Raw genomic sequence first — 61262 nt, 5'->3', positions numbered from 1 at the left:
GGTTTTGCTGTCATCCAGTAAAACTCTGGCTGTCATTTAGTAATACTCTGCTGTCATCAAGTAATACTCTAGCTGTCATCCAGTAAAACTCTGGCTGTCATCTAGTAATACTCTGGCTGTCATCATAATACTTAGCTGTCATCCAGCAAAACTCTGGCTGTCATCTAGTAATACTCTGGCTGTCATCATAATACTCTAGCTGTCATCCAGTAAAACTCTGGCTGTCATGAGGTAATACTCTGGCTGTCATCCAGTAATACTTTAGCTGTCATCCAGTAAAACTCTGGCTGTCATCTAGTAATACTTGGCTGTCATCATGTAATACTCTAGCTGTCATCCAGTAAAACTCTGGCTGTCATGAGGTAATACTCTGGCAGTCATCTAGTAATACTCTGGTTGTCATCCAGTAATGCTCTGGCTGTCATCATAATACTCTGGCTGTCATCCAGTAAATCTCATTGTCATCTACTAATACTCTGGTTGGTAATCAAGTATTACTCTGGCTGTCATCAGTAATACTCTAGCTGTCATCAAGTACTCTTAGCTGTCATCCAGTAATACTCTGGCTGTCATCAAGAATACTCTGGACTGCCATCTAGTAATACTCTGACTGTCATCTAGTAATATTCTGGTTGTCATCTAGTAATACTGGCTGTCATCAAGTAATACTCTGGCTGACATCAAGTAATGCTCTGGTTGTCATCTAGTAATACTCTGACTGTCATCTAGTAATGCTCTGGCTGTCATCAAGTAATACTCTGACTGTCATCTAGTAATGCTCTGGCTGTCATCTAGTAATACTCTGGTTGTTCATCAAGTAATACTCTGGTTGTCATCTAGTAATACTCTGGCTGTCATCCAGTAATACTCTGGCTGTCATCAAGTAATACTCTGACTGTCATCTAGTAATGCTCTGGCTGTCATCTAGTAATACTGGTTGTCATCATAATACTCTGGCTGTCATCAAGTAATACTTGACTGTCATCTAGTAATGCTCTGACTGTCATCTAGTAATACTCTGGCTGTCATCTAGTAATATTCTGGCTGTCATCCAGTAATACTCTGGCTGTCATCTAGTAATACTCTGGCTGTCATCAAGTAATACTCTGCTGTCATCTAGAAATACTTGGCGTCATCAAGTAATACTCTGCTGTCATCCAGTAGTGCTCTGTTGTCATCAAGTAATACTCTGGCTGTCATCCAGTAATACTCTGGCTGTCATCAAGTAATACTCTGGCTGTCATCTAGTAATATCTGGCTGTCATCTAGTAATACTCTGGCTGTCATCTAGTAATACTCTGACTGTCATCAAGGAATACTCTGGTGTCATCAAGTAATACTCTGGCTGTCATCAAGTAATACTCTGGCTGTCATCCAGTAATACTCTGGCTGTCATCATAATACTTGGCTGTCATCTAGTAATACTCTGGCTGTCATCATAATACTCTGGCTGTCATCAAGTATTTGGCTGTCATCCAGTAATACTCTGGCTGTCATCATAATACTCGGCTGTCATCTAGTAATACTCTGGCTGTCATCTAACCTGAGTCTCATGAATACTTGGCTGTCATCAAGTAATACTCTGGCTGCATCAAGTAATACTCTGTGTCATCATAATACTTGGCTGACATCAAGTACCTGGCTGTCATCTAGTAATACTCTGGCTGTCATCCAGTAATGCCTGGCTGTCTAGTAATATTCTTGTCATCAAGTAATACTCTGGCTGTCATCAGGTAATACTTGGCTGTCATCATAATACTCTGGCTGTCATCCAGTAATACTCTGCTGTCATCTAGTAATACCTGGCTGTCATCATAATACTCTGCTGTCATCTAGTATTACTCTGGCTGTCATCCAGTAATACTCTGGCTGTCATCTAGTAATACTCTGGCTGTCATCATAATACCTGGCTGTCATCTAGTAATACCTCGTCAAGTAATACCTGGCTGTCATCGTAATACTCTGGCTGTCATCTAGTAATACTCTGGCTGTCAAGTAATACTCTGGCTGTCATCTATAATACTCTGGCTGTCATCTAGTAATACTCTGGCTGTCATCTAGTAATACTCTGGCTGTCATCTAGTAATACTCTGGCTGTCATCCAGTAATACTCTGGCTGTCATCCAGTAATACTCTGATGTTGTCTTCTTATGTTTTATATGTTACAGTTTCTCAAATAAATTTTGTAAATAAGAATTTCTCATTTATCCATTATGACACTAATGACCTTATGACACTGTTGACCTTATGACACTATTGACCTTAGTGACACTGTTGACCTTATGACACTGTTGACCTTGTGACACTGTTGACCTATGACACTGTTGACCTTGTGACACGGTTGACCTTATGACACTATTGACCTTATGACACTGTTGACCTTATGACACTATTGACCTTGTGACACTGTTGACCTTATGACACTGTTGACCTTGACACGGTTGACCTTATGACACTATTGACCTTATGACACTGTTGACCTTATGACACTATTGACCTTGTGACACTGTTGACCTTATGACACTGTTGACCTTGTGACACTGTTGACCTTATGACACTTTTGACCTTATGACACTGTTGACCTTATGACACTGTTGACCTTATGACACTGTTGACCTTATGACACTGTTGACCTTATGACACTGTTGGACCTTATGACACTGTTGACCCTATGACACTGTTGACCTTATGACACTGTTGACCTTATGACACTGTTGACCTTGCGACACTGTTGACCTATGACACTGTTGACCTTATGACACTGTTGACCTTATGACACTATTGACCTTGTGACACTGTTGGACCCTATGACACTATTGACCCTAGACACTGTTGACCTTATGACACTGTTGACCTTGTGACACTGTTGACCTTATGACACTGTTGACCTTGGACACTATTGACCTATGACACTGTGGACCTTATGACACTGTTGACCTTATGACACTGTTGACCTTATGACACTGTTGACTTATGACACTGTTGACCTTTATGACACTGTTGGATCTTGTGACACTATTGACCTTATGACACTGTTGACCTTATGACACTGTTGACCTTATGACACTGTTGACCTGCAGACACTGTTGACCTTATGACACTGTTGACCATGACACTATTGACCTATGACACTGTAGACCTTATGACACTGTTGACCTTATGACACTTGACCTCATGACTGCTGACCTTATGACACTTAACCTCATGACTTGACCTCATGACACTTGACCTCATGTCACTGCTGACCTTATGGCACCGTTGACCTTTTGACATTTGACCTTATGACACTTGACCATGACACTGCTGACCTTGTGACACTGTTGACCTTATGAGACTGTTAACCTTAGTTGCAGGCGCCCAATCTCTCAGGTAGCTGAGGTGCCGCAGTGCTGGCACCAGTCTGGCCCTCCTTGACATTTTAACCAACTGACAGTCCCTAGCAGATCTCGGGGACCAGATGGGGTGACAGTACTCAGATGGGGAAGACTTCACTCTTGAAGATCGTTCCGAGGGACGGACCGTAGAAATCTGAACGACCTTCTTATAAGACCCAAATATTTATTTGCCTTGATTTACTTCTTCTCGCAATGGCCTGCGGAAATTCAGCTCATTGTCAACATACACACCTAGGTCCTTCTCACATTCAATCTCAATATGCAGTTTCTTCTGTCCTGTGGGATCATGTGATACGCCTCTACACTTCGTGACGTTGAATCTTAGCAGCTCATCACAGTCTGTTTGGTTCTATTTCTGAATAACTTGGCATCGCCTGCAAATATTTGTATGGAGGAGTTCTAGGCTTCTGGTGTATCATTAATGGAGCAAACAAACACCAACGTGTGAATACACTGCCCTGTGGTACCCCGCTTGTCACGGGTACACATGACGATTTTGTGCCATTAATTATCATCACACACTGTTTGCGGTCATGCAGAAAGTCTCCGATCCACGCTAGTACATTTCCGAACTCACCTTCCAGTTTAATTCTTAGCCTTCATGGGGTACACTGTCGAAAGCCTTGGCAAAATCTTGGTCTATATTGTCGATACTTCCGCTTTGTTCTAGAATTTGAGTCTTAGCATCCAAGACCTCAAGTAAATGCGTTAAGCAGGAGCGTCCCGGCATAAAACCGTGTTGGCAGTCCTTACAAGGTTGTTTCGTAGTAGAGGTTCCGTCATGGCATCTCTTATATTGCTCTCAAACACTTTGCACTAACTATGCTGGTCAGGCTCACTGGCCTTTAGTTATTCGTGGAGGACGATCGCCCTTATTGAAAATAGGAATCACATAAGCTATTTTCCAGTCATCCGGGATCTTTGCTCATCCAAGCATTTACTGAACAGGATCTTCAGGGTTCGGCAAGCTCGTTACACGATTCTCTTAGCACCTGGGATGCACCATATACAGGGCTGACTCTATGAACCTTTAGCCTGACAGTTTATTTTTATACCTTCCTGTGAACACAATGTAGGTCAGCACTGTGTCAAACCGTCTGTCCTCAAACACAGGAAGGTTGTTCGCATCCTCTGTGAACACCGGCGAAAAAAATCTGTTCAATGCCTCAGCTTTGTCCTGGTTAGAATCTGGGTAATCACCATCTTCAAGTCTCAGGTCTGAAACGCCTACCACGTTTTTAATTTGACTTTGTGTAGCGGTAAACGTCTTTGGGTTTGACTTGACCCTACAAGCAACCTGCCTCTGGAACCCCTTTTCAGCCCTTCTACACTCTGACTGCTTGGTTCCGGATCGGCAAACATCCTCCTGTCCTGCTCATCATTTGTCCTAACCCATAACTCGAACTTCTGGTTTTTCAACTTTGTCGACCGCCGCGTGGTCTTGGTTAACGGTCTTCTTGTATTATTGAGGCACTGGGTTACTTTTTTCTCTTCACTACTGATCGGCTCGTTAGCTGCTTGGGCGACCGGTTACGTCTCTGTTACGCACTGTTGGCACGTACTGGGGTGTACCGGCTCCTGAATGTATCTGAACCTGCACTCTCTGGTAGGTTGTTCCAAGAGTTTACAACTCCACCAAAAAGTTTGCCTCACAGTTTTCTGGACTTGGGGCTTTTTAACATTGAGCTGTGACCCTCAGGGGCGAGCGTCCGCCAGCTCCAGGTGGCACTCGACTGATAGTGCCCCTTGAGATGATGTACACCTCAATCTCCCCCTGCCCGTCTGTAGTATACAGGCAAGTTCAGGAGCCCAATCCCAGGGTAGCTGAGGTGTCGGAGTGCAGGCACCAGTCTGGTGGCCCCCTCTGACATTTTCAATCAACTGACAGTCCCAGCATATCTCGGGACCAGACGGGGTGACATACTCCAGACGGGAAAGCACTTCTTTGAAGATCGTTACGAGGGACCGTGTAGGTATCTGAACGACCTTCTATAAGACTTAATAATTTAGTCGCCTGATTCACCTTCTTCCCACAATGGCCCGAGAACTTCAGCTCATTGTTAACATACACACCCAAGTCATTTTCACATTCCGTCTCATTTAATGCAAGTTCTTCGTCCCGTTGGGGCAAATGATACGCCCTGCCGTTGGTGCGCCCCAGGTGTATCCTCTTATACTTCGTGACATTAATTTAGCAGCCACTTTTTCGACCATTCTTGAAGCTCACAGAGATCTTTCTGCATCTCTCGGGTATATATTTATTGATCAAATGGTTAAATTTACAGGCTATGATATTCAGCGCAGTGTCTGCATTCTTATATCTTAGTGAGTCAGGCCAGTGGATACCCTTATCCCGTCGTAATATTCATTGTAATATTTGCACCTTGGCCTGTTGGTCATGAACCAAGTAACAGTTAAATCTGAAGGACAACATTACATGGTAGCTGCCATACCCATATACTCTCGTTAGTTATGATGAATTCCAGCGGTTTGGACGTTTGCTCCTCCCCTGGTGAGTCGGATCTTACAAAAAAAGAGTAGCGAATATGTAGTCGTTTGGCGTGGATTCATTTCTCCTGTCGATGTCACTATAGTTAAAGTCACCAATGAGAAGGAGGTGGTAGGGTTTAGTGCCGTTACGTTGTCAGTTGGCTTATTGAGTGACGATATGACTAAATATTGGCTAAATGTTATCCTTATTTTGATAGTTTTTCTTACGAGATTAGCCCACCAGAGCAAAGGTCAATGACCCACATCAGGGCCTGGGGCTAAAATATAATAATAATAATAATAATAATAATAATAATAATAATAATAATAATAATAATAATAATAATAATAATAATAATAATAATAATAATAATAATAATAATAATAATAATAATAATAATAATAATAATAAATGAATGCAAAATTAAAAAAAAAAGATCAATAGTGAGAAACAATATATGTATGTTGTGTTGTCAAAGTAAGAGAAACAATTATTAAGACCCTGCAATTGTGTGTAAATGAGGCAGAAAGTCAGATCGGCTGTGTTAGGAAATTTGGCAATGGAACGTTGAAGTTGGTAATGAACCTCAACGGATTTCTCATTAGTGCAGTCATGGAACAAGTACAGTCTCGTTGAAGATTCTTCGACACTGCTGGAGACAGCTGGCAACTCAAGACCGTTTGTTTACTATAGTACGTAGTAAAAATTATGAATGAATGTAAAAGTGATCGGTGATTGGTTACCTAGTTCCCCGTTGCTTAATTATTGGTTGGGCTTCAACGTTCATTCACAATTTTTACTCCGTACTATAGTAAGCAAACTACCTTGAGATGCCAGCTGTCTCCAGCAGTGTTCGAAGAATCTTGACCGATACTGTACTGATACATTCAGGAGCCACTACATGCCCAGTATCCGCCAACAGTGCGTATCAGAGACGTGACCGATCGCCCAAGCGGCTAACGAGCCGATCAGTGGTGAAGAGGATAGAAAGTAAAAGTAAAGTACGAGACTTGGCAACCTCGTGCCAGTCAGCGTTGCCGAATTGTAGTCTTCTAGTGACCTTTGGCAAGTAACGTGGCTTTTAGTTGCCAGTTAGTCACCATAAGGCCAAGTTCTAGACACATTCTACGCCCATTCTTCATAAATTCTACAGATCAAAATAAACTTTATTCTACATTGAAATGTTAATAAATATTATTGTAATATATAAATATGGCTGTTTTATTTAATACCTTATATTATGTTACATATTCATAATTCATACATATGCCACATCATCGAAGAATAAAATTATTGCTGCCTGTATCATCATTGGGTATGACTTTGCTTGGGAGATTGGTATCCCCGCCTCCCCTGAACAACGCTCTTGTGCGTTATGCAGAAGACCCGACAGCCGCACCCTTATCTACTACCTCCTAAGATGTCCCCACACACAACGCCTGCTGGACCACCACTCCACGACCCCCTGACGGAGACACGATGATCCTCCCCATACTGGCCAGATATTATGTAAATAATATTGATTATGTGTTAAAGGAATATCCTTCCTTCCTTAGGCTTTAGTAAGCCCCTTTATAATATTTATACTGTATATACTTGTCACACTTGCCAGATGCTTCTGGTGTCATTGTACAGGGGTACCTAGTGACAGCACTAGGATCCCGCTTCCTCTATCAAGGAATAAACAATTGAAATTGAAAATTGAATTGAATAAAATTGTATATACGGTATTAAATTAAATGTATATTTGCTATAGCATTCACTTAAGTGCATCAGAATCAGTAAAATGTCTACCACGACATTGCAAAGACCTCATCAGAAATATTTATACACACTTCTCCCATAGTGCCAAAAGGAAATGTGAATTTAAACTTGTCAAAACTTTTCTGGACCTTAAGCCACACAAAATCTTACATGCGTGTGCCACTCGATGGCTGTCGTTGCAGGCAGCAGTTGAGCCCGTGCTTGAACAGTGGGAGGCTTTAAAATTATAAAGTAGTCCCACTTCTCCTACGGGTTGTTATTAAAAAGAAAGAAAAAAACGTCCCCCACTCCCTGTGTTCCCAACTACCTGTGTGTCATTCTCCGGGTTTGTTCCCTAATGCTCATTCCACAGTCAGTGTGGCTTTGGCGGCATCGCTGACCAGGGGGCGGGGCGGTAGGTACAAACATGGCCCCAACCTCTGGCCACCGGTGTGTTGTTTGTGGGGAAAACAAAAGAACCAATCAAGAGGTAAGATTTAATTTCTTCCCTAAAGACAGGAAAAGGTAAGTACATAGTTATGGGGTTGATTCATGAGCAGTGAAGGTTAAATTACGGGTTAATTTATCATTACAACACTTAGTTTACTGGCGGCAGGTCTCTTGATGGTTACTTCACTGTCCAGTAACACCCACCGAGTAACTCCTGTTTATAGTTGTTTCCTGAGTTCCTTTTATCTGCATCGTTTCTAATGTACAATTGGACCCATGGCTGTCAGCGGTTCGTTTATTATGGGAGGGGCGGTGTTTTTAAACAGTTTTGTATGCTGATTACTTGAAGTGTTATTAATGTTCTTGGGTTAATATATAGGACTAACCTGCGGACGAGTTATTTGTATTACTGTTTTCGGTGAAATTTCAGTCATGCACCGGTCTTTCTCGCGCTGTTATTAATATGTTTTTCGTAATGATTAGACAATTTTAAGGCCTTTTTCTTCTCTGATATTTCCGCCGGAAATTAAGGATAACGGGGATATTAATTTTTCAATATTATTAGATTTGGTCAGTCACAAGTGTCGCCATTTGTTGTTTAAGTCTCGTGCAGAGTTGATTTCCCCATCACCCAGTGCTCCTACCTCGTGTTGGCCTCTTAAGCGTCTACATTGCATGTGGGGAGGGGAGTTCTTGGCTATGGCGATAGGAGACTTATAATTTGGGCAAGAGTTTTTTGTTTTAGCCAATGAACAATGCGTGGGTGCGTCGAGAATTGGAGATTTCATTTTTCAGTACCAGAATAACCAGGTATGGCTGAACAGGTGGAAGAGCTGTGCCGACACTGTGTTTGAGATTATTTTACGTCAATTGCAGAGTTTCATCAGAAAAAGTGTTAGGTTAGGTTAGGTTTGGTTTTGTTGGTTTGTTGTTATTTTATTTATGTGATAAACTCAAAAAAAAAAATTTCAAGCTGAAATTAATATAAAATTCGTTCGAAACTTATCAAATAACATCGGAAAAACATATTTTCAATCTCCAAACAAAGACCGGTGCATAAATGAAATTTGACCATGTTTTTTTGTTTTTTCATCAGTGAGTTCTGATATGGTAATAATTTCGGTGAATTTATAGTATCACACCGGTCTATATTTACACATTAAAAATATGTATCACGTAATGTTTACACAATTCTAAGACATTTTTCTTCTATGATATTTCCATCGGAAATTAAGGATAACCGAGATATTAATTTTTCAGGTTATTACTTTTGCTCAGTCACGTGTCGCCATGATTTGTTTACTTATGACGGGGGTGGTCTGACCCCCTGCTAACTCATTGCTCCAGGCCTCCTTCTTCCCTCTTTAAGCGTCTGGGGCATGAACAACGGGTTGGGTTTGGTTAAGTTAAGTTTTCTTGGTTGGTTGGTAATATAATTTATGTTATTTATTCTAAAAAAGAAATCCAACTTTTCTGTTATGACTGTTGGGTAGGGCAAGGGATATCTAAAAAAAACACATGATTTCCAGCTGAAATGAATATCAAATTCGTTTGAAACTCATCAAAATACATAGAAAAAACCTATTTTTAATATCAAAATAAGCGGTGTGATACTATAAATTGACCATAATTTCTTGTGCAAATGTTTCGTTCTGTAGAGAATTAGGTGCCTAGGCGCGCACTAATTTGTCTTCCTGGCGGTAATGAGGACGCATTCTGCCGTGGTGCTTTTTCACCGCGGCGCCCGGGGCAGTTTCATTTTCAGCATGACGTGCGAAGGTTGTCTCCTGTCTTATATGGACGTAATTTGCGAATTTAGGGACCCTTCAGTTGTTCAAAGACCACGGCATTGTTCCTTTGCTTTCAGACCGGAAAGAAATTTGTTTCAATGTAATATGAAAATTATGCTGTGGCTCGACGTTTCCCGCCATCATAATAAATCACTCAGCCACCCGGGCTGCATAAGCACCGATGCGCCCACATCATCTCACGTCCAGAAAAAGCATCAAGTTACACCATATCATAGAAAGTTCTTTATGTTTAATATATCGGAGTCCGGAAGACAGAGCCCCCCCTCCAGGAAAGGAAGTTAGGTAAGGTAAGGTAGGTTTGTTTAGCTAGGTTGGTTAGGTCTGTTTTTCATACCCACAAAGGTAAAGTTACGTTTATTTTAGAAATATCCATTTTTGAACACATTTGTACAAACTACAACAGTGTCCACTATGAAAAACAGTGAAAATCCGGCATTTTAAAAATCGTTTTCTATCAATTTCGGCCGCGGGTTAGTCATGACTAATTACCATTTTCTTTCGTAAATGCTTAGTTTTGTAGATATAGGTGAGTGAAGATATAGGTTTGGTTAGGTGAGTGTGTAGTGGCTCCTCTCCCCTAACCCAACTGAGCTCCGGCCACGCCCCTACCAGCCAATCAGCGTACAGCACATGAACATGAAATGCTAGTGACAGGGGGGGAGGAGGTTCGAAATAAAGGGAGGATTGAAGTGAATTTTAGGAGGAGAGAATAGGTGCAGTGGTAAACACCACTTGCGTGAGGAGTATAAGTTGGAGCAGCAGCAACTCGCCCGGACGCGGCCAGGAGGCGACAGGGCAGAGTCAGGCTAGCGTCAGGTCAGGCGTCAGGTGCGTGTTGGGTTGGGTCATGGATTCTCAGTGCTTGGTCGGCTTGATTGTGTGTGTTGTTTTCTTGGTTGGAGGAAATGTCTTGGTCTTCTGTCTTGGTATTCTTCTTAGCTTGATGTAGATTTTCTTCTAACTCTCCTCCTCTTCTTGCTCTCTTGAAGTGTCCATTCATTCATGATTGGGTCTTGTTGTTCGTCTTCCTCGTGTAAACACTGGTTTGGAAACAGAGTAGTGGATGAATGGAAAAAAGTTACCAAATATCATCATTAACTCGAATACGCTGAATAGCTTCAAACACAGGTTGGGTGCTTTAAGGAGCAATAGAACATAAGAACATAAGAAAATCAGAGGTCTGCAATAGGCCGGTTGGTCTGTGCATGGCAGCTCCTGTCGAGAGTTACTATCACTCTCTATCATCCATGAATCTATCTAGCCTCCTTTTGAAACTTTCCAGAGTTCCCGCACTTACTACAAAGTTGCTAAGCTTGTTCCACTCGTCCACCACCTATTTTGTGAACCAGTTTCTTCCTATCTTTCTTCCTATCTCCCTGACCCAGCTCAGTTGCTACCTGACCCAGCTTGGAGAAGGTCGTGCCCGCAAGTGCTCCCGTTAGGTATCAAGGAAAATGGCCGCCTTGGATCAAGTTGGGTGTGTCTTGTGGAAAGAGAGGGGAGTGTGGGGAAAGACGACCCTCCTTGCCACTCTGTTAAGGCAGCTGGGAAGCTGTAGAGTGAGGTTGACACTAAAGGGGAAAAAATGAAGCCCTCAGGACGGAACTACCAGGTAGGTGTCCTGTCTAGCAGTGGTCACCCAAGTGAAGGAGGAGCAGGTGTGGAGAGGGTTGTCCCCCAGGGGACTAGGGTCAGGCTCTGGAAAGCCGGACCAGGGTGTGGAGGTAGTAACCCTACCAGGTGCCGCAGGAAGCTGGCGAGGAAGAGAAGAGGCAGGACGGTATGGATCAAGGAGAGAAAGGGCAGTTGTACAAACCCTGCCCACAGGTAAGGTCGTAGAAGCAGACAGCCAGGTGAGGTTTATGGATAGGGCTTTTTGTGTGTGAGAGATAGGAACGTAGGACTAGGGTGTGTTTTCCTGGGGCTGATAGGGTACATGTAGCCAGAGAGGTTAGACAGGGTTTTGTCAGGGAGGGTGCAAATTAACCAGTAGTGTGTCTTAGTGTGGGAGTGAAACGACATAGGTAAGGTTAGGAGTGAGGAACTTTTCAAGAGGTATAGGAGGCGCTGGGGAAGATTAGAGATAGGGAGGGATCCCGGATAGGCATGTGGTGTCTTGCCTAGAAGAGGGGTTGGTCGTGAATGGCTGTCCAGGGCAATTGCTATAAATTGCCGACTGGAAAACATTGTGCAAAACAATGCTGGGCATTCATTGATAACTGGCAACGATTCTATGGCAAACGACTACCTGGTAAGGAAATGCGACTTTATGCACTTGTCTCGTGAGGGGTAAAGACGTTGTCTGCATCCCTGAGCGTGAATTTGTCAATTGAAGAAGGGTTTCGCCAGTAGAGAGAGTGGGTCGGGGAAAAGTGGGAGTCAAAAACAAGCAGGTCCTGGGAAGTTAAATTAGTTGCTCAGACAAGGGGTAAAACAGGACCAGGGAAGGGTAGGTTTAAATGTGTACTATACAAACAGTAGGGAATGCTATGAAAACGCTTAGAGCGGTTGTGGCAAATGAGAATGTAGATCATAGCAATCACCGAAAACTTGATGAATCTATGAGCAAAATTTTTTATCAGAGTACCACATAGAAGGGTACCACCCATTTTCACAAAGACAGGGAAGGTAGGAAGGAGGCCGACTCTTCATCAAGGATACATTAAAATGTTGTATTAATAATTCAATAAAGGTGAAATAGGAACCGAGTCTGTGTGGGTAGAAATCACAGAAGGAAGAGAAAAATTTATTATGGGAGTGGGATTTACAGGCCTCCAAGTCTTGGCAAAGAAGCAGCTCAGCCCATATGGCAGGAAATGAGTAGGGCAGCAAAGTATAAATAAATCCCCATGCATTATGGGGATTTCAACTTCAGAAATATTGACTGGGACACATTGTGCTAATTATGAATCTGGAAGACTTCCAGACGAGTATTGGTGACAATTTTTTGAAACAACTAATTACAGAACCTACTAGAGGCAGACAAATATATTAGACCAAGTATTAACAAATAAAGAAAATATTATCAGAGATATCGCAGTAGGGGAAGAACTAGGTAACAGTGATCACAGAGAAATCAGGTTCACACACTAAATTGGGAAACGAAAAACAATGACAATATGGTCAGAGTCCCAAACTTTCGGTTGGCGGATTATCAGGGTTAAGAAGGTACCTAGGTGAGGTCACCTGGGAACAGTCAATGCCATTCCCCAGTAGGAAGGTGAGGTCATAGGATGACGAATACTGATCATGACTATAATATATCTACTAGTATACCAAGCATAAGCACAAGAACAAAATATACCATACACAAAAATTAGGTCAAATAAGAATGAGCCAAGGTGGATGACCAGAAAACTTAAACATGACATAGGAATAAAGAAAGGAATATATAAGAAATTAAAGGGAGGGGAGGAGCAGCTCAGAAACAGGTATAATGAACTATCTAGGAATGTTAAGAAAAATGTAAGGAAAGCAAAGAGACTATGAACCAAAAGTAAGAGAATCCAAGGCGAATCCCAAGGGATTTTTCCAGGTATATAGGACAAAGGTCAGGACAAAGTTGGGCCTTTAAAGTCAGGAGGGAGAAGGAGCAAAATGGCAGTGAAGAAATAAGAAAGCATTGAACAGCTACTTCTTATCAGTTTTCACAGAAGAAATTTATGATGAAATTCCAGAGGTGGAACTGATATTTAAGGGAAAGGAAGAAGAGAAATTAAAGAATATCACTATCAGAAAAGAGGATGTCTTAAGAAGATAAATAAACTGAAGAAAACAAAATCCCCAGGGCTTGGATGAAATTTTCCTCGAAGTCTTGAAAGAGTGTAGAAATCAGATTAGCCGGACCCCCTCGTGAAACTTATTTACAAAATCATTAGACACTGAGTTGTGTCAGACTTGTGGAAACAGGGAAATGTAGCAAATCTATATTCAAAAAAGGAGACAGAGCATCAGCGTCAAATTACCGGCCTATCAGTTTGACGTCAGTGGGGAAATTTCTTGAATCAATTATAGCAGATACAGCATCCGGATCAAGATCTAGAGAAAAGCAAATTAATCTACGACTCAACATGGGTTTACAAAGGGAAAAATCTTGTCTAACAAATCTGCTATCGTTTTAGAAAGTCTTCGAGGTAGTAGATACGAAAATTACGATGTTATTTACTTAGACTTTTAGCAAAGACTTGACAGAGTACCGCATCAGAGGCTTCTTGAGAAAATTAAGGCTCATGGTATCGAGGGGAAAGTTTTAAATTGATAAAATCATGGCTCACCGATAGAACTAGAGAGGGTCAGCGTAGATGGTGTTAAATCTGAGTGGGGCCGTGTAACAGTGGGTTCCCCAGGGGTCAGTACTCAGGCCCAATTCTTGTTCATAATCTACATAAACGATCTAGATACTGGGATCAGCAGTGACATAAGCAAGTTTGTGGATGACACCAAAATAGCGGCAAATTAATTCAGGCAGGATGCAAATGCATTGCAGGAGGATCTAAATAAAACTGCAGGTGGTCAGAAAAATGGCAAATGAAATTCAACACCAGCAAGTGCAGAAAGCGTACTTAATATTGGAAGAACAAATACTTATAATGTATACAGCCCAACAACATCAACCTAGAGAAGTCGCCTTGTGAAAGAGACCTAGGGATACTTAGGCCCCTGACCTACGGCCTAGAAAACAGTGCGTTAATGTTCGAAATAAGGCAAACAGAGTATTGGGTTTTATCTAGAAGTGTAAGTAACAAGAGTGCAGAGGTCTTATTGCAACTATATCTTAGGGGTAGTCAGGCTGCACCTCGATTATGCGGTTCAGTTCTGGTGCCCCTTATTATATTGGTATAAATTCACTTGAATGGTGCAGCGAAGAATGACAAATGATTCCTGGACTTAGAAACCTTCCATATCAGGATAGGTTAAAAAACTTAACTTGCATTCCCTAGAAAGACGAAGAGTGCGGGGAGATATGATAGAAGTATTTAAGTGGGTGAAAGGAATCAATAAAGGAGATATGGATAAAGTTCTTATAATATCCGAGCAGGATAGGACTCGGTTACGAGTTTGATAACGTGGCGCGGATACGTCCGGATACACTGACCTGCCCCAAGAAATTAAACTCCTAGTTCTCAAGAAGTTCTTTGAAACTAATGAGATCGTGGGGGTCACCAAGGTGGAGCGACTGAAGCTTCATGGTGACATCAAGATCACCTTTGCCGAGAAGGGTATGCCCGTACAGCTCGCGGAGATCCCAGACATCAGCGGCATTCCATTTAATGATTGCCTACAAGTGGGACAACCTGAAGCAAGGAGTAATCTCACGCCAAAATTGCCCGTGGTTCAAGCAGAGCTGAGTGAGCTCCTCAGGGGCAACTCAAGTTGTGAAGAAGCTGTCCGACACCACTGCCCTCATCGGACACCATACAACCTTTCCCAAGGAGGCTCAACTGGTGTTGGGTAACTGTGCCAGTCAAGCCCTACTGCAGACCGAAACGCTTGTACAAATGCCAGCACTACGGACACACTGTCAACAAGTGTGAGGCCGGAGGACACCTGCTCCATATGCGGCAGCCCCGGACACCCTCCACACTGTGAGGGCGCATGTTCCCACCCTCATCTTACTTACTTCTCTTAGTCTTACTCTTACTCAGTTCCGTCACCTATTCTTTTGGTAGCATGGTCATTCTTTTGGTAGCATGGTCGAGGGTCTAGGCACATGGGTATGGTAATTCTGGTATCAAGTCACTTGGATGGAAATAAAGGTAAAATACTGTGGGAGAAATGAATAACACCTAAAGTACTCTAAGAACAAGTTTATTAATATGAAATCAAAGGGGAAAAGATATAGTATTAATCATAACTACCAGGCTCAACTCCTGGGCTTATTGCAGACTCAGTTCCTTCTTCACTTACTTTCTTATTTACGTATTCAACAGTAACTACTCAGATCTTACATTCTTACTGCACACAACATTATTGGTGTTACATTACCTGGCATAATAGGACCAGTTCCTTGACCCTACACACAATACATAGTACATGGCACTCATTGTAGATTACTTTACTCAACATACTCGTTAATAATGACAGCATATACAGGGGTCCACTTCAACATGGGATAATTATTTCCAACTAATTATCCCTAACAAACATGTTACAACCCTCTCTGTGGACCTATACTTCCAAGGAGTAACCCAAGGTAGAACGCTAGGGCTCACGACCGTTGATATTGAGGGTAGCCAGACACATGGCGAGTCTGGAGTCTGGCCCAACGAAGCCGTGGGGCACATTAATCAGGCCGCATCGGTGCCATCGTTTCATATATGATCCCTGCTGGTCATCTACTACATCCGAGGCCGCTGTTGAACGAGGCAAGAATCACAATGGGATCTGGAGAAACATGGAAGCAGCGTCAGGGAAGGACTGGGAAGCATGACAACACACACAACTCTCTTGTCTAGACGACAGACGTATTTACGTTATATTACTTCTACACTGGGTGAATGACAATTCAACTGTTAAATCATGAACACTGGTGAACACTGATATTCACTACAATTGACTGAATTAACTGAATGGCTACACAAAAACATACCTGGAGAAACATGGAAGCAGCGTCAGGTATGCTTTCCCTGCCCAACTTGTGTATATATACCCCTGAGTTGCCAGTGATCGCTACTCACGCAATGACAGTAATTACAAATAAACTAACTGTTACTCATTCAAAGATGACCCTCAGTTGACAAAGGTCTGGCGAATTACTTGAGTTGATTTACACAGACTAATTCAAGATTGAACTTCCCAGGAGAAAATGGAATAACAACGCATTGATAACTGTCTTCACAAAGGCGGGATTCTGGGAGGGAACACAAGTGTAGCGTCTATGGGGAAAAACACGTCTTCTCAGGGGTCGCTAACTCACTCATGTTTCTTGGCGTGGAGTTTAATAAGAATCATTAGTTAAATAGATCAGCAGTCAACGTGACCATGACAGGAGGATGGGCCAAGGAAGACCCTTGCTCTAATACTCCCTCGAGTCTACCACGGACGTTGCTGCCGAGCGAGCCTCGGCTAGGCTGTGTGTGATCAACAACTCCAGTCACTGGTGGACGCAGACTTATCCGTCCATTAATCTTGGCTATATGCATTGAGCAGGATTGGTATCTTTGATTGGGGATAAACTAGCAGAAATATAGTTATCCCAAGTTAAGTATTGAACCCATGAATGTTGGTGTTACCAGTGGTACTGTTATTATTGGAGTTGAGGCCACCCACCACTGACTGCTGATTAAAAGGGCCATGTTGTTCCTTCCGAACTAACAGGATGTATTTGGTATTATTTTAATTTTGGATTTTGTCGAGTGGGTTATGTATTCATCTATGTTGACAATGAAGTAATACCCTAAGTGCGTAATGTAATCAAGAATGATTTATTTTGCTACTAATGTAAAGTCAGGCCTAAGGGGCCCAGTCTAATCTGAGTGAACCTAATTAATATCTTATTCACTCCATATGTTAATAAATATTAAATTAGTAAACTACAAGTATCACACATTGGTTCTCAGAAAATTACTATTGTAACTCACGTGCCTAGAAGCTCGCTAGCAGGCTACCTAACAGTTCCATGAGCTATGTTATAAGAGTCTGGGTGGTGGCAGGCTAACATGGTAAATAGAAAAAGTGTTTTAATAAGAATGACATGGTTCCCCAGACTGATCCATGGTTTAGAATATCACTACATACTATATATGAAACAAGAAATGAAGCAAAGAAATATAAGAGATACTTAAACAAGAGTATAAGCAAGAATATAAAGAATATAAAAGTATTGAAGAATAATAACAGAAAGGATAGTAAAAAATCGCAACCTTACAGGGTCAAGTCAAACCCAAAGATTTTTTACCGCTATGCAAAGTCGAAATTAAAAACGTGAGTAGGAGTATCAGACCCGAGGCTTGACGATGGTAGTTATGCAGATTCTGACGAGGATAAAGCTGAAGCATTGAACAGCTTCTTTTCCTCAGTGTTCACGAGAGGATGCAATTAGCCTTCCTGCGTTTGAGGACAGACGGTTCGACGTAGCATTGATCCTCATTGTGTTCACAGAAGAGGGTATTAGAAATAAACTGTCCAGGCTAAAGGTCCATAAGAGGCCCGGCCCTGACATGGTGCATCCCAGAGTGCCAAGAGAGTTGTGCAACGAGCTTGCAGAGCCCCTGAAGATCCTGTTCTGTAAATGCCTGGATGAACAAAAGGTCCCCAGTGATTGGAAAATGGCTTATATGAGTCCTATCTTCAAGATGGGCGATCGTGCTGGTTTGCCTGGTTGAGGCGCTGAAAGTCCACCATCCTGCACAACAGACCACCCTGTTTGTGCACGACCACCATGCGAGAGCACATTTCTGTTGGCTCTCCAACGGGCACAGGCTCAATGATGCTCCTCCTCACGTCTTCCTCGAGCTGCTGGCGAACCTTTTTGTAGATATGGTGGGGTATTGTTGCGGGCGGGTGCACCGCACACGGCTTAGTGAATGTGGTAGGAAGTCCTTGCATTTCGGCAGGGTGCCTATCACCGCGAATGCCGTACATCTGAAGTGCTCAACGAACCATTTCTCCAGCCTCTCCACATTTTCTTCTTTCAACTTGTATGGGGGCATCGTGGGTCGGGCAGGGGTGCTTGGCTCCTCTTCGATGACCCCCATGGCGCCCACTGCATACAGATAAAGACAAGTACAGAGACCGGATGCCTTCCACGAAATACAGGCCCGTCCTGGTTGTGGCATGTCCCACGGTGACTTGGCACTCCTTGCACCCGAGTATGTTCACTCCTCCTCCAGCGATGTGGTTCACTGTGATGTGGGCTCCGTCCATGTGGTGTAGGTCTCGCCTGAGAGCACGGAAGTGCTGCAGCCAGGCCAGACACACCTGTGCACCAGTGTCTGCTGGAGGTACAGTTGCCGTGCCTCCGCGCCCTGCTGCAGTTGATCGACACCGTTAAACTGGCTGTGTCCTTCGTAAGGCCCGGGTGAGGGCTGGGTTGTACTGGTGACTTGCAGACGTGCACGAGGTGTCCCTCCAGGCTGCACTTGTAACAGGTTAAGTGCAATGTGGGACACTTCTGGTTGCCAGCACACTTGCCGCGCACGCACATTAGACAACATCGCTGAGGTCGGATTCGAGGGGTACCGGCGTTGCTTTGCGATGGTGGCTCTGGTTTAAAATGGCGGGTTCCAGCACCTGCCACCACTCCTGCACAAGACATGGAAGTGGTTCTCTCTGCTGACTCACACACCTCACATGCACAAATAACGTCGCCCACAGCTGTCAAAAGTGGGAGCCGGCGCAACACTTCACCTTTCATACTGGGGTTAGCGAGCCCCATCAATAGTTTCTTCGCTGGCATGTAGTCATCCAAGCTTTAGACTCACATTAGGGGCACTGAAACTTGCATTCCTCAGCCTTTGACCTGCACCTCCGTATACCTGGACATGTTGTTGCCGGGTTCTTGTGTATGCAAAAAAGTCTGCCCACTCACCCACAACGCACTGCTGCACTGCTGCACCTCTGTGTCGCACAGAAGGCAGACGTAGCCTGCTGCTAGAGTCTGTGGCTTGTTGCATCCGTAGCTGTAGGTGGCGACGATGAATGCCTAGGCCATGAATTTGGTGAGAGACATGCCTATGGAAGCTTTGCCTGGTGCCATTCGGGGCAGGTGGGTGCCATGCTGCCTGGGTCTGCTGTGGGGCATAGGATACAGCAGGCCTGTGTTATATATGTGTATGTTTTTATGCTGCCTTTATTAATTATATATAGATTATATATTATGTGCCTTCTTACCAAAGTTATAATGTGTTAGGCACATTGTGCGACAACAACAACAATACACCACCAGAGTAAGAGTCAGCAAGTGGCTTCTCCTTCTCTCATTAAATCAGTCCTCCGTTATCCCATTTTCTCTAACTTACTGAAACCAACCTCTCTATAAAAGGAATTTGAATGTCAACTTAGATATGTTTGATTACAGTTAAAGCATACAAGATCCTTTGTGAGTGATGTTGAATACTTTACCTGTTCTTATTGTTAGTAATAGGGTAGGAAAGTGAGTGTTGAGTTTGTTAATCAAAACGATACCCGCGGTATCGCCCCTGAGAATGACCATGAGTTTCCAATTGCTACTGAAGTCAGATTATTTTGTTGCCCAAACATCAGAGAATCTGATGGTTGTAGTTTAGAGTTTGTCAGTTGTCTATTTAAGAAAGTCATTAATCTCCTGAATTATTCTGTCAACTGGTATAATCTCCAAGAACTAACGTCTCCCCGTGAATAGCTCCTTGTTCGCCTCAGGCCTGAGCTCGCCGAATTAATGTTATCAACGTGTATATTCCACCTTTTCCTGGCCAGCTCAACCTCTGATTAGATTATATGAATAGACATAGGAAATTACCCTGATCAAGAACACCGGAGTTCATAATTAAGTATACGGTGATCCAAAATGGTAGAGAAGGTCTGGTGTTGGTAAGATCGACCTTTCTGGTACGAATACGGGGCCCAATCCCAGCGGGGCACGTATATACTTACACGAGGGAGAATCACGCATTCGTGACTCTTCCTCAACGTATCTCCAGGCCAGTGTGTTGAGCTGATGACGTACCGTGGGTCGGTAGCCGAGTTGACGATACACTGACAGGATCAAACTGTGAAGTCCTGCAAATCAGGCCCCAGCCCTTGGAGTTGTGATCTACAACCACCCTAACAGCGATCTTCATTTGTTATACCCAGGATATAACCCTGGGGCACTCCTCACAGTTACATGGGCCTAAGTATTATTGTATCTTGATTGAGGGATTACCTAACAGAAATATGGACATCCCAGGTTAAGTAGCGAACCCATAAATGTTGATATTACCAGGAAATATGTTATGTGAGTTGAGTACATGAACTGAAGGAAAAGTATCATGTTCATGCCGATAGAACGTGATGTTGTGGGGTTTCGTGATATTTGGTTCACACTCAGGATGGGATGGAGAAAGGAAACTCACAATGTGCTCTCTGTATACAGATTGTATTGGATGTACAGTGCAGCTTGGTGCTGGGAAGTGGCAGCGTGGTTACAAGCGTGATGTAGAGAGAGCTGGTTGGTGAGGGTGCTCAGAGGAGGATCAGCTTGTGGGTCGCCATGGTCGCCGGCGGGAGAGGGCCGCCAGGCAGGAGTGGAGGAGGAGGTGTTGCTTGAAGACTGGCTGTAGGTAGAAAGAGCGGTCACCACGAGGTGTGGGTCGCCATGGTCGCCGGCTGGCGGGCGCCAGGCAGTGGAGGAGGAGGTGTGCTTGAAGACAGGCTGTAGGTAGAAGAGCGTCACCACAGGAGGTGAGATCTTATATAGCAGAGGTAGGCGTGGCTTAATAGTTGACCTCGTCATGGCAGGCACTGGTTGCTGACCTAAACCACGAGGCATACACTGGGAATTCGCGGGTCGGCTACTCAGCGACAAAAGCGTTTGTAGGGAGGAATCCATTACAATATTCCCCTCCGGGCGGTGTAGGAGACTTGTTGTCTGCAGTTGCATGGCACATGTGAGGCAGAACGGGCGGTGCATGCCACATGTGAGACATAACGGCGAGGGCGTGGATGAGCCGGCCGCTAGGGGAGACAACTGTCTAGACACACGAGATCTGTGGGAGAAGAGAGGGAGAAAAAGGGTGTGTGGGGGCGATGAATGTTGTGCTTCCCTCGTGGCAGGTACAGAGTCCTCAGATGCGCCTGCTGGGGTCGGTAGGACGTGGTGCTTGGGGCAGGAAGAGGAGCTGGTGTCTGCTTAAAGAAGCAGTGCTGCTCTAGGGTGTCTAACCTGCAGTGTAGAGACAGTAGCTGTAGAGCCGATGAGAGCTGCCTCTGTGTGGATAAGCCAGTCTTCCATGTTGCTTGAAGACTGGGAGAGTGATCGGTTTCTCCTCCATCCTGTGTGAGTGCGAATCTCCGGGGGTCACCATTTGTGGGGTACGTGATGTTTCTCCTCCATCCTGTGTGAGTGCGAATCTCCTGGGGTCACCATTTATGGGGTAATGGATATTTTTCTTCCATCCTGTGTGAGTGCGAATCTCCGGGGTCACCATTTGTGGGGTTTCGTGATATTTGGTTCACACTCAGGATGGGATGGAGAAAGGAAACTCACAATGTGCTCTCTGTATACATATTGTATTGGATGTACAGTGTACAGTACAGCTTGGTGCTGGGAAGTTGCAGCGTGGTTACAAGCGTGATGGAGAGAGAGCTGGTTGTTGAGGGTGCTCAGAGGAGGACCAGCTTGTGGTGCCATGGTCGCCGGCGGGAGCGAGGGCCACCAGGTAGGAGTGGAGGAGGAGGTGTTGCTTGAAGACTGGCTGTAGGTAGAAAGAGGTAGGTCACCACGAGGTGTGGGTCGCCATGGTCGCCGGCTGGAGCGAGGGCCACCAGGTAGGAGTGGAGGAGGAGGTGTTGCTTGAAGACTGGCTGTAGGTAGAAAGAGGTAGGTCACCACGAGGTGAGATCTTATACAGCGGAGGTAGGCGTGGCTTAATAGTTGACCTCAGTCGTGTAAGGCTGCGCTGGTTGCTGACCTAGACCACGAGGCATGCACTGGGGAATTCGCGGGGTCAGCTACTCAGCGACAAAAGCGTTTGTAGGGGTGGAATCCACTACAATGTTATAAGTTGATTTGGGATAGTGTCAAGTGTGTCATATTATCCACTTGCAGTAACAATGGAATAATATATTGAAGAATTGAAGAAGTAGTTTGTTACTTATAAAAGTAAGACCTGAGGTCCAGTGTTATCTGACAGTGTGTGATAATTTCTAAATCTTACTTGTCAAAGAAATAATACAACAGTTGTCTAATGAAGTAATGAGTAGTAGTTGTTGAATGGTATAATAAGTACTTGGAGTTGTTTCATGATATAATAAGTACTTGTGGATCTATTTTAGCGATAATACAGTAAGACTTGAGTGTCCAGTTTTGTCTGGGTGAATTGAGGTAACATCTTATTCACTCACTGTGTTAATAAATATTGAATTAGTAATCTACGAGTATCACCTCTCTACTCCTTCTAAACATTGGTTCCCAGAAAATACGACTAACTCACGTGCCTAGAAGCTCGCTACCTAACAGTTAACTAAGATATGTTATATTCTAATAAAATCCTGGGTGGTGGCAGGCTACCGTTGTAAATATAATAAGTGTGGTAATAAGAAAGACATGGTTTCCCAGATTAATCCATGGTTTAGAATATAACGAACAAAATATATGGAAGAGATTATAATATATATGAAAGAAAATGAAAAGGAAGAACATTGACTTGGAAAATATAAGCAGAGAAACATAAGAGTTACTTATATAAGAATATACAAGAATATAAGGTATATATCTAAATAAAGAATTGAAGAAGGATAACTCTATAAAACAGGATACTCATTGAAAAGAAGGCTACAAAGAACATATAAATATAGGAATAAATAAGAATACTCAACAAGATATCAAAAGATGCCAAGAACTCCAGTGGCAGCTTAGATGGAATATTAAAGTGAAAGAATTTGCGCCACTACAAATGATGGCAGATTAGGTGGGATATAAAATGAGAAGAACTCGGCCCGTTCACAATACTGGCAATGAGGATGGGATTCACAAAGTGTTGGTGAAGTCCTTGAAGAAAGGATAGTGACCACTGAAGGGAAGGCTACTCTGAACCTGGAGAATTTGCGTGAATAGAGGAACCATGACTGGCGTCAGTGGATACATCGGACGAGTGGGGGAGTTTGATGCAGACAAGGAGAACTTCACATCATATTGTGAGAGAATGGCTTCTTCCTGGCAAATTAATTAATGGACGACGGTGGTGATGGTCAGAAGAAGAAGGCCCTTGAAGAGGAAAGGAAAGCAATTTTTTTGACAGAGGTAGGAGCTAATGTTTATTCTACTCTGGTCAATCTGCTTTCTCCAGACAAACCCAAAGACTCCTCACCAAGATTACCAAGATTCTGAAGCAACATTTTGATCCTGCTTCACATGAGATTGCTGAAAGTTACAAATTTGGCACAAGAGATAGAGGGAAACATGAATCAGTAAGTGATTATATAGTAGCTTTGAAGAAGTTATCCATTCACTGCATTACCTTTACAAGCTGTTGATAGATAAGAAAGTTGTAGATACATTTCCAAATGTTGAAATAATGCTACGGATGTACTTGGTGCTCATGGTCACAAATTGTTCTGGGGAACGTTCTTTCAGTAAAATGAAGTTTATTAAAAACAGACTTCGTACTACAATGTGTCATGATAGGCTCAGCCACCTGGCTTTGATGAGTATCGAATATGACATCCTCAGAGAGATTGACTTCGAAAAGTTGATCAAAAACTTTGCAGCGGCCAGGTCCGTAAAGTGCCTGGTCTGTAAATAAAGGTAATGTTTATTTTCTATTTTGCAACTGATCAATGTTTGTGTTCAATATACCCATTATCCATGGTCGAGGTTATTTTTATTAAAATTCTTGTTTTTCCAACATGTTCATACCTTTGTTATAATTTTATCAAATTCATTAAATTGTTTATTTGTTTTACTATTGGATGCAAAACTTCAATTTTATTTATAGTTGAGTTAATACTTATTCTGAATCTATTTGACCTGGACTAAAGAAGCCTATACATGCATTCTTGGACAGAACCATTATTTGAGTAGAGGTTATCTGATTAATAATGCAAAGAATCATCTCTCTGTAACAACTAATAATATATTCTTTCTGTGAAGTCTCTTGAAATTTTTGACATGTGCGGTAGTAGCTATATCAGGGCTGGTCGACTTGAAACGCATGAATGACTCAGTCTTGTCTCACTTTTGCTTTTATTTCCATCTCGCGATCGACTTCTTTTCCTTTTACACTGATCGCTTGTTAGCGCGCCGGTCACGTCTCTGTACGCACTGTTGGCAAATACGGCATGCACCGGCTCCTGAATGTCTGAACCCGCTCCAGTGTTGGTCAAGTCTTCTGAAAGAGCTCACACTCGGTGCCGTCAAACACTCTCTGGTAGATTGTTCCAAGAGTTTACAACCCTCACCCGAAAAAGTTTGCCCTCACGGTTTTCTGGACTTGCGGCTTCTTCAATCTTGAGCTGTGACCCCTTGTGGGGCGAGCGTCCGCCAGCTCAAGTAAGGACACTCAACTGAGTAGTGCCCCTGAGATGCTTATTACACCTCAACTAGGTCCCCCTTGCCCGTCTGTAGCATAAGCTAGGCAAGTTCAGGCGCTCCAATCTCAGGAGTGAAGTGCCTCCCCATCTGGAGTACTGTCACCCCATCTGGTCCCCGAGATATGCTAGGGACTGTCAGTTGGTTGAAAATGTTCAAAGGAGGGCCACCAGACTGGTGCCTGCACTCCGGCACCTCAGCTACCCTGAGAGATTGGAGCGCCTGAACTTGCCTAGCTTATGCTACAGACGGGCAAGGGGGACCTAGTTGAGGTTTATAAGCATCTCAGGGGCACTACTCAGTTGAGTGTCCTTACTTGAGCTGGCGGACGCTCGCCCACAAGGGGTCACAGCTCAAGATTGAAGAAGCCGCAAGTCCAGAAACCGTGAGGGCAAACTTTTCGAAGTGAGGGTTGTAAACTCTGGAACAATCTACCAGAGAGTGTTGTGACGGCACCGAGTGCGAGCTCTTTCAAGACAAGACTTGACCAACACTGGAGCGGGTCCAGGTACATTCAGGAGCCGGTGCATGCCCAGTACTTGCCAACAGTGTTACAGAGACGTGACCGACGCCAGGCGGCTAGCGAGCCGACCTTTGGTGAAGAATATAAATGAAAAGAGACGTGACCGATCGCCCAAGCGGCTAACAAGCCGATCAGTGGCGAAGAGGATAAAAGTAAAAGTAAAAGTAGAAGTGCAGGCACCAGTTTGCGCCCTCCTTTGAACATTTTCAACCAACTGACAGTCCCTAGCATGTGTGTGTGTGTTGGGAATTTGTACACTATCAATAAATATACAGTTAATTAAAAAAAATTCAATGTTCTAATTTCCTCAATATAACTGCATATGGCTTCAAAATTCTCTAAAGAAGTGTTCAAATTCAAAATTTCCCGGGGGGCTTACAGCGCCCCCGACTCCCATATGTTTAGGCTCGCTTCACTCGCCACCCCACCCTCGAGGGTAGTTATAATGAGGGGGGCCTCCACAAAGAGGCTGCCCATGGACCTCCACAGGTCTAAATCCGGCACTGGACCGCACGCTATAGTAGCACCAATAATAATGTTTTAAAACCGGGCTACTTTTCGTGGACAAATCACGCAAGTTGGTGTCTCTCACTGATGTGGTAACACTGCCCTGTGACTTCAGAAAGGTAAGCAGTGTGGTACAGCTCTCCACCAACAACCTATTATCATTGAAAGGTAAATAAAACTCACAATAATAAATAAAGAGAAATACAAAGAAACTACAAATATAATAAAGACTAAAGAAGAAAATAAGGCACAAGAACCATCACATACGTCACAACAACAACGAGTGTTGACTTTGTTCTTAGTGAGAGTGAGCTCTTGGACCAACCTGTCAAGAGTGTGACCTGTTTCATGGCCACACTTGACAACCACTGGAGCCGCTGACCTCCTTTAACAACACAGGTAATTAACCGTAATACTTTAGACCTTAACTAGATACTGTATTATACAACATTTCACCACAACATAACACTTTCTTACCTCCTGAAATAATGAATAAAGGTCAGTTTAGAGTAGAGGACATTTGATATTGGGTTTTTGTTTGTTTTAAAGGTGTAGTTAAGGGCTAACACCAGAAGGAGTTTGTAGAAATAGTTAACAAATTTTCTACACTAATAGTATGCTAACAAAGAGAAATGGAAACGACGATAGAACCTGACCTAACATACCCATAGGTTAGGTATGTTAGGTCAGGTTTTAATAGGTTCTACTTATTAGTGGAAGTGTTCACCATTAAACGTCTCTTGAACAGTGAGGTGAACAACAAAAGTGGCGCCGGGAGGAGAATTGTGAAGTGGGATAGAGTAAATAAATAAGTAAAAAAAATATACTTAAAATTATACTAGAAAATTGTCGTTTCTTTTGATATATTTAATATCACCAAAACAATATGTAGAGAAAAAATAAAGAAAATCAACAATCTCCTTCTGGTGTTAGCCTGAAACTACACCTTTACTGTTTTAATAATACGTTCAGACAAAAACGAGACGATTTTCATCCATGACACTTTTGGTGAACTTTTTCCATAGTTGAGACATCAGGAGTAATTTACAGAAGACCCGACATCAATACTGTATAAGAAACTTTCTGGATTGATTATTGGGTAATTTGGATAATAAACATCTGCTTATAATTGAAATTGGGTTTAAAAATAACCAGTTTTCACTGATTGTATTAAGGGATGCTGTATTATGTTGGGAAAAAATAAATAAAAATGGCTGAAATCATGTGCTAACCTAACCAGTAAGTTATCACTTGTTGCCACTATACGAAATCGAAGTTGAAACTATGTTTTTCTGATGGTTTATGATGTGTTATGGACGAATTTGACCTTCATTTCTGGCTCAAATCAATAGTTTCTGAGATAAGCCTCCCCCTCCCATCTCAGAATCTAAAGATTTTCTATAAAAATCAAGGTAAAAAGTGTTCTAAACACATTGAAACCAACGGAAAAACAAAACCCTAACATAACCTAACCTAATTGGGGAGCTCCATAGCCGTTCGATGTTCTGGGTGTACCGCCACATACGAACATACATAAAAAAATGTAAAATATCTCACTTAAACGTAATTTCTGCATGCCATTGAAGAAAAGTGTCATAAGAATTGTCAAAACTACTGATTGCAACTACAGGATAAAATTCGCAAGATGTTGTAGTGGCAATAAGTCAAATAATACCATCTAACCTATATTTTAACTTACCTGTATCTAGAAAATTAAGCATTTGCAGGATAAAATGAAGAGAACAAAGTAATCAGCATATAAAACTTTAAAAACAGCCACCATATTTCTGAATTGCAGATGGTCACCAGTTGTATATTAGCCAATTGTTGGAGCTTACCTCTATCATAAGTTCAGAGAGGAGACTTTGCTACAATACAGAGGCTAAATACTAAAAAGAACACCAAACAAACCTTTGAAAACCTGACCTAACTTATAAAAATTTTGAGAACTACACAGTCGGCCCTTAACATACGCGAAGTTTAGCATACACGATTTGCAAATACGCGGATTGCCCTGCCGGAGGAATATTCTGTGCATTGAAGTAATTGAAGTACATTCAACTTCGCTACATAACAATCCAACACGGACACCGCCCTCCAGAACCTCTCACACACACACACATAGCTCTCCCTCACTCAGTCAGTCTCGCTGTAACCACGCTTGTGTTGACATCAGCATTGTAGGTAAAATTATTACATTTCCGTGAATGTATTATATCAAGCACAGTATGAATAGAATTTCACTAATATAACAGTGTTTTAACCGAAAGCTATTAAAAAACGAGTAACATATCTTGAACATCGGAAGGTTAGGTAAAGTCTTTTGTTTTCATGTAGTTTATCCTAATTTACATTGAAATACATTACGCTTTCAGCAGAGCTACTATTTATTTCTGTGAATATGAAAATGTAATCTTTCTGCTGAAATGACTGATGTATTACAGTGGAAAGTGACTTAAAGCAATGACTTTCTTTCGTTCAAAAGATGTTACTGTAATTGCTTTTCGAATGGTTTTCAGTTAAAAACTGTCCTATTACAATAATATTCTATCCTAATTCACTTGTGATGCAACAGTTTTTAACTGAAACCATTCAAAAAGCAATTACAGTAACATCTTTTGAACCTAAAGAGCGAAAGTCATTGCTTTCGTCACGATTTTATCCCACTTTCCACTGTAATACGTGACGTCATTTCAGCAAAATATTACATTTCCGTGAATGTAGTATATCAAGCACAGTATGAATAGAATACAGGTTGTACCTCTCTAGTCCGGCAACCTCGACCTGACCGTGCAGACCATGGACTTTTCCGACCATGGAAATTCTCCTTCTCCTGGATAGATAATGACTTCATGGTCTCTTTGAAGACATATTGAAGGGTTAAATGTTGTACAGTAGCTTCTCAAATTTCGCTAGTTTTCAATTCAACGTTTTATTGAACACACACAAAAATTAAAAATTTGGCAGCTGAAACTCGAATTTCACCGGTTTGAACGTCACCAACGTCACACGGCACCGTAAACAGCGCCATTTCTCTGCGTACAAAGGATTCATTATTGTTTATTACTGAATGTCTTTTTGATTGAATTAATGTTTATGCAAAAGAGCAATACAATTAATAATAATGTGAGAATATTTAACACTGAGGAGACGAGGACGCATTGTTTTCATGGATTACAAAACCAGTGACTGACTGGTTCTACATATAAAACTGAAGAAAATAAGACCTTGGTTGTAGCTGTAGTAAAATTAATATGTTGTTTTTAGTAATGTTATTGAATGTTTTTAAAGGGATTAGCCCACCTGGGCACAGGTCACTGACCCACATCGGCCTTGGGGGCGAAAATTTAATAATAATAGTAATTCATAGTAAATAAAATTTATAATTAAAATTAAAATAAATAGAACAATAGAAGTAGCTAACCATTAATGGTAAAGAAAAAAGAGAGATCACGGGTATGTAAGTGAGCACACGTAAAACATATCACATTACTCTACATAAGAATATGAAAGCAACACTTAATTACCGCTCATATATATTTTAATTAATGTTTCTGATTTTTTATTGAATTAATGTTTGTGCAAAATGAACAATACAATTCATTAATAATATGTGGAATATTAAAACACACGTAAACTAGACGGCACGCATTGTTTTCAAGTATCGCTACAAACCGTGACTGATTGGTTCTACATATAAAACTGAAGAAAATAAGACCCTGATTGTAGCTGTAGTAAAATTAATGTAAAAAATTAATATGGTTGTTTGAAGTAATGTTATTTAATGTTAATAAATGGAACAATATAAGTAGCTAACCATTATGGTAAAGAAAAGTGAGACTGGCGATGTATGTGCAAGGCCATGTGAAAGCATATCGCCATTACTCTACATAAGAATATGAAAGCAACACTTATTTACTGCTCATATATTGAAGGGTTAAATGTTGTACTCAGACAAGCAGAGAGAAGAGAACAGCCGAACTGCCAGATGTAAACAAACCAATTCCCCAGCGGCTTTGTTGTTGTTTTTACGGGATTAGCCCACCCGGCATAGGTCACTGACCCACATTGGGGTCTGAGGGGCGAAAATTTAATACTCCTGTACTGTAATAATAATAATTCAGATAAGTTATAAAAAAATAAAAAATAAAATAAAATAAATAGCTGCCTATCTACCTATTGGACAAACTAAAATCATTCTGGACCACAGAATGCCGGACTAGAGAGGTACAACCTGTATCATTGTAATATAACAGTATTCTAACTGAAAACTATTAAAAACGAGTAACATCTCTTGAACATCGAAGGTTAGGTAAAGTCTTTTGTTTTTGTCATGTATTTTATCCTATTTTACATTGAAATACATCACGTTCAGCAAAACTACTCTTTATTTCGAGAATATATATTTTTTTAACTGAAACGATTCGAAAAAACACGCACTCTCTAGCCCTGTTCAAGGAGAAGACTGGGAGGAGCTGTTTGGTGCTGAAGACGATGACAAGGAAAATGATTTTGATGGATTTTTATGAAAATATTCAGAAATATGGTATCGTAGTATTTATCCAAGTGACTTTGGATAGAATATTATTGTAATACAACAGTAGGACGATGTGGAGGAGGCGGAGGGATAGAGCGGGAGGAGTGGTGACTGGCGGAGCAGGGACGAAGTGGAGATGCCAGCCAGTACATTACGGGTGTACAGTATTAATTGTTTTTATAGCTCTTTGCATTTAATATTAAATACTGTACATTACGCTTCAACAAAACTACTATTTATTACTTGAGAATATGGAAATATTTTTTGCTGAAATGACGACGATTACAGTGAAAGTGATAAATTTTAACGAAAGCAATGACTTTGCTTTCTTCGCTCAAAAGATACCTAATCGCTTCAATGGTTTTCAGTTGTGGATTATAAGGCTAATGATAGGATAGAATATTATTGTAATACAGACAGTACAACAGTTTTTAACTGAAAACCATTCAAAGTTTATTACGTAGTAATCTTTTGAATAACGTAAAAAAGTTAAGTCATTGTTTTCACGCGATTTTATCTCACTTTCCACTGTAATATGTATGTCATTTCAGCCAAAATATTACATTTCCATATCTATTTCTGGAATATATTCATTCAGTCACAGTTAAGGTAAAATATACTTGTGATGTAATATTTTAATGAAAATACGTATCGTAGTTTTTGTTTCAAATTTAATTAACAAAGATTGATGTTTCAACTGTAATGAACAAAAAATTGTACAGTATCTATAAATAAACTTTAATGAATGAATACTTTGTTTTACATCGCCCTGTGCTACCATACCATGGATTGGCTGCTTTGGCTTGCTATGATGACTAAGAGATCTGCCCTGCGACTGCAAATTCCACACTCACAGCTGGTGGTGCTATGTCAAGTTTCCATTGTTTGCTGGTAGTTACTGGTAATTATTTTTAAACCTAACTAAACTATTACCCGCTTAGAGGCTCAATTCCCCAATTTGCCAAATAATTTGGTCTTAAAAACTCGAACTACACACAGTATATACAGTAAATAGACATGGGGCCAGGGTTTTTAGGCAGCAAAAGTACACAGATTTTAACATTCACGGGTATCTCTGTTACCTAACACCTGCATATGAAGGGCCGATCGTGTGTTTATATATATATATATATATATATATATATATATAATATATATATATATATATATATATATATATATATATATATATATATATATATATATATATATATTATATATATATATAAAAATATACAGTAGTACCCCAATTTACGTCAATTGAAGAACAGGTACTGAAAGTGAAACCGCTGCAAAAGTGAACAAACAGAACATATAGAATTAATTCCAATAGAATTGGCCGTGGAACCACAGCTAATGGGGACTACCCTGGGATAAGCTCTCGCTTGAACAGGTTTTGTGTGAAATATAACAAGAGTCTAGGGACTGCTTTAGTATCCTGGTGGTCCAGCTGCTACGCTCCCAGTCACAACTCTGCGGCTCATATCGTGGGTCTGAATCCTGGCGGGTTGAGGTGTTGATTATATATATATGTATATAGGGGCAGGAAAACACTTTTATTTGAGTTGCAGGCTGCACTTTCAGGCATCGCTTGTATGGCTGTAAATAAAACACCTGTGCAAAATTCTCTATGCCATTTCATGCATACTTTACCTCTGCCGCATCACAATCCATCTTTTTTGTCAACTTTTAGTGTATACCAAAAATTAGGTGTCATTTAATGTTTTCAGATAATGATAAATTTTACATGGGTGACACTCCATTTAATTCACATGTTATTTTACAGGTACACCGTGACAGAAAATCATTACAAGTTCATATTGAAATTTTTTAGCGGAACCTTGCATCATTTTCCTAGACAATAATCTTTGCCTAATATATCCATCTCGATTCGTGATCCTGTCACCTCCAGTGCAAGCTTCAGTCATCACTTTTATGCCTCTCTCCAATCGCCTAAGTGCTGTTTGGCCACTGGGCAACCAATTGCTAATGGTGTCTTGCTAACGCTCATTAAACTGTAGATTTGATAGAGAAGCAATGTAAGGAGTAAGTTCAGTCTTGAGTTCATTCCTCCAGTTAATCATGGAATGATAGTTTTTCGCTTGCCACTCTTTAGTTTCGAGTCACCACCTTTCATGTTGACTACAGGAGGCACATCCTCATTCCCATCTCCATCTTTACCCTCCCTCATCAGTATAGTTTAACAAATTCTCGCCAACAGCAGCATCGTAAATCTTCCTCCCTCTTCAGATCTGCCAGTGCATTCTTCCTTTTGCTGATTCTCCTCTAATTTTTCTATCATTGAGACAGCTTTTTCTCTAACAGTCATGTCCTCTCATCTGCACACATACCTGCCAGCTAGTTGACCTGCAAGTATGCATTTCTCTGGACAGCCTTCTTCACTATCGCCTCCCTCACTATTCAGGTGTTTCATATATAGCAGGACTGAATATGCCTTGTCGTGTTACGGTATGTATCTTGGATGTAAAACCACATTGGAGCACTTGATCCTTTTATTATTGTAATGACAATTTTCAACCTAAGGGCCGGGCCCATAAGCATACAGCCTGAGGATTCTACTCCATAAGGTGTTCCACCTGACACACAGGGAGACTGGCCCACAGCAGCCAAGTCATCTTCAACAACACCTGTGATAACTCCTTTACAAACTCTATACAGGTATTTCTGATCCCAGGACAGATCTTTCTCCACTTCCATCATTAAAACACAGGGAAATCAGGGAAACTGACTGGCTGGAAGGCTTACAACTGGAAGCTCACAAAGACTCCTTTGATCTGCTTTTCCAATGGGACCACGCCAATGCTCAGGACCACTTGGTTTACCATCATAGTGATAAAACCGCGCTGAAAGGCAGCCTATTTCGCGGAAGCTAACATATGAAATAATGGAGCGGGTGACCAAGTAAATACTTCAAGATGATACCACCCATTTTCTGATCCTACATTTACATTGGTTCCATCACAAACCAACACACACACAATGGCTGTTGGGTTAGATTTTTCCACCAGAAACTCGTGGAATAGTTTTTGGCAATCTGCTTTCTCGTCCAGTCTTGGGAGTCACATGTGAGATATTCATTGCTGTACCAACCATGATGATAAATGATCTTTCACCATCATCCTCGAACTCCATTTCTCGGTCTTCTCATTCTTTATCATCACACGAGTGGCGGTCTTCTTACCATCAAAATAGAGTGACGTCAAATTATCTAAACTAGCCATCTCAATTTCTTGCCTCTTAAATCGGTATTTTTGTCTCGCATCCCGCAGCTTATGTGGTCCAATAACCTGACTCTTGTCATCCTTTGTGATAATGCCATAGTCAATTAAGGTGGCAGTAGCAATGGCAGCTCCAGCATAATCACTAATCAAGTATCGGTCACAAGCGGCAGCCAGTGTAGGGAGTCTTGTCCGGTTCTGTGAACTGGTGTCTGTCAGAGCCCTTGGATCAGGGACAAAATCAGCATCAGTATTGACGAGAGGAATATCTCTTGAATCATCTGAATTATCCTCAACATAAGGAATATCTCCAGCTACCAGATATCTATGTTTTTGCTCAAGCTGTCTCCTAACTCTGTCCGCATCATGCTTCTCTCTCTTGCCGTCACTCTGTCCCACATCTTCGTCACTTTCATGTCAACCCCTGCAATCTTCATCTTCCTATCACCTCGCTGGTCAAGGAGAAACTGCACCTCACGTTTGGGAACTTTTATAACACAATTACATGCCAGGTGATATCCGTCACACTCCTTAACTATGCACCTCACATCCTGACAGGAGGCAAGGGGACAATAACAGCTACAGATATCAAACAGCTCTTTCATTTCTACCTGAAATGCATCTTTTTTGCCTACATTCTTGTTCTTATTTAGTTCAATTCCTCTACTGTACAATTTTCTCAACCTTTCCTCAATAGTTTTTTGGCTAAGAAGAGGAACATTCTGCCTATCTCCAATTGCTTTTTCCCATATTTCTGAACAGTCCTGGGCGGCCATCTTTATAATCATTGAGACATCTGCAAACTTTCCGTCATCACATTTATATCGCCAGCAGTTCTTTAACATCTCGCCATTCGAGGGAAGTTTGTCCACTGGAAGAACACTTGCAGAGCCAAACAATGCATGATCTGTGGCTGCCCTCGTTAATACAGTAGCCATCTTGATAGCAAATTGATCAGATCACCTGAAAAGAAAAAGAAAAAGTTAGTTATTAGAGCAATTTCTGAAAACACATCATCAATAGGCTTCTTGTGCATTAGTAAATAACGCCAAAATTAGTTAATCAGAAATATAATGTAGTTAATCAGAAATATAATGTAGCCTAATTCAAATAAATGAAAATGGAAAGTATGTAACTAGTACTGTGCCGCCAACTTGCCCCATTTTTGTTGAGCCAACTTGTCCCAGCCGTACCAGTGATCATAAATAAATTATTTTGGTATATATCAAGAAGCCTAACGTGAACTGTTTCATGGATAAACAATCCTTAAGCGCTAAGTTGAATTATGGCTAAATTGGATACTACAGTACTTGTCTATAACCTCACACATGTTACAGCAAACCTTATAAGAGAATAAAATTTACTTACCAGCATCAAAATCAATTTTCCCCCACTCTAATCAAGACGTGCGGCGTCTCAGAATGACACGTGGTGATCCTGCGGTGTGAACTGCTTAACGGTAACTATTTGAATAATTTCAAGTGCGCCAACTTACCCAGGTCTCCCCTACATTACAGTACAGTAACACAACATTGAGAAATGAAATGAGAAAAGGCTGATAATCAATATAGACATAGCACCATACTCATCTGCAACAAGACAACTTAAATGAAATAAGAGATATGAAAAAAAAGTTGATAAACACTGAACAGAACATTGCACCGCCACAGCGGCTGTTTGGCTAGTACTGTAGGTAAATTAAAAATTTCAGTAGAAAATGCGGCAGACTAAACCTATATATATATATATATATATATATATATATATATATATATATATATATATATATATATATATATATATATAAATATATATATATATATATATATATATATATATATATATATATATATATATATATATATATATATATATATATATATATATATATTCAGCTGCTCCCCGACTTACGATGGGGTTAGGGACCTAAATCCAGGTCGTAAGTCAAAAATGAAAAAAAAAATAACATAAAACATCTAAAATGAAATACAGTACAGTACTGTAGAAGTAATCAATACTAAAGAATGGGTACAGTGTGACTGTGCACTTACCTTAATGTAGTCAGCTGAATGCACACGGGGCCCCATGAGTTTCTAATTATACTTGGAGACAACATTAACTGGATGAAGCAGAGGAGGAGACAGGGCTGGGTGGGTCATCAATGTTACTTTCTTCAGACAGGTTTATGTACAGGGGAAACTTGATGGTTGAAGGGATTGGATCATCTTGAGGGAGTGAAGAGGCAGCACTGGTGGGGCGTGAGGAGACAGCAATGGGAGACTTGTTAAAATATATGTCCAATTTAGACTGCACAGTTTGCTCTTTTTTTTTCATTGTAAATCTCCCTGTAGCAAGCAAGTGCATCTTGGATCATTCTGTCAACTTTTGCAAAACGCTCAACATTTTGATCCATTCTGTCAAACAATTGCATCCCCTTATTAATAGTAGCAAATTCCTCTGCCATTTGCTTCACTGAAAAATTTATGGGGGTGCCGGTTCTTCTTCTACATTTAGACTCTCTTCTTCCTTTGCATTTTTCTGCCCTTCCAGTTCAATAAGATCCTCGTTACTGAGCTCTTCTGCTACACTTTCAACCAACTGCTCAACATCTTCATTATCAATTTCTAACTCAAACTGTTTACCTAACTCCACTATCTTGTTACTAATCTCAGAAATTACTTCATCTTCATTAAACCCTCTGAAACTCTTCACATATCTTTTCAGGGCTTTCTTCCATATTCCATTCACGCACTGACCTGTAACCTCATCCCATGCTGCACTGATGTTCTTTACACGTTTCAAAATGTTGTAGTCCTTCCAAACCTCTCTTGAGCGTTTTCTCACCTTCAGTAGCAGCAACGGCCTGAGCGAAGGTCGCACGTAAATAATTAGCTTTAAAAGCTGCAATAGCACCTTGATCCATGGGTTGGATGACAGAGGTAGTGTTAGGTGGAATGTAGACTACCTTAACATCAGGGTGCATGTCGTCCAGGTGTGGTGGGTGTCCCGGAGCATTATCCAAAATTAACAAAATCTTGAATGCAATCCCTTGTTGCAGACAATACTCCTTGGGTCGTGGAGTGAAACAAGTCAGGAACCAGTACTCAAACAGTGCTAGGGTCATCCAGGCTCTCTTATTACTGCGATAAAACACTGGCAGTGTGTGCTTCCTGACATGATTAAAAGCCCTTGGGTTCTCTGAATGATATTTCATGAAGGGCTTTATCTTGAAACCAGCTACATTCCCCCCCAACAGAAGTGTGATTCGGTCCTTGAATCCCGGCATTGTTTTCGCTTCTTTGTGGATGTATGTCCATTCTGGCATGCACTTCCATAATAATCCAGTTTCATCCACATTAAATATTTGCTCAGGCAAATAATTTCCCTCCACGATGACACGATCTAGCTCCTCCTTAAAAGCTTCGGCAGCACCCACATCAGCTCTTGCTGCCTCTCCACTCACCTTTACACTGTGCAAACTGTAGCGGTTCTTAAACCTTTGGAACCACCCATGACTTGCTGTGAAGGTTTGGTCACACTCATCTCCTGCCTGCTCCTTCAGGCTTTCGAACAGGCTTCTTGCCTTGGCCTGTAGGGTTAGAAGGCTTAAGGGAACACGCTTCTGTATCTGATCTTCCATCCATATCAAGTAAGTTTTCCATCTCATGAAGAGGACCTTGTCTTTTAATCGTTATTATTGTTCCCTTTATAGGTGCTGATCCTTTCACTACCTCACGAATACTTTCCTTGTCCTTCAAAATAGTAGATATGGTCGAGTGCGAGAAGCCTAGGTTGCGTGAAGTGGTTGCTACTGTTTTTTCATTTTCATACTGCATTATTATCTTCATTTTCGTCTCAAAAGTAATTGACTGTCTCCTTTTCTTTTGAGCACCACGAGAACTCTCACTTCTACACTTGCCAGTCATTCTAAAGTGAATTAGACACAAAAATAATGTCAGTACACAGCGCGATCACTATCAACAATGACGGCCAAACACCAACTGAGCGCTCTACGGCGTGGGTGCTGTAGCCGCGAGGCGACCCAGCCCTCGCGGCGCTCTCGTACGGGACAGAAACGTTTCAGTCTAGAAATTACGTGCGTTACTTGAAACATTTTTGGTACCGACTGCGGCGGTCGTGCGTGCGGGTGGTTGTACCGACTGAGGCAGGTCGTATGTGCGGGTGGTCGTAGGTGAGCAAACGTTGCTGGTGAGGTAAGATACTCTCAGCGTGAAGCAGGATGAGCACGTGACGGTAGATGTTATCGGAGTGAGATTGATTAAGATTCTCGTGATTGTCCACGTGGCGTCTCGTGTTTCATAACTTTTGGCCTTCATTGTGACTGGCAAACATCCAAGGGTGATACCCAGCCCAAGAAGCAGCAAAAGGCCATCACTATTGGTGTTAAATTAGATGTAATAAGCTGCAACAAGAGAGAACACATAGCTGATGTAGGTCAGGCCTTAGTACCGTCCACACATTATGTGACAATGTCCCCAAATTAAGGAATTGTTAAGTCTGGAACCTCAGTGACTGCCATCATGGAGACGATGCTGAGTCTGTGGATCAAGGATCAAAACCAGTGGAATCTACCTGTCAGCCTGCTCTTGATTGATGCCAACACTCGTTCAATTTACGATAATTTAGTCGTGTTCTTTCTTTTTTAATGTCTTTATTATTGTGAGTAACAAATACATAGTTAAAAATTAAATAGTGAAGGAAATATGTATCTACAGTATACTGTATAGACCAAAGAATGAGTGTTGAGGCCACATCCCACTATTTCCTTTATTTCATATGGGAGAATTAAGGTTGAGTTGTGTGTGTTACACGGCCATTTACAAGAATGCATCTACAGCATAAATTGAGATGCAGCTGTAGTTGAATAATATTAACCAAGTGTTATTTTAGCACAGTACAATATGTTTTGGGGGACATTTTTATGTGGGAATGTGTCTCTAGTTACATAAAGGAAGTCTGAAGTATTATTTCACTAATATGTTTGACTTTCCTTCCCACAGACATGAACTGAAGAACAAATGGCAGTGGGAAGAGAAGCAGTAGACTGTGAGAACACTATGTTGGGTGCAGGTGTAAACAACAGTGGACATAGACAAAGTATTACCAACTGAACCAAAGAATTACAAGTAGACAAGAAATTATTCTTCCTTGTGGAAATATGTTTTGAAATAATTCAAAACTTGTGTATAGATTCACCCCCTCATAAGACTTTTGTCACGTGTAGTAAAAGTTTACCAGCCATCACAAGTACAGTAGTATATCAGCCTGAGTATTATTGTTTACCAGCCATCACAAGTACAGTAGTATATCAACCTGAGTATTAGTGTTTACCAGCCATCACAAGTACAGTAGTATATCAGCCTGAGTATTATTGTTTACTGTACATCAGAGGAACTGTACATATAACAATAGTGTACAATATATAATTTTTGTACACTTCCCTGTTGAGTGTTTTTATAGTGTATGTTGTAAGTCATAAACAGTGTTTGTTAATGACAAGTATAGTTATATGTGTAACTCATTCTTTACACCATTTTTCACATTTAGTTCAAAGAGGTATAGAGGAACCTTGTTAATAATGGTGTAGTCACATCACAAACTGGATCTTCCATCACACTTACCTCCTCACTGTCCTCCCATCTCAGCATCATTACATCAGTGTCAGTAAATCACATTCACTAATTGATTTATGTTTCAGTTTTCATTGTCAAATATAATTAACAGTAACAAGACATTAATAGTTCTTGTAGGAGGAAACAGTTTGCCAGTTAAGTGTCACTAAAACCTTTGAACACACAATACACACAGTTTTATAATGGAAGGTCACTCAGAGGAACAGTCGGAGTCTCCCACAGAATTGTCTGTAAAATCACATCAAGTAACACATGTGAAAGAACACCAGTTAAGTGTCACTAAAACCTTTGAACACACAATACACAGTTTTATAATGGAAGGTCACTCAGTCGAACAGTCAGAGCCTCCCAGAGACTTGTGTGTAAAATCACATCAAGTAACACATGTGAAAGATCAAGCAGGAGAGAAGCCTTTTGAGTGTACAGAATGTTTTAAAAGGTTTTCAGTTAAATCTTCTCTCATAAATCATAAGAGAGTTCATACAGGAGAGAAACCTTATCAGTGTTCTGACTGTCTGAAATGCTTTACACAAAAATATTATTTAGTCATTCATATGAGAAGTCATACAGGAGAGAAGCCATTTCAGTGTTCAGATTGTTGTAAAAGGTTCTCACAAAAATCTTCTCTCATAATTCATAAAAGAGTTCATACAGGAGAGAAGCCATTTCAGTGTTCAAAATGTTTTAAAGGTTTTTCACTTAAATGTAATTTAACAACGCACATGCGAACACATACAGGAGAGAAACCATTTCAGTGTTCGGATTGTTTTAAATTGTTTTCCCAAAAAAATGGCTTAACAACACATATGAAAACTCATACAGGAGAGAAACCTTATTAGTGTTCAGAATGTCATCAAGGCTTTTCTAAAAGGTCTAACCTAGTAAGACACAAGAAAGTTCACTCAGAAAAACCTTTCCACTGTGTAAGATGCATGAAACACTTTAAAGAGAAAGAGAGTTTAATATTACATGTAGAGAGATGTTACCAGACTGACCAAGTGGTCAACTCTCATCACTATGAAGGTGAAAGTTGCCAGGATTTGCACCATGACTTGAGCTTGTCTTGCCAACCAACAGTGGAGATGTGTGTTTCTGAAGGAGTGAAAAAGGAAACTAATTATGATCCACTCTCAGTCATTTGTGAGACAGAAGCTTCACCAGGGCCTGAGATAATTGACCAATCTTCTTTAAAGATGGAGTGCCTGGAAGAACTAGAATTTGTTAAGGAAGAATTCTGAAACTGTTATTGATAGTCATGGTAGACTCAACTTATGTACATTTATGAAAAAAATGTCGAGGTGTAATTAAAATAGATAAAATACAAGATAAATTGAAATTCCAAGCTTGTCTTGTGGTTACATTTGTAGGCTTTTCACTTTTTTTTTAAACCTAGTGTGTGTTTCCATTTTTTTTATGGAAGAGGGAAACAAAAGTAACTGCAATAATCTTATATAGCAAGGGAAAAAAAGCAATATGAAGTCCATACTGTACATCAAAAACTATTTCCTACCATATGCCACACACTGTTGCCACACACTGGTCTTGAAGCTGGCTCATACAGCAGTTACCTGTGGCTTTGTCACACACTTTATGATAATGATGAATAGCACAATGGCCGCTTTCCCATTATTTCACCCTTTTAATTAGAGGACATCATGTGTGGACAAAAGGCCTTTAAGTAGAACCGAGAGTGAATGAGCCAAGAGATATTGGGAGACAATAACACTGGATGTGATCTTCATCACCATTTACAGCCATTATCCACGTTGTGGGGGTTGGCTACTTGAGGTGTTGCAGTCTGTCTCGTCGCGTACAGTACTTATCCCTCGGTTCATATTCACAGCCTCTCGAATTGTCACTTGTTCTTTCCTTAGTTCTCCTCTTAACATGCTTTTGTATCTCTTGATCCAGTTGGTCTTCTTCCTCCTCGCCACATGTCTGAACCGTTGTGGAATGCAGTGCGGTGATATCTCCGTTAGCCGTGACAATTGGTGCAGATTTCCGGGAATGAGAGATTTCCGGGTAACGAGACGACTCTCTCAGAGCCGGAAGAAATCCCTCGTCTCCGGAATTTTCTGGATAATGGAAAAATGTTCTCGGAACTTTCAGAAATTGCACATTACATCATCTCTCGTACCCGAGAAAATATCTCCAATCCCTGGAATTTTCTGGGTACTGGGAAATTGTTCTCAGAATTTTCCAGAAAATGTGGCCCTCGGAAAGTCATTCCCAAAGCCGGAAAATTCCAGACTTGGAAATGATTTTCCGAGAAAACTTAAATTCCGGCCATCGGAGAGTTCTGGGCTCGAGGGATTCCGCCTGGCGGAGATATTACTGCGTACAACCTTGGCAATACTTTCAGTGCACATCCACCCTCTATAAGGAGCAGGGTTGTGTCTGTCACATTACACAACTATGTGGGACCCACCAGTGAGAGGTACAGGTGTGCCATCAACACAGTGGTATCTGAACATTTAAACAAACAGAACCCGTAATATCAAATAGAATAAGAAATTACAAATATCATACAGACTAAATGGGATTAGAGAAAAAGAACAATTGTACAGTTGGGGACTTTTCCAACTGTTACAGCCTGCGTTGTCAATCCATGAAGTGTGAACCCCGAGAGTATCGACTCGTGAATCCGAAGCATTCAGGAGTGAAGGGGGGAGAGGTGGTTGAGGAGGGTGTTATGGGTTAGAGGGATGGGAAATGTTTAAGATGTTACTTGTACAGTTACAAGGTAGAACAGTTACAAGGTAGAACAGTTACAAGGTAGAACAGTTACAAGGTAGTACAGTTACAAGGTAGAACAGTTACAAGGTAGTACAGTTACAAGGTAGAACAGTTACAAGGTAGAACAGTTACAAGGTAGTACAGTTACAAGATAGAACAGTTACAAGGTAGAACAGTACTGTACATATTAAGAAGGACATAAACACGTAGGACAAAGCATAAATTATGCTTGAATGTTTTACTGCACATTAGGGTGGTGTTGCCAACTTGTGCTACAGATCTGAGCACATTTATTTAGTGTTATTTTGTTATGCATCTCTCATGTAGTGTAGGAGGACAGGCTCAAAAATGTGTTCTTTTATGACAGGGTGACTTTGATGACCCAATACATAACACATGTATTTGAGCAACAATAATGCTTTATATGGTTTCTTGTTTACATATCCTCTCATTGATTCATGTAGGATGGGGGTTTATACTGTACACTTAACTAGCATGTGAACCAGCCGGGTCAAACATGGGGGGTTTGTGTCTGTCTCTGATGATAATAGTGATTATCCTAACATTATATTTACACTTACCAAATATAATGAAAGAATATTCTAGTCTTCACTGATATTAAGGCCATGTAAATTTAGGAGTAGCAATAAGTATTTAGGTGGTGGTCTGCCCTCCCAAACACACACACCCTCACCTTGACAATACAGCTGTTGAGTTTGTATTCTTAAACTTTAGTATCAGGTGGTAGCACAATTTTAGATATGGGTAATGACAAAAATGTAAAGAGCAGTACTTGTAGAAATTGTGAGGGAACTGCTGACTGTTTCATTACTTAATACTTGTTTGCCACTTATTGGTTCATCACAGGAGCCCATACTCCTGACACTAAGGTTTAACAATACCACCGTTGGAAAAGATGGTGGCTGCATGTAGTAGTAATTTAGACTAGGGATTGAAGCTGTAAATTATGTGTATAAATACAAACTTACAATTGAAATAATGTCTTGTTCAAGTTAATACTAGATTTATTCCTCCACACTGGAAGCAAGAAGATACTCTGACAAAGTCAATGTCCAGTAATAAAATAACCAAATATCTGTAGACAACAAATCACGAACATATTTTTGTAAATGATATAAGTCATATGAATTGAAATTGCATTGCACACAGTGATTATACTGAATATGTACTGAAACTATTGAAACATTTATTTCCAAAAGAGATTACAAGGATTACTGATAAAAAACTGTTGTTATGAAGCAATGTATCAGGCGCAGCGCAACTTATATAGTGTTAGATTAATGTGATTGCAATAATATATCAAGGCTGCTTATTAGTGGCTGTATATACTGTACACTAAACCCTCGATAACTCGGCACATGAGGGGACGAAGAATGAAGTATCTTAGTAGTTGACACGGAGTCATGGTAGGTGACACAGGCATGGTAGTGGCAGAGGTATGGTAGATGACAGAGGCATGGTAGATGACAGAGGCATGGTAGGTGACACAGGCATGGTAGATGACAGAGGCATGGTAGGTGACACAGGCATGGTAGGTGACACAGGCATGGTAGGTGACACAGGCATGGTAGGTGACACAGGCATGGTAGGTGACAGTGTGGGTGACAGGCATGGTAGTGACACAGGGCATGGTGGGTGACCCAGGCATGGTAGTGGCACAGGGCATGGAGGTGGTTGGTGAATGACAGAGGCATGGTGGTTGAGCACAGGAGGCATGGTGGGTGACAGGGCATGGTGGTGGCACAGGGCATGGTGGGTGACAGGCATGGTAGTTGACACGGGCATGGTGGGTGACAGAGGCATGGTAGTGGCACAGGTATGAGTAGATGACAGAGGCATGGTGGGTGACAGATGGTTAGATGACCTTTGGGTATGGTGGGTGACCTGCAGGTTATGGTGGGTGAGCTGGGCATGTTGGGTGAGCACAGAGGGTATGGTAGGTGGCACAGAGGTGTGACACATGGTGGGTGACCGGTGGTATGGTAGATGACACAGGTATGGTGAAGTGACCTGGGTATGTGGGTGACACAGGAGGTGATGTAGGTGACACAGGGGGTATGGGGGTGACACAGGTGTGGTGGGAGACACAGGAGGTGGGTGGCACAGGCATGGTGGGCCTGGAGGCATGGTGGGTGACACAGGGGCATGGTAGGTGACACAGGGCATGGTGGGTGACACGTGGTGGGTGACCTGGGGGTATGGTGGTGGCACAGGGCATGCTTTAGTGGCTGCAGAGGGTATGGTGGATTGACACAGGAGGCATGGTGGGTGGCACAGGGCATGGTGGTTGACACAGAGGTATGGTAGATGACAGAGGCACAGTAGGTGACACAGACATAGTGGGTGACACAGAGGCATGGTGGGTGACACAGGCATGGTGGGTGACAGGTATGGGTGAGCACAGGTGACACGGGTGACATGGTGGGTGACTGAGGTGGTGGGTGACAGGGCATGGTGGATGACACAGGTGTAGTGGGTGACACAGGGGTATGGTGGGTGACAGGCATGGTAGATGACACAGGCATGGTGGGTGACAGGGGTATGGTGGGTGACACAGGCATGAGTGGATGACACAGGTATGGTGGGTGACACAGGTGTGGTGGGTGACACATGGGGGCATGGTGGGTGACTGCAGGTGTGTATAGGGTTCTGGGTATGGTGGGTGACACAAGGGTATGGTGGGTGACAGATTGTATGGTGAGTGGCCTGGGGCATGGTGGGTGACACAGAGGGCATGGTGGGTGACACAGGTGTGGTGGGTTTCACAGGTATGGTGGGTGACACAGGTATGGTGACACAGGTGACACGGGTATGGTGGGTGACACCATGGAGGCATGGTGGGTGACACAGAGGCATGTGGGTGACACAGGTATGGTGGTTCACAGGTATGGTGGGTGGGTATGGTGGGTGTGGTAGGGGTATGGTGGGTGACACAGAGGGTGACATGGTGGGTGACTTCTGCACTTGGTATGGTGGGTTTCACAGGTATGGTGGGTGAGCACAGATGTGGTGGGTGGCACAGAGGGCATGGTGGGTGACACAGGGCATGTGATGACACACAGATGGTGGGTTTCTGGGGATGGTGGGTGACACAAGGTATGAGTGGGTGACACAGGGTATGTGGGTGACACAGATGTATGGCCAGGTGACACAGGGCATGGTAGGTGACACAGGCATGGTAAGTGTACAGGTATGACACAGGGGATGTTAGGTGACATAGGTGAGTGGAGTGACACAGGCATGGTAAGTGACACAGGACATGTTGGGTGACAAGGAATGGGCATGGTAGAGTGACACAGGGCATGTTGGTGACAAGGTATGGTGGGTGACTGGGGTTGTAATTAGAGTGACACAGGGCATGTTGGGTGACAAAGGTATGGTAGCCACAGTGGCATGTTACACAGGTATGGTAGGTGACACAGGGGTATGGTAGGTGACAGGTGACAGGTATGGTAGGTGACACAGGGGTATGGTAGGTGACACAGAGGTGATGTAGGTGACACAGGGGTATGGTAGGTGACACAGGTATGGTAGGTGATGCAGGTGGCCAGATATGCCAAGATTTTCCCAGATCATTTTATATACAGTATCTCATCATCTCCCGAGTTCATTCCCAGACCGTGTCCATGGTGAGTCATCGCCGGTTTACTGCACATGCATCAAAGGTAATATGTGTACCACGGTAAAATAAAAATAACAACTTTACTGATGGGAATGAACACAAATTGTTGCAGGAAACCAGAGATGTAAAAAGTACTGGATTTTGTTACTTATGTAAAAGTATTGTTTCTCACGTAGAAGTAAAAGCATCCAAATATCAATGTATTCAGGTAGAAGTAAAAAAGCATCTCATTCATAAAGTACTATAACCCGTTACAGTACATCCTTCTGTCCCCACACAGCCAAACTGTGGAATGCTCTGCCTTCTGTGTTTCCATACTCATACAATCTGTCTCACTTTATAAAGATGGTTTTCCGGCATCTTCGTGGTGTAGATTAACACAGTATAACCTTTTTCTTCTCTAATTTTAATTTCTTTTTATTCATATATTCCCCCTCCACCCCTCCCCCAGGCCCCAATGTGGGTTGATGACCTGTGTCCGGGTGGGCTGTTACCCTCATAAAAAAAGAATAAATAAATAAAAGTACTGAAAGTAAAAAGTAACAATAAAATTATTAATTATCCCAAATATTAAAATAAATCCAAACTAGTTAACTAAAGATAAGAATAAAAGACATAACATTACACATTTGCATTTGTAAATGTTTCTATTAACATTAATCAATAACTACGTATCTTCAAATTATGGTTGTTCAATCCGGATCTTTTAAGCCTAAATATAAGAATACGTTCAACCACTCTCCCTACATTCCACCCCCTGGGCATGCCAAGCAGCTATCAAGCTCCTTCGGTTGAGCAGTTTGTGGATGATTGATGCCTCCATAGTGACTGAGTGTGACTAAGACTCACCCTCAACTGGGATGTGGCTGTGGTCACGTCACTTTTTGATTTTAATTGATGAGTGGCTGAATTTTTCTCACCATGTAACATCTGGTGGGGGGGGTGGTGCATAGATATTTGAGCATAATTTTAAATACACTCAGTGTCACACATTGATACAGGCTTTATGTCTATGATGGAATTATGTTAAGCATTTTAGAATCACAGCCATTCAGTTTAGGTACAGGTTGTACCTCTCTAGTCCGGCATTCTGTGGTCCGGAACGATTTTAGTTTGCCCATGGAGAAAATTAATTTGAGTCTGGTACTTTCGATGTTTGGCTAAATTTTGCCTTATTTACCCTACTTTTTTGGCGAATTACTGCCTCTAATAAAGCAACATCCTAATAAACCAACGAAAATAACACAGATAAAGTTAAATAAAAACTAAAAACAACACAGAAAAGTTCTTATGTTCTACAGCTTCAGCTAGAGTTGAACCTGATGACTTAGGCAACTTCGTCATCCGAGTAAAAACACACACAACAACATTGGCTGTCTTTATGTTTTCAACTTTACCACCACTGGTGGGTAGAATTTATGTTTTAAATTCAGAAACATGAATTAAAATATATATGAGCAGTAAATAAGTGTTGCTTTCATATTCTTATGTAGAGTAATGACGATATGTTTTCACATGTGCTCACTTACATACGCGCAGTCTCACTTTTTTCTTTACCATTAATGGTTAGCTACTTATATTGTTCCATTTATTAACATTAAATAACATTACTTAAAACAACCATATTAATTTTTTTACATTAATTTTGCTACAGCTACAACCAAGGTCTTATTTTCTTCAGTTTTATATGTAGAACCAGTCAGTCACTGGTTTTGTAAACAACGAAAACAATGCCGTCTTGTCTCCTCGTGTGTTTTAATATTCTACGTATTATTAATGAATTGTATTGTTCATTTTGCACACATAAACATTAATTCAATCAAAAAGACATTCAGTAATAAACAATAATGAGTCTTTTGTACATAAGAGAAATGACGCTGTTTACACGATTATGCTCGTCTGAACGTTGGCGGGCCGCTTAAACCCGTCGAAATTCGAGTTTCCACCATCAAAATTTTTAATTGTGTAGTGTTTTTTTTGTGTCCAAATAAAAAACGTTGAATTAAAAACTCGCGAAATTTAAGAAGCTACTGTACAACATTTAACCCTTCAATATGTTTTCAAAGAGACCACGAAGCAGTGAAAGTGGTTCTAGTGCTTCCAAGCGTAAGCACAAGTCACTATCTATCCAGGAAAAGGGTGAATTTCCATTGTCCTGCACCGGTCAGGTCCCGAGGTTGCCGGACTAGAGAGGTACAACCTGTACAGGTATATGAGAAGAACAACTGACGTCTAATGGAAAGACCAAGCCCCTGAAGGGAAGGGGGGTAGACTGGGTGAGGTGGGTGGTCCAGGTGTTAATGGACACAAGAAGATCAAAGGAAATGTCCACTGTCATGGCCACGCTACCTCTAGGTATATGGTGTCTCCCCACACCATACCCTCCACCCACACAACTCTTTTACTGTGGCTAAAGAAAAACATATATTATTAGTTTGCCACAGACATTACAAGTCGTTGTTTGGGTCATGTAACGAGTAATGATTTTTGTTTTTTTCAATTGTATTGGAGTAAAAGTATTAGAAAACCTTACTTAAGTAAAATTACTAAAAAATTTGAGTACAGGTAGTTCTGCTATAACGCGATAATTGTGTTCTTGTAAAATATCGTGTTATAGAAAATCGCGTAATAGAAATAACAGGGCTTATGGAGAAAATAGGGTTCGGTGCAGTTTACTCGAAATCGAAAAAATTTAGTAGTTAGCCTAACACAAAGGATAGCACAGTCTAAATAAATGTTACATTCATATCTAATAATGAAATCATACAGTAAATTTAACACTTTACCTTGAAAAAATATGAATGTAACTTGATGGGGGAGAAGGGTGATTTTGAGGTTGATAACATCAAGCTTCTCTTCAAGTGTTATATCCTTTCTTTTACGATAATCACCGGGAATTCTATCATCAGAATGCTTTTTGGAGATATTCTTCTTTACCATATTCACAGTTAATACCACAAAATTGGAGAAATAGTAAGCAAAAATCGCGTTATAGCAAACAAGCGATCGCGTTATACAAATATTGTTCCGAATTCATAAATCGCGTTAGAGCAAATTCGCGTTATCAAAACACGCGTTATAGCAGAACTCACTGTACTGTACTTTTTAAAAAGTAAATTTATTTAGTTACTTTCCAACTCTGCAGAAAACACAGAACTATGGTGTTCTTGTATCTTGTTTTGAAATTATGAATAGATACTCATAGATTTTTATACAAAGTTAATTGTTGGATCGTGGGGGTTGTAGTCTAACATTAAGACGCATTAAGCAAGGATGATTCAGCTGATAGTTGCTGTAGTTTGCCAGTTTTTAGTTGGAACATAAACTGGAAATGGTTATTTTTATAATGTCTTTGATCAAACAAATCCTTAATCATTATAAACTGGAACATTATGAGCTGGTTAATCACTTTCTTTATTATATTCTGCTGAGTCTTAAGCCCCGAGTTAGAGTGCTGCTGAGCCATAAGCCCCGAGTTAGAGTGCTGCTGAGCCTTAGGCCCCGAGTTAGAGTGCTGCTGAGCCTTAAGCCCCGAGTTAGAGTGCTGCTGAGCCTTAAGCCCCGAGTTAGAGTGCTGCTGGTAGTACCCCCCCTTCCTCCCTGGTAGTACCCCCCCTCCCCCCCCTGGTAGTACCCCCCCCCTCTCCCGTGCGGGGATAAATATAGTAAAATCAACTTTTCCAAAAATACTAATAAAAAAAGTGGCAGGAATAGGCAGACGTTCTGGAACGTCACCCGGGACCTAAGGGTTGATTACTAGAGGTTTTAGATGAGCTTACAACATTTAGATTCACTGTTACTGATATGTAATGGAAAAAGTATACATTCAATCATATGTCAAATGTGTTCCTTGTACGGTGATATCCCCATTAGCCGGAACACTTGGTGCAGAGCACTTCCGGGGATGAGAGATTTCCGGGTAATGAGACGACTCTCTCAAACCCGGAAAACTATCCCTCGTCCCCGGAATTTTTTGGGCAACTGAAAATTTTCTCGGAACTTCTAGAAAATGCGCTTTAATTTCATCTCTTAAACCCGGAAAAAACTCTCCCGGAATTTTCTGGGTATCGGGAAAAATTTCTCAGAATTTTCCGGAAAATATGCCACTCGGAAAATCGTTTCCAAAGCTAGAATTTCCCGGAAAATTACGGCTTTGGGAACGATTTTCCGAGAAAATTTCAATTCCGGCTATTGGAGAGTTCCTGGTTTGAGGGATTGCGGCTGACGGAAATATTACTGTACTTTAATATTAGAGAGTAGAGTTGATGTGTTTGGCGGTGTTGTCAAGGCGAAGGTTGATGTGTGTAATGGTCAACATGCTCGCCTCGCAAGCGACTAGACCCAGGTTTGACCCCCGGGCAGGGTGAGGCTATGGCCATTTGTCTGTCTATCCAGCAGTAATTGGGAACTTGCATGTTAATTGATTTGTGATCGTGTTCCAGAGTAATGGTTAGCCTGTGCAGATGGCGAGCTGTCCTGTCTTCTTGGACTATTCCTTGACACTGGGTCATGCAGCTCGTTCACTTTTTTTACGGGGAATAGCCCACCCGGGCACATGTCATCAACCCGCAACGGGGCCTGGGGGGGGGGGTGGTGGGGGTGGCAAAAAATAAGAGTAAAAAGAAATTAAAATATTATATTAATCTACGCCACAAGAAGATGTGTTGGCGACAGCTTCTACACCTTCAACAGATTCGCACCTAGGTGGCTCTAGGGCCGGCCGTCCTCCAACACGAGGGCCGACCATTACTTACTATACTGTGTGGGGGGCAGACCACGCCCACTAGGTGTAACTTATTCTTACCCCTACATTTACATCAATTTAATTTCAGTTGTGACCAGAAATTCTTTCAAAATACAGTACTTCATAAGTTTAAATATCATATGACGATAATAACTCGTATCGTTAATAATAACAGAAGCAAACCCCCCTGTGACTGACTGGCAAAGGTTAGGTCCACATGCTGCTCGGGTGATAACTACATCAATTAATCTATGAGAACACTTGTAAATGAAAAAGCCTGTGAATCGTCGACGCTGCTGGATCACTTACTATGATGATAAAATTATATTAGGTCTTTTTAAAATATCCTCCTCGTTCCAGGTTGCCGCGTGCACCTCGCGTCTCGCCGAGTAACTCGACAGTTGCCAAATTAGAATGTTTCCGACAGTGCGCGTCTCACTTCCGGACGACGCTGCAATAATATTGGGTTAGGAATTATCGGATGTATTATTTATGTATATTACCTTCAAGTTTAATACACCAGCAGTCAATAGAGAACACCTCAGGTTGTGTGGATTTGGTATATCTGGTCATGGTGGAACCAAGAGGTGGCGAATACACATTAGGTACTGTTATTTATAATAAATGTGTGTGACAACTTTCTGGGTTTGTTTCTATGGCAAATTACTATAGTATCTATTAGCAGGAACCTGACGACCCTCAGCCCCTGACCCACGCACTCCTGACCACCACATATGATATAGAATGAGGTAAAGAACATGAAGATTGATTATTATATACCGCTGGTGGCAACTGAGTCACTCATCAATATTTTGGCATGATGTATTACCACACTATGGGGGAACAGGTCATTGGCCACTATGGGGGAACAGGTCATTGGCCACTATGGGGGAACAGGTCATTGGCCACTATGGGGGAACAGGTCATTGGCCACTATGGGGGAACAGGTCATTAAGCCTATGGGGAACGGTCATTGGCCACTATGGGGAACAGGTCATTGGCCACTATGGGAGAACAGGTCGTACAGCCTGTGAGGAACAGGTCATTGGCCACTATGGGGGAACAGGTCATTGGCACTAACAGTGGTCATTTGGCACTATGGGGAACAGGTCATTGGCCACTATGGGGGAACAGGTCGTGGCCACTATGGGGAAACAGGTGTTGGCCACTATGGGGAACAGGTCATTGGCCACTGTGGGGGAACAGGTCATTGGCCACTATGGGGGAACAGGTCATTGTAGCCACTGTGGGAACAGGTCATTGGCCACTGTAGAACAGGTCATTGGCCACTATGGAACAGGTGTTGACCTGCTTGGGGTAACAGGTCATTGGCACTATGGGGGAACAGGTCAGCACTATGAGGGAACAGATTATTTGGCCACTATGGGAACAGGTCCATTGACCACTATGGGGAACAGGTCGTGGCACTATGGGGGAACAGGTCATTGGCCCTATGGGGAACAGGTCGTGGCCTGCCGGGGAACAGGTCATTGGCCACTATGGGGGAACAGGTCATTGGCCACTATGGGGGAACAGGTCATTGACCACTATGGGGGAACAGGTCATTGGCCACTATGGGGGAACAGGTCATTGGCCACTATGGGGGAACAGGTCATTGGCCACTATGGAACAGGTCATTGGCCACTATGGGGGAACAGGTCATTGGCCACTATGGGGGAACAGGTCATTGGCCACTATGGGGGAACAGGTCATTGGCCACTATGGGGGAACAGGTCATTGGCCACTATGGGGGAACAGGTCATTGGCCACTATGGGGGAACAGGTCATTGACCAAAAAACACATATTTCTTTGTAACATAATGTGTCCCCCTTCCAAGAAACCAATATATACTGCCAGTACTCTATATAATAACACCATCGAGCCCTTCTTCTAATGGGCAGTATTTGGCTTGTGTTCCAAACCACACGTCCGTAAGGTGACAATATTGCTTTACTGATTTTTATCAAACTTGGTGACAACACTGGGATCCCTCAAGTGTTTATAGTCACTATTTTTTCTACTCGGTTAATGCAAAATTAAAACGATCACAAAATTAATGGCAATGTGGCATTGGGCGCACTCAGTTGCTGATGAAGTTATTCAACCCCCATTTAGGGATGTTTTGTATGGTATAAAGAGGCCAATGTAATAATGTTATATTTGTAGACTTAACGCCAATGATTTTCATGCCTGACGCACCCTCCCCCGACCTAACTTTATTCGGGTAATATATTTCACTGGGAACTGTCCCGGTGTGTTATGGACGGACGAGAAGCACGCGCTCGCGTATTATTATACGAGATTAATATTTTGATGTTAATGTTTGATATGATTAAAGGCATCTATTATTTATTGGGTCATGAAAGCTGTAAAAGGCCATCCCTTATCAACCCTAGATTAGGGTTTTCTTACGAGGACTAACCCATCTGGGCGCAGGTAACCGACCCACGCCGGGGCCTAAGGGGCGGAGATTGAACCAAAAATAAATACAGAAATTGAAGAAAACAAAATTAAATAAAGAATGAGAAATAATATACTACAGTAAATCCTCACTTAACGTCGTCCCGCTAAGCGTTGTTTCGGTACTACGTCGTTATGTGTCGTCACGGACTACTGTCTACGGCGCATCACCCCCATTGTCTGGCAGCGCTACACTCTCTTGCCTCGTACCAGAGACTCACCACCCTCCCTTCTCCCCTCCTCCTCCCTCCTCCCTCCTCCTCCTCCTCCCTCCTCCCTCCATCCTCCCTCCCACCTCCTCCTCCTCCTCCCTCCCACCCCTCCTCCTCCTCCCCACCTCCTCCTCCCCTCCCTCCTCCTCCCCTCCCTCCCTCCGCCTCCTCCGCTCCACTACCCATCACACACCTGCTCTACCACCTCCACCCATCGGCGAGTACAGTACCAATATAAACTTAGTAGTTGTATATGTATGTACTATTTCTTATAGAAATGGCAATGATTTTATGTGTATGTTATGTATTTCACGGGTCAAAAGGAGGCTCAGGAACGTAACTCCTGTATTTTATCTATTTCTTATGGGGAAAATTTATCCACTTAACGTTGTTTCTTATAACGTCACATTTTTAGGAATGTAACCCAGATGTTAAGCGAGAACTTACTGTGTGTGTGTGTATATATATATATATATATATATATATATATATATATATATATATATATATATATATATATATATATATATATATATATATATATATATATATATATATATATATATATATATTGTTGACAAAGTAAGAGAAACAATTGTGTGTAAATGAGGCAGAAAGACAGATCATCAACCTGGGACTTGGTCACATATGGCAGCAGGGTCTACCATTAGACAACACATAATGCTTCCAATATCTTCCCAGGTGGTAGTGCCTCCCTGTTTGGTAGCAGCCTACTGCCTTTAATAATGCTTCTGTTTCACTAGTCAATACTTCAGGGGTTTACACCTCATAGAGAAGTTGGATTGACAATGCTGACTGTAACAGTTGGAAAAGTTCCAAAGTGTACAAGTAGGAACAAGAAGACTGGACCAGGTGGTACAAGTTGACTGTACAACTCACAGCAACAATACAGTTATTAACTCATTTCATCAAAGTGGACTGTCAATTTTACTCCCAGTTAAGTGCATGTCCCATTCACTCATACTGGCAGGGCAGCCTCTGCTTACCTGACCCATGTACTCACATTCTCTACAGTCATTTGTATTTTCTCCATTATTTTTAAAACAAATTAATGTGTAAGGTAACAGCACACTGGAGAGATATGTATAAGAAAAAGAATATACTATACTGTGAATATAAGTGAAATATTACTGAATGTATGTTTGGTACTGGCAGCCACACCATCTTCCTGTTGTCATGTATGCATAAAAAATGACTTGAGTGTTTGTGGTTTGTTTTAATGCATATACAGTTGGCTCCACTCCTGTGTATACCACATAGCATTGCCCCATCCTCGCTCCCCCTGAGGTATAAACCCTGAGTTCTGAAGTGTGAATTGGAAGTATTTGCTAGTGAGCGGGAGGGGGAGGGAAGGGGTGTCGGGGTAGGTGTCTTTCTCTGGGAGTGAAACAGGGTTCTGTACTGGGGGTGAGGAGGGAAAGTGCACGGTATATCAGTTAGGAGAGATAACAATGCAGAATAATTCATTGACAATAGGATGAATACATGTTCTAAGTAAGGTGTTCCTTTGCATGAGGAAGCATTTATGAGCAAATGGATTAAGGATAAGTTTGACTATATCCTGTAGGAGCAGCCAAGTTTTGTTTAAACCCTTGGCTACAAGATGGAACTTACCCAGCTGAATAAAATCATCTAGTGGTAGCCAGATTAAAATGGTTAAGAAGACATTGTACTGAAGGAATTATTAATAATCAAAACAATCAGGAAGTGGGCAACACATATTTATTGTAATACAAACTTGACATGAACAAAAATAGTTCAGTTGGCAGCAGTTCAGTATAGAAACAACAGTTGTGCCAAACGCTGATGTTAAATGGGTAAAAAAAAATGACCGTTAGTATTACTGTACTACTATCAACTGTGGAAATTATGACAAAAGCAATATAACTGTTGCTTAAAGGTGTTATATAATAAAGTTTCTATGTCGTGCAGAGTTGCTGGAGAAATGGTTCAGTCTTCGCTATTTGTTCACATTATTAAGTGTTATTTATAATAAATGTCCTTTTCTACACATTGTGACTGTTTTAATTGTTACACCTTATACTACTACTCTGATACGTACAGTGTCTATATTAGTGCTCCGCCGACGCTGACTGAGTCTGCCTATGTGATACAGTTACCAGATAATGGATTATTATTATCAAACCAAATATGATTTTACTTCATAAGTTCGTGACTGTTGCTTGAAATACTGAGCCTCGCTTATATTTGTATTGTCATTATAATAATCTCATAGAAATGAGAGGACACATCATTATTCTCCTCTGTAAATTGTCTGTAATAATTGGACTACCAACAACTCCAGAGTAGGAGTTGGGTGGTGGAGGCAGGGAGTGTGGGGAGTCAAGGGTTCCACCAGTAACTCTGTCAGAGGCTATTAGTTCAGTCCAAAGTGCTGGATACTTAAAAACATTTAAGACATCCCATCTCTCTGAGTTGGTCATGACTTGAGCTACGACGCAATTTTTTGCTGTGATTTAATACTCGAAACAAAATTGGCGACAATGAACACGGCCATGTTTGAAGATGTATGGTCACACAAAGTTATGGCTGCTCAGGGGTGTTATAAGCCCCATCCTCCCTCTTGTTAATTACAGCTGTTAAAAGTTTAAAATGAAATATAGACAATAGCAAGTGAAAGTATATAGCAGCAAGAGCTAACACAGTACTGTACACTATAACCCAGAAGAGGGTATAAGAAATAAATTGTCAAAGCTAAAGGTCCATAAGAGTCCCAGCTCTGACATGGTGCATCCTAGAGTGCTAAGAGAGTCAAGCAACGAGCTTGCTGAGCCCCTGAAGATCCTCTTGTGTAAATGCCTGGATGAGCAAAAGGTCCCCAGTGTTTTGAAAATGGCTTATGCGAGTCCTATCTTCAAGAAGGGCGATCGTCACTCCACGGAATAATTATAGACCGGTGAGCCTGACCAGCATAGTGTGCAATGTATTTGAGAGCATTATACAGTAAGAGAACCATGATGGAACATCTACTACTTGTAAAGGACTGCCAACACGGTTTTATGCTGGGGCTCTCCTGCTCAACAATTGCTTAAGGTATTGGATGTTTGGACTCAAATTCCGTCACGGTGGCAATATCGACAATACACAGCTACGCCCGACCTACGACCACCCGGACATACTACCGCCTCAGTCGTACCAAAAATTTTGTCAAATTACGTATTTTCGAGTCCCAACGTCAGTGATTGCGCTGTGTACTGACAAAATTTTTGTTTGTAATTCACTTTAAAATGGCTGGCAAGCTTAAAAGTGAGAGTTTTGTGGTGCTGAGAAGAAAACGAGACACCCATTTTAGATTTTCTATGTACTATTATTGAAGCATTTTCAACATGACAATTTCGACTTACGACCTGGATTTGGGTACCTGACCCCTCTGTAAGTCGGGGAGGAGCTGTATGGTGTTATCCCCGTTAGCCGGAACAATTGGTGCAGAGCTCTTCCGGGAATGAGAGATTTCCGGGTAACGAGACGACTCTCTCAAAGCCGGAAAAAATCTCTCATCCCCGTAATTTTCTGGGTATCAGGAAAATTTTTCGGAATGTTCCGCAAAATGTGCCCCCCGGAAACATTTTTCCCGAAGCCGGATTTTTCCGAAAAATTCCGGCTTCGGTAACAATTTTCCGAGAAAACTTCAATTCCAGCAATCGGAGAGTTCCAGGTTAGAGGGATTCCGGCTAAGGGAGATATTACTGTGCCTAAATTTTGCCAAAGCTTTCGACAGCGTACCACACGAAAGGCCGAGAACTAAACCGGAAGGGTACGAGATTGAGGGAAGTTCCCTGACTGTAAGTAAGCAGTGTGTAGTGATTAATGGGTCTGTTGTTTGTTTCATAATGTACTGTACAGCCAGAAGACAACATTTCTCCATACAAATGTTAGCGGTTGGTGCCAAGTTATTCAGGGAAATTAAAAACCAAACGGACTGTAAAGAGCTGCAGGAAGTGTTGTCATCTTCAAGAGTACAGACATGTTATGAATCCCTGGTTGTGGAGTTTCGTCCTTTCGGAATTTTTAAATTACGACCAAAATTTCAAGGAACGAGCTAGAGACTGTTATCAAAATTAATTTACTTAATTATAGTAATTACTGCATATTATTATTTTTATTTATTTTTTAAGGCAGTCATTATAACACTCATGTATGGAGATCAGGCTAATGCTGTCAGGCTACCGAGGATTTTTATTAGAGGGCGTCAAAATCCTTTTGCTTATGTGCCGGAGGAGGAGTTCACCGGGAGGTACAGGCCGTCCGAGGGATACATCCGTCAACTTCTCCAATATCCAGAATTGAAATTGGCTCAGAATTTTTCCAGGACAATTCTCTCCATTCCAGGTCTGTGAATGAGTTTCAGAGGTTGAAAATGAGTAGCATTTTTTGGAACATTTCTCAAAAATTTCTTTAAAATATTTTTTTTATGTCTGGGAGCAAATTCTGAGGTTTAATATCAGGTGCATTTTCTGGAAAATGTTGAGCAAACTTCCGGAAACTCTTCAATTTTTTTCTCGTGTCTCCGAGGACGAAATAATGTTTAAACTCTCAAAAACTTTTACCAGTAGCCGAAAAATTCTGGGAGTGTGGGATTTTTCTGATTTTGGGAAAGTCGTCCTTTTACCCAGAAATCTCTCATCCCCAGAAAAGATCTGCATCAATAATTCCAGCTAACAGGGATATCTTTTATTGCTCTTTATAGAGAGTGATTCTCTCAAGAACTTAAATTGTAATACGATACAGTGCAGTCAGAGACGTCCCTAGGGGGGTGCGGGGCCCAGGGCAATTCATCCACTGCAGGGCCTCTTTGTATTTATATATATATATATATATATATATATATATATATATATATATATATATATATATATATATATATATATATATATATATATATATATATATATATATATATATATATATATATATATATATATATATATATATATATATATATATATATATATATATATATATATATATATATATATATATATATATATATATATATATATATATATATATATATATATATATATATATATATATATATATATATATATATATATTAATAGTCTGCTAACTTAACTCAACCGTTCCAGAAGGTCGTTCGTTAACCCAAACGTTGTTAACCCAAACCATTGTTTCAATGGGTTTTGGTAATTGGTTCCAGCTCACCGAAAATTTCCTAAATTCAACAAAAATGGTAGAAAAGTTCACTTACTTTGAGGTGTGTATGTAGAAGGCTCCTGGATGATGATGATGATGATGATTTAGAATGGGGTGGAGGAGAAGGAAGAAGAGAAGACATTGGGGTGTAAGAGAAGTCACCCCATGGTGCCATTTCACCCATAAAATTTAGCTCTCTTGGTGTAATTCAAGATTATTTTCTTTAAATCAACACTGCACTGCATTATATATTGTCAATATGTAAAATATATTTCAAATGACCAATAATTTGCTTGGAAACACAGAAAGCGTTTAGTTGAAGAGAGTCTCAAGCAAGATGTTACCTCCAGTGAAACAGAGAGACTAACTCCTGTTTGCTGTGTTAAGAGGCTGGATGTCAGCGATTAAACTAGTCACTTTACCTTCAATTTCGTTCAATAATTGTTAAAATGACTAAAAATTGAATATTAAACTTTTAAAATTATTGAATAGTATAAACTTTGATATTTACAAAATAAAGGAATTTAAGCCCTAGAACCGATTAATGTATTGGCGACTGATACTAAAGCTGGTTGTCTCGTCAGTGCAAGCGAAACATGTTGAGGTCGGTTCGTAAGAAGTTCAGTTTAATTTTTTCAGTAACGAATTGAAGATCTTATGGAAGGCAGTTAGTTAATCGAAATTACGTTAACCGAGGTGTTCGCTAAACGAGGTCACTGTACTGTATATATATATATATATATATATATATATATATATATATATATATATATATATATATATATATATATATATATATATATATATATATATATATATATATATATATATATATATATATATATATATATATATATATACAGTCAACCCTCACTTTACGCTGTTAATGTAACCCGGAGGGTCCCTAGTGAGAAAGTGAATAACATAACATATGATTAATTGAAATGGAGTCCGGCCGATCCCCAAACCCACTTTGACGACACACAACTATATAGTAAAAATATTATCTTAACTTATGATGGTATGCACACACAATTAATAATTAAGAGAAATATCAATAATATTAGGTTTTTAACACTTACATTAGTAGAAAATGGCTGGGCACACGGGATGGGCGGTTGGTTCGAGGCAGAGGGCAGATTATTGGCCCTCACCTGTATCACTTGTATCAATTGTATCACTATATCCACAGAGGCTTGCAGGGCCTTGTCAAACTCCAGTCCATATAAGTCCATATCCTCACCATAATTATCACTATCACTGACTTGGGCCGGCTGTGGTGGGTGGCGCGGTGAAGAACTGGTAATGTTTGATGATGACTGGGCTACAGGCGCACCATGTTCGCACAAGAGCACACAACATGGCGGATGGCGAGGTTTGGATCCAAAAATGGCCGCCAGCCGCCTGAAGGGTACACGCAGCATGAATGAGCATCCTGGGTTCGCAGGCAATCGCTGCAGAAGTGAGGTTAACTATATATACATACACAGTATATGAAATAAAGGATGCATTAAAATTTATTTTTTTTATTTTTATAGCTACATACATACATACTGTAATATACATATTGTTAATTCCCCAATCATAGGGTACGAGATGTTTGGGTCACACTCAGATGGATGGAGAAAGGAAACTCACAATGTGCTCTCTGTATACATGTTGTATTGGATGTACAATGCAGCTTGGTGCTGGGAAGGCAGCATGGTTACAAGCAGAGAGCTGGTTGGTGAGGATGCTCAGAGGAGGACAGCTGGGTGGCCATGGTCGCCCGGGAGCGAGGACCACCGGGCAGGAGGAGGAGGAGGAAGGTGTTGGGCTGGTTGGTGAAGAAAGTGGTCACCACGAGGTCAGGTCTTATATAGCGGAGGTAGGCGTGGCTTAATAGTTGACCTCCGTCATAAGGCGCCTGTTGACCTAGACCACGAGTCATACACTGGGATCACGGGTTATACTCAGCGACAAACAGCGTTTGTAGGGAGGTATCCACTACACTATTTCTGTGCCAAGTAGGTGGAATCTGTGACTTTAGCGGGGGTGGAAGGCGTCGGTTGGTTTCAAATCAGTGAGCCACCACCTCCCACCACCTCTGTGTTGTAATTCACCATTTTATGATTTGACCTAATTAATAGTTTGATTACAAGTGTTAAAAGTAACGAGTTAATGTGCTTGAGTGAAGTATTTTATGTCCCATGTCCCTTGAAACGTTGAGGTTCGGTATGAACCGCCGGTGAGCGCCACTCTTCCCCACAGGTCCCTAACGAGCCAGGGCAGGTCCAGGCGTGGATGACGCATCCACTAGTCTTGGGAGATGTCTGAGGTCCAGTGAGTCGGGTTGTATGACATCATTGTCATACCTAAAACCCATTTTAATTCATATTACGCTACATAACACTCAAATCCACCGCTTGTAGAATCTCAGGAGAGACGTGTTTTTTCCCATCTGTTTTACCCTCAGGATCACTCCCAGTAAGTCCCGCCTTCGAACACAGTTGTCACTACCTTTATTCTACTCTCTACTGGCAAACGAATCTTGAATTAGTCTGTGTAAATCAACTTTAGTAATTCACCAGACCTTTGTCAACTGAGGGTCATCCTGAATGAGATTGTGTGTAATTTCTGTCATTGCATGAGTAGCGATCGCTGGCAACTCTATAAACCAGTGCGAGGCAGGAGGAACAAACCGCACATTTACACTCTCCTGCCAGCCTCACT

The 61262-nt window shown here is 41.4% G+C and overlaps 3 long non-coding RNA genes across 3 annotated transcripts; all 3 read left to right on the top strand.

The window, feature by feature from the left end:
* The first annotated feature begins 26302 nt into the window (after window positions 1–26302).
* Window positions 26303–39950, top strand: LOC121854840. Its single transcript, XR_006086646.1, has 2 exons — window positions 26303–26527; window positions 38926–39950. It is a non-coding gene; the product is annotated as an uncharacterized LOC121854840 (long non-coding RNA).
* A 451-nt stretch (window positions 39951–40401) lies between these two features.
* Window positions 40402–43294, top strand: LOC121854841. Its single transcript, XR_006086647.1, has 2 exons — window positions 40402–42397; window positions 42446–43294. It is a non-coding gene; the product is annotated as an uncharacterized LOC121854841 (long non-coding RNA).
* A 7264-nt stretch (window positions 43295–50558) lies between these two features.
* Window positions 50559–53383, top strand: LOC121854842. Its single transcript, XR_006086648.1, has 3 exons — window positions 50559–51628; window positions 52168–52267; window positions 52315–53383. It is a non-coding gene; the product is annotated as an uncharacterized LOC121854842 (long non-coding RNA).
* Window positions 53384–61262: the final 7879 nt, after the last annotated feature.

This window comes from Homarus americanus, unplaced genomic scaffold (assembly GCF_018991925.1).
Source record: "Homarus americanus isolate GMGI-L3 unplaced genomic scaffold, GMGI_Hamer_2.0 scaffold37273, whole genome shotgun sequence".
Taxonomy (NCBI): Eukaryota; Metazoa; Arthropoda; class Malacostraca; order Decapoda; family Nephropidae; genus Homarus; species Homarus americanus.
The sequence above is the reverse complement of the archived record's forward strand: the minus strand, read 5'-3'. Positions and strand labels throughout refer to the sequence as shown.